This window comes from Kogia breviceps, chromosome 8 (genome assembly GCF_026419965.1).
Source record: "Kogia breviceps isolate mKogBre1 chromosome 8, mKogBre1 haplotype 1, whole genome shotgun sequence".
In the NCBI taxonomy this organism is placed as follows: domain Eukaryota; kingdom Metazoa; phylum Chordata; class Mammalia; order Artiodactyla; family Physeteridae; genus Kogia; species Kogia breviceps.
In genome coordinates, this window is record NC_081317.1 from 37,750,243 (window position 1) to 37,822,331 (window position 72,089).

Consider the following 72,089-nt stretch of genomic DNA (forward strand, 5'->3'; position numbering starts at 1 on the left):
CAAAGTGAGAGAGTGGAGTGGACATATATACACTACCAATCGTAAAATAGATAGCTAGTGGGAAGGGGCCACATAGCACAGGGAGATAAGCTAGGTGCTTTGTGAACACCTAGAGGGGTGGGATAGGGAGGGTGGGAGGGAGGGAGACACAAGAGGGAAGAGATATGGGAATATATGTATATGTTTAACTGATTCACTTTGTTATAAAGCAGAAACTAACACACCATTTTAAAGCAATTATACTCTAATAAAGATTTTAAAAATAAAGAAATTTAAGGGAAAAAGTAGGATGCTATTTTTATGTAAAGCCTTCACCCAGTGTTTAAAAATATAATTGTATTTAGAATAAATAAATAAATAAATACAACTGTGCTTCCACTTTTCTTAACATTTATGTTTTTAGCTCAATAAAGTATCACACTAAAAAAAATAGAATTAAAAACATCCTCTATTTAACAGGAGTTTGTCAATTAAAAATATGATCATCTATAGATAAGGGATATTTGAAGACTGCCACAATTTGAAATTAACCATAAAATGCAAATTTGACATTTTCTGCCACTTGTGTGAAGAAGAATACTAAGACTACTTTAAAAATCTTTAGAACAATAGTAGTGACACAAATAGAGACATATATCTAAGATTAAAGTAAATCAGCATATTTCTAAGAATAATTGTTTTTAAATTTCAAACACTAAGTGAAAAGATTTCTCAATTTTGACTTAATCTATACTGATATGTGCTATTTTAATTTTTCAAGATAGCATTTGTTAAAAATTATTAAAAATATAAATATTTCCAAAATTATACAATTAAATTACAATTAGCTCTCCATTTCACTCTCAAAACTGTCTCGGTTTGTACAATAACTTACAGTGATCACCATAGTGTTACCTAAAGTAGTCTTCAACTCATCCAGTCACTGGTACCCCATTACCCTGCTTTGCTTTCTTTTTAGCACTTACCACACACTTGGCACTATCTGATTTATTTAGTATTGTAAGTGTCTATTATCTGCCTTCCCCTGCCAGAACCAGAAGCTTGCTGCATGAAAGAGTGGCTCTCTCTTCATCACAAAGCAAATGTGTAGAACAAATGAATAAACCTCTCACTGATCTCTCTGCTTCTGATTTTTCTCTCTTTAAATCCATTCCAGTTGTAGAGTATGGAGGGTGCATTTTCAAAAGCATGTTGCTCTTTGCCAGAAGAAAGGTGAGGCAGACCAGCACTCAGGATATAATCTCTAAGGAGGCACAACCATTGCCTTATAAGTTGTGTCTCTAATTTTATTTTTTTAGTGACTGCTTTAAGGTTTACAACTTGTATCTTTAATGTATTATTGTGTATCTTCCAAAATATTATAGCACTCTAAGCCTATAAGAACCCACAACTGGATGCTTCCAGTTCCAACTCAGAATAGGGGGCTGCATGCTGTGTATGACCCAGAGAGTGGGTTTCACTTTAACTGTTGTTAAGCCCTGCATCCTGGCCCTGCTTGTTGCATTATTGCTCTGCTTAAAACTGTTCTGTGAAATCTAAAAATAGAGCTACCATGTGATCCTGCAATCCCACTCCTGGGCATATATCCAGAGAAAACCATAATTTGAAAAGATACATGCACCCCAATGTTCATTGCAGCACTATTTACAATAGCCAAGACATGGAAACAACCTAAATATCCATTGTCAGATGAATGGATAAAGAAGATGTGGTACATATGTAATGGAATATTATTCAGCCATATAAAAGAATAAAAGAATGCCATTTGCAGCAACATGGATGAACCTAGAGATTACCATACTAAGTGAAGTAAGCCAGACAGAGAAAGACAAATATCATATGATATCACTTATATGTGGAATCTAAAAAAAAAATGATACAAATGAACTTATATACAAAACAGAAATAGACCCACAGACATAGAAAACAAACTTATGATTACCAAAGGGGAAGGAGGTGGGGAGGGATGAAGGAGTTTGGTACTAATAGATACACACTACTATATATAAAATAGATAACTAACAAGGACCTACTGTATAGCACAGGGAATTATACTCCATAGTTTTTAATAACCTATAAGGGAAAAGAATCTAAAAAATAATTTATAAATATATATGTATGTATTTATATATACATATATATTTGTGTGTATATATATATATGTATAAAACAATCACTTTTGCTGTTCACATGAAACTCTACATTATAAATCAACTACACTTCAATTTAAAAAAAACCTAAAAACCTTTATGTGAAATCTCTATGTCCCTCAGTGTAAAGCTCAAGCTCTCAGTGCCATGTGGAGGTTGTACATTATCTTGTCCTTGCTTACTCCTGCAGCCTCATTGCTCCCCACTTGACTTTCTTATATTTTAAATGCTTTCTTATATTTTAAAAGCATGACATTGGTTCTTGCTTTTTTAACCAATCTGACAATCTGTCTTTTTTTGTTTTAAGAAACTGATTTACTGAGATATTATTCACACACCATATAATTTATCCATTTAAAGTACACAAGTCAGTGAGTTTTATTATATTTATGGATTTTGCAACCATCACCACAGTCCAATTTTAGAAAATTTTCATCCCCACCCCCCAAAATCCTATACTTAGTTGCAGTCACTCCCCGTTCTGCCTCCTAAAGCAGCCCTATGCAATCACTAATCAACTTTCTGTCTTTATATTTGCTAATTCTGGAGGTTTTATATAAATGGGATCATACAATATGTAGTCTTTTGTGACTGGCTTCTTTCACTTAGCAACATGTTTTCAAGATTTATCTACGTCATTGCATGTATCAGTACCTCATTCATTTTCATTGCTGAATAATATTTCACTGTATGAATATATCATACTTTTTATCCATTCATCAGTTGAACATTTGGATTGTTTTCATTTGGAGGATATCATGAATAATGTTGCTATGAATATTTGTGTATAAAGTTTATGTGGGCCTATGTTTTCATTTTCTTGTGTATACACTTAGGAGTAGTATTTGTGGGTCATGTTCACTCAAATATTTTGAAGAACTTCCAAAATGTTTTACAAAATGACTATGTAATTTTACATTCCCACCAGCAATGTATAAGGGTTTCAATTTTTATATATACTTGTCAACACTTGTTATTGTCTATTGTTTTGATTATAGCCATCTTATTGACTATAATATACCATTTCCATATTAGTTTTTTTTAAACATTTTTACTGGAGTTTCATATTACTTTTATCTGTCCCATGTGTTTTTTTCCCCCAAAACTCTTCCTGTCTTCTGGATTCATTGAATATTATTTTTATACTTCTATTTTATCCACCATTGCACTATAAGTTGTACCTCTTATTTTACTTTTTTAATGATTGCTTTAAAGTTTAAAATTTACATCTTTAATGTAGTACTGTCTATCTTCAAAAATATTATAATACTTCAAGTGCAGTATAGGAAACCCATAACTGAATACTTCTAGTTCTAACTTCCTATCCTCTATGCAATTCTTGTCATACTTTTTATTCCTACAGATGTTCTAAGTACCAAAATGCATTGGTACTGTTTTTGCTTCAGACAATCAATTATACAGAAGTTAAAAACAAAAAAGTATCTTTTATATTTGCCCTAATTTTTAAATCATTTTCGGCACCCTTCTTTTTTTGTTGTTTGGATCCACGTTTCTATGTGGTACAATATAGACTCCACCCTTCACCCCCTGGAAGCCACTGCCCTTAGACACTGATTATATGGGCTTTAGTAATGGGAGGCAGAGTATACAGCAGCCACTGCTGGTAACCTGCCATCATCCCCTCACCTCATTTCACTGTAAACCTGCACAATTTTTTAATGCCAGTACCTGTACCTCTTTACCTGAAGGAGTCCTCAACAAAATACCAATACTGAAGAGTATTTGTATTAGGGTTCTCCAGAGAAACAAAACCAATAGGATGTATACATGTATGTGTGTGTGTGTGTGTGTGTGTGTGTGTAAAGCAAAGAGAGAGATTTTAAGAAATTGGCTCACATGATTGTGGTGTTGCCAAGTCTGAAATCTGCAGGGCAGTTCAGCAGGTTGGACATCCAGGGAAGATATGATGTTGCAGTATGAGTCCAAAAGCAGTCTGCTAGCAGTTTGTTTCTCTTAAGGTCTTCAACTTATTGAATGAGGCCCACCCACATTTTGAGGGGTAATCTGAAAGTCTACTGATTTAAATGTTAATCATATCTAAAAACAAAAAAATACGTTCATAGAGACATTTAGACTGTTTTATGACCCAACATCTCGGCACTCTAGCCCAGCCACGTTGACACATGAAATGAACCATCACGGCATTCATGTTTAAGTTCCCCACTCCCTCCTGCTGGTGTGAAAACTCTGAGAGTTGTGTTGTACCGTTTCCCAGAGTTCCATGTAGGGAGTAAGCTCGCATTGCCCACAGGGATGACTTGCTTGATAAAGCAGCATTTGTTGGTTTCATTCCCTTTGCTGTCCCACCCACCCATCCTTTCGCCAGTGTCTCTTGGAGTCATTTTCAAAATAAGCTCCTTGCAATTGAACTTGTCCCTCAGTTTGCCTCAAAGAAAATTCAGACTAAGTTATGGAGCATGGAATCACCACAATACTACATACAATAAGGGATTTTCTCTAAAAAGAAAAAGAAGGTTTTGACTGCTAGACAATAAAAAATTATTTTTCTACTAAGGCATAGGCATAATAGACATTATATCTCTATTGAACATTCCTTTCTGAACCAATCACAGTATTTTTTAGTTATGTCACGAATGGAAATTAAGCATTTTGAAAGTTAGATAAGTATTTTTTTTATCTGAATTATAATAATAGATCTCGGAGACAAAATTATTATTAAAGGAATAATAATGCCTATCTATTAATATTAAGGAAATTTATAAATTGTGAAAAGAATGTAGACAATTTTATGGAAAGCTTAAAAGTATGATAAAGGAAAAGCCCAAATTTTGTGCCAAGGAACTAAACTCAAACAGTGTAGAATAAAGATCTCAAGGCTGGAGGTTTTGTCTATATATATGTACTTATATTTTCATTTATTAGGCAAAATATATCATAGAATCATGTCAGGTGAGTGTTTTGGTATTGTTAACAGTAATTTTTTTCACAGAACTTACAAGGAAGTTGCCTACTTTTTAACGCTCAAGAATTTTATGAAATTGATTTATTTAAGATGCAAAACTTATGCAAAAATATCGATTATGTGTTTAATAATCAAGGGTATCCTACTTTTGATATAACTGTATTTCAGTTTTTGTAGCCTGCTTTTATATCTTTGATAGCCTTTTTGAGTTTACAGATTATACTAAAACATTTTAAAGTAAATTTTAAAATATTTTAATTGTGGTAAGATAATTATATAAATAAGGAGGGCCATACAGACTCTGAATTTTACATTTGAAAGTACTATTAAACAACGTGGAGAATGTCGGGCTGGAAATACAATTTATATTTCTAGAAAAATGCTGAAATGTACCATATTTTAAGTAGCTTTATAAATGACTAAAGCTACAGTGATTATATGTCCTAGGTTTCTCAGGATAATCTAACAAAGAGAATGTTTGTAAACAGGAATATGTGTCAGACCATGTTTCAGATAATATGTCTTGATTTTTTAATTCAAAACATGGATCTCATCACCCTAGTTTCTGGTCTCATTGTTTTTAGATTTGTCTGCACTCTTATTCCCAATGTCCTCTTATTGAAACAATTCCCTTGTTTTCGATTTACAGTTGATGATCGTCTGGCCAAAGCTTATTGATTGGACCTTCAGTCTGAATATTGGTGCTACCAGATATAATTGCTACACATTTACCCTAATGCATCATTATTTATTTTGAAATGAAAGTTTTTCAGTACGCCAATAACCTTCTCTCTTAAAATGCAGAGCCATGTTTTATAATTCTAAAACCTTCCTGTGTGCCTTCCTTCACTCACTTTTTTTTTTTTTTTTTTTTTTTTTTTGTGGTACGCGGGCCTCTCACTGTTGTGGCCTCTCCCGTTGCGGAGCACGGGCCCCGGACGCGCAGGCCCAGCGGCCATGGCTCATGGGCCCAGCAGCTCCACGGCATGTGGGATCTTCCCTGACCGGGGCACGAACCCGTGTTTCCTACATTGGCAGGCGGACTCTCAACCACTGCGCCACCAGGGAAGCCCTTCACTCACTTTTGAGTGAAGTATATGGATAGGCTCCCTGTGTTACTGATTCAGATCTTTAGGAATAAACTGCAAAGCAAGTAAACTATTAACCTCACAAATCAACTCCTCCTTACATATCAATCAAAATAGTCATGAGCATTCCGCTAACCTGGTCATCTCTGATTGAGTTTTGGTAATAAATGGGCTTTCAGCACATGACTGTTGAGATGAGGGAGACTTCTCAGTACATTTGATAGCCAGTAAGCAATCTCTTTAAAGAAACCAACAATTGAGTTGAAATTAGCTGGCCCTCTCTCTCAGCACAGAGGCCTGCTATCACCACCTCCTCCGGATGCAACTTCTGGCAGAATGAAGGGATTTGTGGGTAGGGCTGCTAAACCCATTCACTATAACCGGTGGGATTTTCCATCAGTGTGATGTCATCACACCATAAATAAATAGTAACATAATTGTATTCCCTTGTACTAGTCTCTTTGAGTCTCTGTTTTCTCTTCTGTAAAATGGAAAGAATAGTCGCCCCTACCTCAGAGGGCGATATGAGCATTAAACGAGATAGTATGTACAGAGTGCTTAGTTCAGCACCTGGCTCGTAGGACTTCTCAGATCAGCCCCAAAGAGGGTGGAGTGACTATGTCACTTTATTGATTTGCATAAATAATTCTTTTCAGTTCTTTCCTTCACTTAGCTTACTGTAAAGATCTCAATATATTATGGCTGTTCCATGTCCTAGAACTCCAAAGACCATCAAGACCCCAAATACTTCTGTTATCAATGTGATCATTTTTGCAGAGAAAAAACATTTTAAAGTTCTCCATGTCACTGGTTTCTAAGGTGAGTTTGCGGATGCAGAGGATAGCAAAGATACTCCATTGGGATGAACAAAGAAAAATTAGAGTTTCCATATCAATTTTTCTTTCTTTTGCATTTCATTTTTGCATTACTGCAGTAGGATGTGTATAGGATTTATAAATAAATGTACTAGTATCACAGAGGCTTACTGTTCTGGGTGTACAGTCACAAAGTTTTGGAAGTCACTGGTATAGAACAGGAGTTGGCAAACTACAGCCCATGGACCAAACCTGGCCCTTGACTTATTTTTATAAATAAAGTTTTATTGGGACATAGCTATATCAATTTCTTTACATATTTTCAATGGCCACCTTTGTGCTATAACAGTAGAGTCAAGTAGTTGCGACAGTGACTAGATGGCTTACAAAGCCTAAAATTGTTGTTAACTGATACTTAATAAAGTTTGCCAACCCTACCCTGCAGGATGGTTTTATAGGAGGAGGAATACAACACACACTGCTACCTGGTTTTTAATACCTTTTCACTCCAGTATTATCAGATCCACTAGGCAACTCCAGAAGGTGGCTGATGTTTCCCAGCCCGATATTACTCAGAGATTGGTCCACGGACAAACAACATCAGCATCATCTGGGAGCTTGTCTGGAATACAGATTCTTAGGTCCCACCTCAGACCTTTCAGAATCTGCCTTTGAATAAGACCCATAGGAGATACGTGTGAACATTGAAGTTTGAGAAGCAGCAGTCTCGAATCTATAACTCTCAGGTCAAACATTAGTGGACTATTTGGAACATCCAAAGTACCTTAAGTGGATATTAGTTTTAGATTTCTCATTGTATGTATATTTGCTTCTGCAATGCACTGATGAACTGACTTGCCATATATGTATAGAGAATCTGGGCAGCTGGCATGGTCTGGCTCTCCTCCAGTTCACATTTATATACAGAAAGGCTAAGTCAACCATGTATAAGCTTTGGGGCCTCTCTCCTTTATTAAAAGAAAAAAAAAGCATCATGGGCTTAAACCACCGTGATGTGTTCATTGATGGAGAAACTTGTGCTGAGGAAGGACTACTGATCTCTATATTTTGTTGTCCATAGTGTTTTGGGTTTTTTTTTTTAATTAAAGTACAGTTGATTTACAATGTTGTGTTAGTTTCAGGTGTACAGCAAAGTGATTAAGTTATACACTTATATATTTATTCTTTTTCAGATGATTTTCCCTCTTATGGGTTATTACAAACTATTGAGTACAGTTACCTGCAACATACAGTAGGTCCTTGTTGGTTATCTATTTTATATACAGTATAGGAGTGTGTATATGTTAATCCCAAACTCCTAATTTATCCCTCCCCCTCCCTTTCCCCTTTGGTAACCATAAGTTTGTTCTCTATGTCTGTGGGTCTATTTTTTAAATTATGACAATTCGTAGGAAGATTAAAGACAGGTTTCCCTATCCTCCACCTCACAAAGAAGAAATGAGTGAAGAATTCACCCAAGGAAAGCAGTGAAGGATAGAATGAACTTCTTAAGCACACAAGCTGACCCACTGGGTCAGCCTTCTGGCCCGGGAGCCCAAAGGCCCATCTGATCAGGTCCGCTGTGCCTTCTGGGTCAGAACCAGTCAACCCCTTCCTTCCTTGAGGTTCTGTCACGGAGTTTTCAATTTTCCTAATGAAATATTAATGAGGTGGGTGTAATATATTGAATAGAGCAAGGCCAACTTGCTGGGCCTGGAGTTGAGTTATGTTTCCTGAAGGGAAAAGAAAGTTATGAAATAAATCATCCCCTCTTTAATTAGCAGCTTTGGCTAGTTGACTTGAAATCACTGAGCAAAGAAGGAAAATAAGCCAGGAGTTTAGTCAGAAACAAAAACACGGGTCTCATTTGCTGCTCATTGAGAGATTTATGCAGTTTGGGGTGAATGTGTCAGGGGATCTGAGTCAGTTACTTGAAGCACCACAATGAAATGCTCTCCCTCTGCTCTGGATAAACCCTAAAGCAGGTTTCTTTCCCTTTTTATTCCAGTGTTATGTTCAAAATGAAAAAAGCTCAAGAACACTAGGGAGAGGAGGAAGCTAATTAGTACACCTTCCAATGTTTCTTGTTTACCTGTTTAACCTCCTGCTTATCTGTACCAGTGGGTTTTCCTTCTATGTATCACTTTTGCTTTCTCAACACAGAATGCATATTCTCCGATTTTAACAGCACAGGCTGCTGGCCATCATTTCATCTAAGCCAGAGGTATAATGCTCTGTGTATGATCAGTACATTGAAAACACATGTCATTTCAGCTCAGGTCAGCTTTGTTGGGGCCGAGTAGAATGTGCCAGGTACTGGGCCAAAGGGACATGAAAACGAGTCTGTGAGGGAGGGGGTCACAGGTGATGTTAGAAGAAAAGAAGAATCTTTGAGCGTTCATGGGGAAAAAGCAATCCATTATGGAGAAATTTTGACTTTTTTATCATACTGGTTAGAGTACATTTGCATTATTTTCTTCATTTCACAATACAGATCACGCTCAAAAGAACATTGCTCACTGCCTTCCCCCTGCAAAACTACCCACAGCTAAAAACTGCACAAGTAAAGTGTGTATATTCTTCGTCCTGCTATTTCTCAGCGGAGCCCACTGACACCTTGAGACTCTAGTTTGAACCCCGCCTTCCAGGGGTTAGGATCCACCTTCTGTGGCCAAAAAATGGTTTCCTGCCTTGAAGAAAAATGACTTAACAAGCTTTGTGTACATGGCTGCCCAAAACATTTTAGTAAGCTAAATGTGAACGAATCAAAATCATAGGGAGGGCTTCCCTGGTGGCACAGTGGTTGGGAGTCCACCTGCCGATGCAGGGGACGTGGGTTCGAGCCCCGGTCCGGGAGGATCCCGCATCCCGCAGAGCGGCTGGGCCAGTGGGCCATGGCCGCTGAGCCTGCGCGTCCGGAGCCTGCGCTCCGCAATGGGAGAGGCCACAACAGTGAGAGGCCTGCGTACCGCAGAAAAAAACCCAAAAACGTATGGACTGTGATTTTATGAGAAATGACTTTGTCCCCAAGCTTTCTGTCCTCCTGAACTTTCTGTCTGGACTCCAAATCTTACCATGATTCCTGGAAGAGGCAAGTTTGGCCTGGCATTTTCAGGCTGATGATATGAATTTCTTAGAAACCGTAACTTCTTTCCTGCCTCCTGTTGGCAGATCTTGGGGAGGGGTCAGCCCACATGAGACCACTCTTAGCTTCTCAGTCATCCTTTCCCTGAATGGTGGCTCCCCACCGCCTCCTCCCTGGAAACTCAGAGGAAGCAAGGATTTCCCATACTTTCTTGAGAAAGGCTCATCCCCCTAGCCCAGGCCTTGAAGTAAAAGAATTACCCCCACAGCTTCCCATTTTAGAGAGAAGGAAAGAGAAAGGATCTGAGACATTTTCTTCTGCTACAGAGCTGTCATGAACAAGTTTGTAGCTCACGTTTTCTCCTTACTTTCATCCTGTCCACTTTGTCAGCTAGTACTTCATCTTCATGAAATTCAAACCGTGATATTCCAGGCCCTTCCATGCCTTGCTGTGGAAGAAAAAAACTGCTTTCCTAGAGGACAATGTCTCTCCCACCCCCTCGATTAAGGCTGTTTGGCCCACCTGCTGCCGAGAAAGCAGAGGTGATTCAAACATGGACACAGCCTCTCGGAGCTGGGGGTCGAGGGCTCATTTGAGGAAGAACAGACCACTAATAAACTGCACGGTCATTACCCTTTATGCATACTTGTTCTAATAGGTGTTGCAGATTCCTGCCTCCTAATAAGGAAAGGAAGTAGAAAAACACATAAATTCTCTCAAGGGAGTCAGACAGCCCAAAGCCCCGTTCAACAGCTGCAAACGTTACCATGAGCACAAAAGCAAAACAGGGCTTAAAGAAGTGATACATTGCCAGGGATTTTGGCAAGATTTCCTTGGATCCAGACTATGTTTTGTGCTGTTTCAGTTGAAAAGAAGAGCAGCAGGCCTGCTTGCCACATGTGATGGAATTCGGAGATTAAATAAACAATGGCATTAATTGATCTAAAAGGGATTCATTGAATGTGTCCCAATGTTTGCCTTTATACCGTAGATTTGTTTGTTTGCTTAGTTGCTTATTTTAACTTTTTCCTTTACCTCTCTCTCTCTTTTTTTTTTTTAAGTCTCGGCAGTTCAAGTTTTGGCACAAGATGGAGGGGGTTTTTTGTTTGTTTGTTTGTTTGTGTTTTGAGGGTTTTTGTTATCCAATGCCACAGTGCCCTTAGGTCTAAATTTTGAATGTTTGAAGGTTTGCTTGGGTAATTTTTTTTCCCCTCCCTACCATCTTCCTTTCCTTCCTCTCTTCTAAGATTTACTTTCTCTGGGTTGATCTGGAGATTTGTTAGAGATGTGCTCTGCTTATTTATGGTGACAGCAAAGTGGAAATTCAGGTGCCTCTTTAAGAGGCCATTAGTCTACCCCCCTGAGAGTTTGAGGGCTTAAGAAGAAAATCCATGAGAATATATAGGACAGGAGTTCAAAGTAGACCCCAAAATCCAGGGCAGCAGATACGAATTTCTTGTGTATTTTGATTTGGTCCAAATTTGCTTTTGAGTTTTGTTAATTAAGACCCAGTCTTTCCTATGAGCTACAACTAGTTTTTCACAAAGGATGTGCTCCAAATTTTATTTCACAGTAACTGTTCTGTTTCATCTAGTCTTGCTCACGCTGACTTTGGGAAGCTACTTTTGAGAAGAATGTTTGATTCTGATTTTTTTTTTTTTTTGTGGTACGCGGGCCTCTCACTGTTGTGGCCTCTCCCGTTGCGGAGCACAGGCTCCGGACGCACAGGTTCAGCGGCCATGGCTCACGGGCTTAGTTGCTCCGCGGCATGTGGGATCTTCCCGGACCAGGGCACGAACCCGTGTCTCCTGCATCGGCAGGCGGATTCTCAACCACTGCGCCACCAGGGAAGCCCTCTGATTTTTTTTTTTAAGTGATTTGTTTCATCTAGTTTTGTACACAGTGACGCTGGAATATTGAGTTCCTGGAGGGTCCCTTTTTTGAATAAGATGCAGAACACTACAGAACTGAATGGTTCATTAAACAATAAGGAGCTTTCCTCAATTACTTTCCAATATTTTTTTATGCTTGTTCTGAAATGCAGTAGATGTGAAAGTCTCCTTTACCCACTTCTGGGGACCTTTGTCCCTTTTCCAAACCATAAAGTTAGTCCAGGAAAACAGGAAGTCAGGCCTACACTCAGTTCGTTAGTATCCAGCCAGGCATTTTTCTTTATTTCTCCATTTTGTGTCATAGACAAGGAAACCAAGATACTTTACGGAGTTTCACATTTAGCCGAGGACACATAGGCAACCATGGCAGAAACATAAACCCCAAGGCTAGTGATCCTCAAAATGTTCCAGAAAATTCAAGATTCCAAAATAGTGCTTCAGATGTAGAAACCTTCAATTCCAAATAAATAGCTTTTGGGAAACTATCTGGCAATATCTATTAAAATGAATAATACATGTAGTCTTTGACCTAGCACCTCAACTTTGTGGTAACTTCCTTTAAAAATAAGTGCCATAGTATATTATATATATATGTTTATATCTATCTACACACAGACACACACACACGATCCTCACTGTTCAATGAAAACATTCTAGTCTGTAGGGTTCTGCATAAATGATTTATGCATAAGGTTTAATTAGAGAAGAAAGAAAAGTCATGCCAGGTGGTGACCCCCTCAGAGAGGGAGAGATGCAGCAGAGGAGGGGCTGTGAGCATCTCACCTGTATTTGTAATGTTTTATTTGTTCAGGTAGATGGTGTTAGTACAAGAGGATCATTATGTTATTCTTTACACTCTTGTATGTCTGAAACATTTCAAAATGAGTGTTGAGTTTTACAATATTTTGAAGCCTAGAGGTTGGTAGGTTATTATAGAGTATTATAACCCCAGTGGGAACCACTGGGTGAGGGAGATGGAGAACAATATCCCTAAAGATGTCACACTTACCTCCCCCCAATTGGACCTCCCCACTGCTCTCTGTAGAAACGTATCATGACATCCCAGAGAATCAAAAAAATTACGTTTTGAACACATGATGGTCCATGAATCATTGTAGTTTGTGAATTAACAACGGCGTAAATTGATTGAAAAAAGATTCTGTTGTAATTATTGTAAAACATAGGTCACACTTCTATTTGCTCATGTAAACATTATAACTGCTTGTTGCAATAGAAACTGCAATGAGCATCATCTCATAGAAAGCCTGTTCTCACCACCAATAAACAGGTCAATTAGATGTGCTCTCCCCCTGGTTCTACCACAGTGACACAGTGAGCACTTAACCATGGACTTCAGGGGTAAACAAGATGCCAGAATCATCTGGTATAACCCCGTCCTTCTGCAGGGATTTTAAGGAAGCAGATTCAGAGAGTTTGAATGACTCCTCCCTGTCCCTACCTTCTGAATTTTGCACTGTATCACACCTGTCACCATAAATCAAAGGGCCTCTCCCAGCCTACTTGAATTAAACCATTCTCCTAAAACATCAGCTTGCTTAATTATATTTAATTCTCTAAACTTTCTTCTGTGGTAGGACAGGAAGTGCAACTGGATATTGCTTTCTCTTGTAAATATTTGGAAGAGCTGTACTAGAGTGTTAGAATGAGTGTCTATTCCAAGTCAGGGGAAGTTGCCTTTCAGTGGTGGTGAACTATGGCCATTTGCCCTCAGAACGAATCATCTATCACTTTACTGCAGAACGAGCTGTAACATCTAGAACGTGTTGCTTCTCTTAAAGACTCAGAATACTACTCAGAAAGTTACTTCAAATACGGTTTATTGTCATGGTCAAATCAACTCAATGTGGCTGAATATAACTGCTATGTTATTTGAATCTTTGTTTATATATGATGACTGACTTTTCATTAGCATGGATGTGTTGTATTGTAAAATGCTGTGACTTCTGTCAGCAGCAGGGAAGGGAGTGATATCGTGAAGTGCACTAAAGCCGTCCCCAGGAAGCAGGTTGAATAGGAAGCGCTCAGGCAGATATGCTGGTCTTCTGTGTGTCCACTCTCAAAGGGAGAGGAAAGCAGGAAGAGGAAGCTGATCCCTAAAGAAAGAAAGAGAAAACAAGGCAAAGCTGGACAGAAGCAGGCTCGCGGAGAAAGGACATTTGATCAGACAACTTACAAAGCATGATCCAGATGCCCTGACAGCTGATGAGATGTAAAACTGTGTTTTGTTTGTTTTCTTTTATCTCACAAGGACTCATTCTTATCAGCTGAGGTAGAACACAATACTAAGCAGAACTAAGCCAAGAAAAATTCTAGGATATGTATGCAATGACGAGAAAGTATTTGCCTTACCTTGTTCTCCTACCTGTGTGTGACGCATTCGTTTATTTATATTTGGAATGGAGTGCAGTAATTTATCATATCTTTATTCCACAACTGAAGTCATCCTTTTCCTCCCTGAACCAGCATCTCCTCCTGAATTCTCTCTCCCAGTTGGGGCACCCAGTGCGGCGAGGCCCTCCAACCCATAACCCTTGAAACTCTAGGAGAACTATAATCTTGCTCACTCCCCAGCAACGCACCCTAAACATTTCTTCTTGAAAAAACGAGACATAAGATCACCTCTGGAAGCAATTATTGGTTTCTTTAATGTCAACTTTATTAAGATATATTTATATATCACATATATACTTTATATATAGATATATAAAATAAAATTCACCTTTTTTAAGTGTACAATTCAGGGGTGTTTAAAATATCCACAGAAATGTGCAACCATCACCAATATCTCATTGTACATCTTTATCACCCAGAAAAGAAAGCCTGTGCCCTTCAGTCGTCACTCACAATCCACCCTCAGCAACCACTAGTCTACATTCTGTCTATGGATTTGCATATTCTGGATATTTCATATAAATGTAAACATATAACCTGTGGCCTTTGGTGTTTGGTTTCTTTCACTGAGCATAATGCTGTGAAGGTTCAATCATGTCATAGCATGTAAGAGTACATTTCTTTTTCTGGCTGAATAATATTCTACTTTATGGCTAAACCACATTTTGCTTATCCACACAGCAACTGATGGATGTCTAGATTGTTTCCACTTTTTGGCTACTGTGAGCAGTGCTGCTGTGAACACTTATTTACAAGTTTTTGTGTGGACATATGTTTCAGTTCTCTTGGGAATATACCAAGGAGTAGAATTGCTGGGTTATAAGGTAACTCTATATTTAACATCTTGAGAAATTTTCAAACTGTTTTCCAAAATGGCCACACCGTTTTACAACTCCACTAGCAAAGTGTGGAGGTTCCAATTTCTCCGCATCATTGTCAAAGTTTGTTATTACCAGTCTCTTTTATTTTAGCCATCCTCATAGATTGTGAAGTTATATCTTGCTATGTTTTGATTTGCACTTCCCTAATGACTAAAGATATTGAACATCTTTTCATGTGCTTGTTATCCATCTGCATATACTCTTTCAAGAAATATCTGTTCAAAAATTTTAGTTATTTTAAAATTGGGTTGTCTTTTTACTGTGGATTGTATAAGTTTATATATTTTGCATTCACATGCTTTATCAGATATATGATTGGCATATAAGATGTAGGTATTTTCTATCATCTTGTGGATTGTCTTTTCACTTTCTTGATGCTACTATGTGCAGCATAAAAGTGTTTAATTTTGATTAAGTACATTTTATCAGTCTTTTCTTTCATCACTTGTGCTAAGAAACTGCTGTCTAATGTAAAGTCATGAAGATGTATCTCTATTTTTTTCTAAGAGTTTTATAATTTTAGCTCCTACATTTAGGTTTTTCAATCCATTTGAGTTCATTTTTTACATGGTGTGAGGTAGGAGTTCAACTTCCTTTTTGTGCGTGTGGATATCCAATTTTCCCAGCACCATTTTTGGAAAAGACTATTCTTTCCCTGTTGAATTGTCTTGATATTCTATAGATGATCAGCTGACCCTAAAACTGAGGGCTTATTTCTGGATCTCAATTTTATTCCATTGAACTACATGTCTATTCCCGTACCAGGACAACACCATCTTAATTACTATAGCTTTGAAGTAAGTTTTGAGGTCAAGAATTTTAAGTCCTCTAACTTTGTTCTTTTTCAACACTGTTTGAGCTATTCTGGGTCTTTTCCATTTCTGTGTAATAAAGAACTTGGCTTACCTTTGTCCCCAGTTCTTGGGAGGTAACCTCTAAATCCTTGGAATTTCCTGAGTCAAAGAAGTATCTTTTATTCATTGGGTCCCTGGGACCACACCTGATAGTTTATGCTAATGAGGTGACTCATGGTGGTCCCTTAGATAGTTTATGCTAAGGAGATGACCCGAGATGGGTGTTGGTCATTCCAGAGACACCAACCATGTGATTACAGTGTTGAGGCTTTGAGTCACATGATATCAGCCCAACCCCTGGGAAGGGGAGGGGAGCTGGAGACTGAGTTTAATCACATAGCTAATGACTCAATCAATCATGCCTTTTAATGAAGCCTCAGTAAAAACTCTGAATACTGAAGCTTGGTAAGCTATCCCAGTTGACAATACTCTGAGTATGGTTACACTTGGATGCTAAGAGGGTAGTACATCCCTGAGGAAAATAGAAGCTTTCCATTTGGAATCCTCCTAGACTTCACATGATGTGTCTCTCCTTTTAACTGGTTCTAATTTGTAACTGTGATCCTAAGTATAGCACTTCCTGAGTCCTGTGAATTGTTTTAATGAATTATCAAAACTGAGGATGATCATGGGAACCCCTGAATTTGTAGCCAGCTGGTCAGAAGTGAGGATAGTCTTGGGAATCCCTGGAATTGTGGCTGGTCTCTGAAATGAGAACCGTCTTTTGGAGAACTGTGCCTTTAACCTTGAGTTTGGCTAACTCCAGTTAATATCCATATAAATTTTAGGATCAGGTTGTCAATTTTTGCAAAAAAAAAAAAAAAAGGCAGCTGGAATTTTGATAAGGATTGCACTGAATCTATGGATCAATTTAGGGAATGTTGCCATCTTAACAATGATAAGTCTTCTGATCAATGAACAGAGAATGTCTGTACATTTATTTAGGGTGCGTTCTTTCAATAATTTATAATTTTCATTGTACAAATCTTTTGTCTCCTTGGTTAAATTTATTCCTAGATATCTTATTCTTTTTGATGCTATTGTAAATAAAATCGTTTTCTTAATTTTATTTTTGGTTGTTAATTGTTAGTGTATAGACTATAATTGATTTTTGTATACTGATCTTATATCCTGCAACCTTGCTCAACTCATTTTTCAGTTCTAATAGTTTTTAAATAAATTTTCTATATACAAGATAATGTAATCTCAGAATAGAGATAGTTTTTACTTCCTCCATTCCATTCTGGATGTCTTTTAATTTCCATTTCTTTTTATCACCTAACAACTCTGGATAGAACTTCCAGTAAAATATTGAATTGAAGTCCCAAGAGTAGACATTTTTGTCTTGTTTCTGATCTTAGGGAGAGAGCATTTGCTGTGGGTTTTTCACGAATGGCCTTTATCTGCCTGAGAAAGTTTACGTCTATTCCTAGTTTGTTGAATCTTTTTATTAAGAATACCTATTGTTTTCTGAAGAGCCAAAAAGAGGAGATGAATGAAACACCCTATAAAACAACAAATATGAGATACTCTTTCATTTAGCTAGTTCCTTATTCTCCATTCAAGTTGTGGCTCTTGAGGAGGGAACCCCTGCATCATAGACAGGAGTCAACCGGGCTGCCCTTAATTTTGTACAAAGAATATGAGGAGATAACCCCCTCACACCCACATTGACCTGCATCCAAATCATCTAATCAAGAAAACATCCAGTTAAAGAGCTCCTGACTTCCGACCTGAAGAGCAGCAAAGGGGTCTTGAATCAAGAATAACTCTTTCAGGGAAGTATTTTTTAGTTCAGAGAAAGCTCCTGTTTCTTAATGATAAGCAAATTGTCTCTTACTAGGACATTTTTAAACTTTTCTTCCCCGAAATGGTAGATACTTAAGCAAGGGAAAGAGAGGGGACTGAAAATTTGGGGTTCATTTATTCTCAGTGGTGGCTTAGTCCATCCTTCATGGAATGCACTAATTCTCATAAGCATGGCCTTTTGTCATCCCCTGGTCCCAACTACACAAGAAGGGAATTTTAAAAGGAGGTTCAGAGTGAGAAACTTTACCAGAGACAGCACTGACTAGAATATTTTCTTTAAAAAGACAACTCTCTATCATGCTATTATTGTTTGCATCATCCTAAGTGTGCAATGAAATATTTCTTTTCATCCTCTGCACAGGCTGACCAAATTTAGTGACCGCCATGTGAAGCTATGTCAGGGCTCAGTGAGTCAGAGTGCTCTGACAAACTAAGGTTGCCTGGCAAGCCCAGAGACACAGGAGGAGATGTGGTGTCCTATCTCAATTGTTCCCTCAAGGTAATTAGTAGTAAACCTCTCTTCAAAAGGTTGATGTAATTGTTGCAAAGGAAGCAAGATAGGGAAGCTGAGGAGAAATGTTTCCTGGTGTAGAGAGGAGAAGGGAGGGAGAGAGGAATTACATTTTTAAATTGCTGTAGACTAAGAAAAGAAGCAAGAAGAAGAAATGAATGTAACAAAGAGGGATTGAGAATTGACTTTGAAGTTTAGCTGGAGTTCCATAGTTGCAAACATTTTTGGATAAAATGCAGAAAAAAAAATTTGCTTTTCATGATCAGGGAGACTTATAGACATGACTGCCTCAATTTTGATACCTTTCACATTGTGACTCCCACTGCTGTGTTTTTCTGAGCAGATCATGACATGGTTTTGAGACTTCAAAAAACACAGGTGTTGAGTCTCTTTTAAACAGGTCTAGAACTGGTACAGGTGTAGAAGGAAAGCCAGGGTCTTATTTTCCTCCCTGATCACACCACTTTGCCCTGACTGTAAAAGAGACCATTGGAAAGTTCAGGTTGGGACAGAAACCAAACAACACCTCCCAAACAATGCCAAGACAGGCCAGAGCTCCTGGAGTCACACCATTCATTTCATGAGCAGGTGTTGTGTGAACTCTAAAGCAGTACTTCCCACTGTAAGCCAAGGAAGGAGGTCAGAATGAGTGATGGGAAAAATAAAAATACCAGTTCACTGTCGTGGGATCTACACATGGAAGTTTGAATGAATCACGTGCTCTCTAAAGACAGCTAGACAGGGCTCTAAATCCTGACTGTGCACGTGTAATTTAGAAAGCCCTGGACAATGTTTTTCTTTTTTAATTTTTTTTTTTTTTTTTTTTTTTTTTTTTTTTTTTTTTTTTCGGTATGCGGGCCTCTCACTGTTGTGGCCTCTCCCGTTGCGGAGCACAGGCTCCGGACGCGCAGGCCTAGCGGCCATGGCTCACGGGCTTGGTTGCTCCGCGGCATGTGGGATCTTCCCGGACCAGGGCACGAACCCGTGTTTCCTGCATCGGCAGGCGGATTCTCAACCACTGCGCCACCAGGAAAGCCCTTCTTTTTTAATTTTTATACAAATTTTAAAGGTTACTTTCCATTTACAGTTATTGCAAAATATTGGCTATATTCACCATGTTGTACAATAAATCCTTGAGCCTATCGTACACCCAATAGTTTGTACCTCTCACTACCCACCCCTATACTGCCCCTTCTTGTCCCTCCCTAATGGTAATAACTAGTTTGTTCTCTATATCTGTGAGTCTTCTTTTTTGTTATATTCACTAGTTTGTTGTATTTTTTATATTCCACATATAAGTGATATCATACAGTATTTGTCTTTCTCTGTCTGACTTATTTCAGTTAGCATAATGCCCTCCAAGTACATCCATGCTGCTGCAAATGGCAAAATTTAATTCTTTTTTATGGCTGAGTAATATTCTGCTGTATATCTGTACTACATCTTCTTTATCCATTCATCTGTTAGTGGACACAGGTTGTATGGACAATGTTTTATTTAACTTTAATATTTCCTCATCTGTGAAAAAGGGATAGTAATAGTAGCTGACTCATGAAATGATGTGTATAATGAACACACAATAAGATGTGTGTGTGTGTGAATAAAATTTTTGTATATATTTTACCAGATTTCATGAGTAACATTTTGGGCAGTAAGGATAGAAACACTCTAGCATAGATTAGAGTTAATTTCTTCAATGTCAGTTTTTTTAATCTAAATAGGAATTAAATATGAATCAGAGAAAAGATTAATTTCAGGATGGAGAAAAGCGACACTGTCTTAAGAGGGGCTATGAGAGGTGGGAAAGAAAAGCTGGGAGAAACAGGAAAATGTGCTTTTTCTTCTCTAGCAACAAGAGCACTTGGCCGACTCACTCAGCACCCCAGTGGGGCCTGGCTGAGGACTCCCAGTGTGGTGTCAACTCTGTACCACTGGGGATGAAAACTTTGGCTAGAGGAGGGCCCACTGCAGGGCTGAGTCTCACTGAGACCTCAGAAATTTTGATGTGTTCCTGATGACACAAATGACGATATATTCATGTGCTCACTTGACATGTAACTTCCTGAGTTTTCTTCAACATTTGTGAAAGAGTCACTGAATCAGCTTCAGTTGCAAAACTGGAAAGATAGAGGTTAGGGGCCCTGTGTTAACTGTCTGGAGTCTGAGGCTGAGCTAAAAACTCCCAACTTTCAGCTAGAAGGAGCTCTTGATTTACAATCACACCAGGATGGATTACCTGAAAACTCAACCTTCAGGCAAACTGTGATTAACTTGACCAAAGACATCTGGGAGAGCCATCGATGGCCTGAAATTATGACCTTAGTATTCTGGCCTGAAACTAGACACCACTGGAATTGCCTTCCTGAAAGACTCCAGCACAGGGGTCTTTGTTTGGTATTCCAACAGCTTTTTTTTTCTTGGAGCAGTTCAGTAAAAAACACCTCCACAGGGACAGTCCATGAAGAAACAACCACGACTTCCCAGCTTAGCAGAAATTGCTTTTTATAAAACAAACTCCATCTTGCTCAAATCATGAGACAAAAAAAATGAATGCCTCGATAATTAGCAACCGCTGAATAAGTAGGTTTATCAGAACAGTGAGCTAAATATAAAATCTGGTGCTTGAAAAAAATCATATGCTCACAATTAGCTGGGCTTTCCTGCTGATACTGTAAAATCGCAACAGGCTGTCAGGATTCATTTTCGGTTGCTGTTATCAGCAGTGAATAAAGGTTGGAGTGAAATGCGAAACAGACTTACAGGTGCTAACGTAAGTAATTTATCAGTGTGAGGCAGGCTCCTTTATGTTCTCTGAAAAGCCTTGGGAACTTCAGTGCCTTCTTTTGTACCAGGGAGTTGACAATCCAGCATCAGACACAGAAGTAGGACTTGAAAAGAAACCAAAGAAATAAAAAATCAATGAGCCCTCTCACCCAAAGGTGACTTTCAAGAAATTATTTGGGCTTAAAACTAAAGTTTTAGAGACCTGCCAAATACTGATATTTCCTCTGTCTTTTCTTCTCTCTCCCAGCTGTTACTTTGCTCTCTAATCTGGGTCTTTTGGTCCTCAGGGGACTTGAAATGATTTTTTTTGTCTCTGCAGGGTGCAAGCCCCCATGCCTGTAAGGGCAAGAGGCCTGCAGAGCTTGTGCCCTCAGGCTGAGAGGATTGTACTCACATTCACAGAAGAAAAATCGTTCACTTATTCCCTTCCCACTTGGACCATCTTGAGGGCACAGAAAATGGGTGAAATGACAATATCTAGATATTTAAAATTAAGGCAACGTTCAAAACACAACAGAGCCAATAAAACAGGTGAAAAGGTAAAACTATTTGTGTCCGTGAACTTTCCAAGAAAATTGCTGTAGTGGCTTTTCACATTTTAAAAACCAAACTCATACCTTCAGAGGAAAATAAACATAAATTAGGGGATTATACTGATCTCCAAAGAATAGCAGAGAGTATTAAGTAGCTTTGGAAACACTGAAAATTTTACTAGAGTTTAAGTCCCTCAAATGAATTGAAAATATTTTGTTTTAATGAGAAAGAACAAATGGATGTGGCTGGTAACAAACAGTCCCACTTCTTGGATGAAGTTCTCACATAGGAAGGGACAAGGGAACAGGTGTGGAGAGATGAGCTATCAGTAGCTCAAAGCTGTTTTGAAATATGCTCATCAATTTAATTTTTCCCCTCAACTTCCCTTAATTTTCCCACAATTTATTTCTTAGTATACCTTTCCTAGTACTTACACTTCCTTCCCCAAAGATTTTTAAACATGAAAATCAATTTTGAAATAAAGATTTGTTTTTCTATGGGATTATGAAGATTTTTGTGTAAATAATCTAAGTGAGAACCTTTAGTTTGAACCCTTAGAGGTTTCAGTAATTTACAAGGAATGGAGAGTATTTTCCTAAAGAAAGCACTGTTGAAATGCAGGCATACCTCATTTTATTATGCTTTGCAGATATTGAATTTTATAATTTGAAGGTTTATGGCAACCCTGTGGCTTTGAGTAAGATTATTGGCGCCATTTTCCAAGAGCATTTGCTCACTTGGTGTCTGTGTCACATTTCGGTAATTCTCATAATATTTCTGACATTTTCATCATTATTATATTTGTTATGGTGATCTGTGATCAGTGATCTTTTATGTTACTATTGCGACCCAGGGAAGGCTCACATGATGATTAGCATTTTTTAGCAATGAAGTATTTTAAAATTAAAGTATATATATTGTTTTTTAAGACATAACTTAGTTGTACACTTAATAGACTACAGTTTAGTGTAAACATTACTTTTATATGTACTGGGAAAGAAAAACTTCACGTGATGTGCTTCATCATGATATTTGCTTTACTGCTGTGATATAGAACAGACCCCACAATATCTCCGAGGTATGCTTGTACAACAACTGACAAGGGCAAACGTGTTCCCGAAGAATATTAATTTGCTGAATACACTTTAAAAGTGCTAAATTCAAATTACAGATTATCAGTAAAGTTTGGTGATTTTAAAAAAAACATATTCAGGCTTCATTTTCTGAGGTTTCTTTTTGGGACCACTTGTTAAGATTTTTCTAATCTTAGAGCTTCTTAAAGAGACTCCAGGATTTAAATTGACTTCCTCATTAGCCCCTTTCCTTTTCCAGTCACATGGGCTTCCTGTGCTGGCAGGAGTAGGGAATAGGAAAGGATGCTTGGTCTAAAGGAAGAAAGTTCTTTCTGTAATTGATTAGAGTTGCCCCTCACTCTTTAAATAACTTTGAAAAATGCTTCTAAATTTTTAAATCCTAGATGATTTCTGACTAAAAATGTGTGATTCATTTGACATCATGTTAAAAGAGCCCAGGATGGTGGGAGTGGGGGTGGATTTACTTTGAAATCACAGTTTCACTGGTAAGTCACCATGGTAGCAGCACCTTGCTTATCTACAACCTGGGGATAATATGCATTACATCACCTCATTGATGTTAGAACCCAAATAAAAAATGTCCATTGAAGGCACCTCACAGATGTTAAAGTGCCTTCTAAACAGGAGTTGTTATCAGAGCTATTTTGGGGAGGCAAGTGAGGGGGGGTATGTCAGAGCCCAATTGTAGAAATGAGCAAAATTTGCAGGTTAGATCAGGGCTCCAGACTCTTCTTTTTGACGGTCACTGAGTAACTCCAGCTCTTACCATGGATGCAAAGTGTGGCTCCTACAGATACAATCTTCCTCTTCAGTGATGAAACCGACACACAGATTTCCAGAGAACGTGCAGTTGGGTCTTTATTTCAGATTCATGTGATCTTTTCTCACCATACAAAGTCCACAAGGGAGAAAGTCTGGGCATCTTTCTCTAATCCATTCAGCTCCTTCCCCTGATTCTTGCCATGAATGTGGCAGGACTGGCAGTCAATTGGTACACACTGGGAAGGCCATGCTGTTTGTTAAATATTGAAATACTGACATAATGGTTGATAAATAATGGTCATTCCCCTGAACCCCACTGAGTGCTTCCCCTGAGACACAAACCTGTGGCCCCAGATCCTCCCTAAGGTTTGACAAGTAGGGTGACACTGTTACGGTTGGCATACTTTCTGATAATCAGAACCAGCTGGTTAATTTTTTTAATATGAACTGTGGGGTGAAGGGCCTTAGTCTTGGCCCTCACTATCCTCAGTTCTGCAGTTGGCAGTGTCTGTCCTAATCCTTGGACCTTATTCCTTATACCCCTAGGCTTCATCCCCTCAAAGGTCCAGGCTCTTTGTGTCTGGCCTCCACTGTAGATTTTTTTCAGTCGATCTCTGTTTAGTTGGATTCCACTGATGAATGTGGGAATATGGAAGGTGAAGGAGGTGAGAAGCAGAGGCATTCTGCAGAGTAGTCACCAGATGGAGCATCCAAAGTCAACAAGATCCTGCAGAAATCAAAGACTGAGCCTCTCAGGGTTACAAACATTGTAAGTTATCACTCTAAGTAGTGTTGAAAGCAGCTCTTTTGCCCCTTTCCTGTTTACCCATTTCAGTTCCCCTCTAACCTTAAAAGAACCTAATTATAGGAATGAGATCACTAGGTAATTTAACCTAACTCCTGACTTATGCTCTCCTGAAGGCACAGCATGCCTTGCTTAACCTGTTGATTCTTTTCCTATATAAAAAGAAGTAAGAATCAAGAATTAAGTAGTTAAAGAATGACTAGCTTTCTACCCCCAATAGCCCCCTTTGCAATCCTGAAGGCAGACCATGCAGGCAGGATAACATCTGAAGGAAGAGTCAGCCAGTCTGCACTCAATGGAAAATGACACAGAACCTCCTGCCTCGATGATTCATTGAGATTCTTCCCCATTTTCCCCCTTTAAAACTGTCATGGCTGAGCAGAATCTTCAGAGTTGGTCTCAGGACGAGTCTACTTCCTCCCCAGATTCCAGGCTTTTCTGATTAAAACACCTTTCTTTCTTTCTTTCTTTCTTTCTTTCTTTCTTTCTTTCTTTCTTTCTTTCTTTCTTTCTTTCTTTCTTTCTTTCTTTCTTTCTTTTTCTTTCTTTAAAGAGACAATAGAACCTTTATTAAATAAACACCAATTTACAAACTTGACAACAAATGACAAGAATTACCTACTGTGGTGGAAGCAATACAGGGATCCCACCACAGGTGAGTAGTTTGTAGGCAGCCACTGGAATTGATCTTTTTTTTTTAACTTGTACAGCACTTTTATTTATTTATTTATTAACATCTTTATTGGAGTGTAATTGCTTTACAATGTTGTGTTAGTTTCTGCTTTATAACAAAGTGAATCAGTTATACATATACATATGTTCCCATATCTCTTCCCTCTTGTGTCCCCCTCCCTCCCACCCTCCCTATCCCACCCCTCTAGGTGGTCACAAAGCACAGAGCTGATCTCCCTGTGCTATGTGGCTGCTTCCCACGAGCTATCTATTTTATATTTGGTAGTGTATATAAGTCCATGCCACTCTCTCACTTTGTCACAGCTTACCCTTCCCCCTCCCCGTGTCCTCAAGTCCATTCTCTAGTAGGTCTGCATCTTTACTCCCGTCCTGCCCCTAGGTTCTTCATGACTATTTTTTTTTTTTTTTAGATTCCATATATATGTGTTAGCATACAGTATTTGTTTTTCTCTTTCTGACTTACTTCACTCTGTATGACAGACTCTAGGTCCATCCACCTCACTACAAATAACTCAATTTCGTTTCATTTTATGGCTGAGTAATATTTCATTGTACATTTGGGCCACATCTTCTTTACCCATTCATCTGTCAATGGACGCTTAGGTTGCTTCCATGTCCTGGCTATTGTAAATAGAACTACAATGAACATTGTGGTACATGACTCTTTTTGAATTATGGTTTTCTCAGAGTATATGCCCAGTAGTGGGATTGCTGGGTCATATGGTAGTTCTATTTTTAGTTTTTTAAGGAACCTCCATACTGTTCTCCATAGTAGCTGTATCAATTTACATTCCCACCAATAGTGCAAGAGGGTTCCCTTTTCTCCACACCCTCTCCAGCATTTATTGTTTGTAGATTTTTTGATGATGGCCGTTCTGACTGGTGTGAGATGATATCTCATTGTAGTTCTGATCTGCATTTCTCTAATGAGTAATGATGTTGAGCATTCTTTCATGTGTTTGTTGGCAATCTGTATATCTTCTTTGGAGAAGTGTCTATTTAGGGCTTCTGCCCATTTTTGGATTGGGTTATTGGTTTTTTGATATTGAGCTGTATGAGCTGCTTGTAAATTTTGGAGATTAATCCTTTGTCAGTTGCTTCATTTGCAAATATTTTCTCCCATTCTGAGGGTTGTGTTTTCATCTTGTTTACAGTTTCCTTTGCTGTCCAAAAGCTTTTAAGCTTCATTAGGTCCCACTTGTTTATTTTTTAATTTTTATTTATTTATTTTTTTGCAGTACACAGGCCTCTCACTGTTGTGGCCTCTCCCATTGTGGAGCACAGGCTCCGGATACGCAGGCTCAGCAGCCATGGCTCACGGGCCCAGCCGCTCTGCGACATGTGGAATCTTCCCGGACCGGGGCACACACCCATGTCCCCTGCTTCGGCACGCAGACTCTCAACCACTGCACCACCAGGGAAGCCCTATTTTTGTTTTTATTTCCATTTCTCAAGGAGGTGGGTCAAAAAGGATCTTGCTGTGATTTATGTCATAGAGTGTTCTGCCTATGTTTTCCTCTAAGAGTTTGATAGTGTCTGGCCTTACATTTAGGTCTTTAATCCATTTTGAGTTTATTTTTGTGTACGGTGTTAGGGAGTGTTCTAATTTCATTCTTTTACATGTAGATGTACAGTTTTCCCAACACCACTTATTGAAGAGACTGCCTTTTCTCCATTGTGTATTCTTGCCTCCTTTATCAAATATAAGGTGACCATATGTGCATGGGTTTATCTCTGGGCTTTCTATCCTGTTCCATTGATCTATATTTCTGTTTTTGTGCCAGTACCATACTGTCTTGATTACTGTAGCTTTGTAGTATAGTCTGAAGTCAGGGAGCCTGATTCCTTCAGCTCTGTTTTTCTTTCTCAAGATTGCTTTGGCTATTTGGGGTCTTTTGTGTTTCCATACAAATTGAAGCACCTTTCCTTTCTATTGACACTTACCTTTCAAATTATTGGCTTTTGAGAGGTGAGCAGCTGAACCTGAGTTCAGTAACACCGTGTCTCCTTCCTCATCTTCAGTTCTATCCAAAAGCCTTCATTGCATTACCTTGGCTGAAGCAGGAAGCAAATTTCATGAAGGGATAATGGAGGAGAAAAAATCTTTACTTGGAATAAAGATTTGCTTTCCCATGGAATTGTGAAAGTATTTATATGAATAACTCAATTTAGGACACTTAGTTTGGATCCATAGAGGTGTCCATAGCTTATAAGAAATGCCCCTAAAGAAAAAGCACTGTTGAAATACAAAACCTGCCTGATTCCCCTTATACTTACTTGCCTAACAAAAAGGTCATATACTGTTGAAGTTCAAGTTCATATCAAAATTGTAAGATGTCTTTACCTAGTTGCATTTGATATCTTCCTGTGTATTAAAACAATAGTCATATTTTCGTCAGCTATTTTTCTTAAGTCAGCGAAACATTCCTTCCCACTTCTCCTGGGTCTAACGTGATACCAGTCCTTTTCACTTGGATGCCTCCAGGGAAAAGGTGGGAGGGAGAGAAGCAAGGGAAGCAGGAAGTGTCCTTGTTTGTGGCCACAGGTAGCCACATGGCAATGCTTTCTCTTCCCCTGTTCCTTTCCTCTAATTCCACCTGAACAGGTTGGGAGCAAGGAGGGAGATGGGGGACTATGTTTCCTTTGCGGGCACAAAAGGTGGCTCCTGACTGTTCTTGCATGTGCCACTGACATACGGATGAGTGCTTTTCCAGGAGTAAAGAGGACTGGATTCTAATGAGGACACGGTGAAGCTGGGAATCTGTAGATTATCTCTTTTTTTTAGTTCTTGTTGTATGATAAAATATATAAAATATATATTGAGATATAAAATCATTTGTATAGTTGGCACTACATTTAATAGATATTAAATATTCTTAGAGAGCTAATGATCCATTACATTTGAATAAGATAAGGTTTAACTAATGATATTCAACCAAGTCAAACATTGTTGGAGCCCAGGAACCCATCTGCCTTTTTCACCACTGTGAGCTTAGCAGAATTCTGTATGTAGCAGAGTTCAATAAATGTTTGTTGTTGAATTAAGCGACTAGAATTTAATATAATATGAAGGCCACATGATATTTAGTGGGAAACAATGGATTCTTTTCAGAAAATAATGTTGGCTGTTTGTTTGAAGAACATAAAGTTACTTTCATACCTCACACTATATAAAAAATAATTTTCAAATGAATATTGCAAAAGGCCAAATGTAAAAATCAAAATTATAAATTTATTAGAAGAAAGTAAAGAAGAATCTCTTTATGGTCTTGATATGGAGAAGTTCTGCTAAGGAAGATTAAAAAAACCCAGAACCCAGAAGGGAAAATAAAATTGAATTTGATGACTTTAAGAGGAAAATTTCCTGCACTATGAAAGATACCATTAACAGAATAAAAACAAACAAATAAATTTTAAAAACCAACTTGGGAGAGAATATTTGCAAAACATACAACTGTTAAAGGAAAGGCAGACAAATCATCCAGTAGAAAAAGGGTCAAAGGGTACAAGCAGTTAATCCACAGAAGGAAATACAAATGGCCAATGAACACTTGAAAAGGTATTCAATCTTACCAGTAGTCAGGAAAGTGCAGATGAAAAGAAAATGTGATACTGTTTCTGCCAACCTGAAAAAATGGAAAAGATTGTTAGCCTCTAGTATTCGTATGCTACAGATTCCCTTGCAGCCTGCTTCAGGGCGAGTACATTGGTAAATTTTTATAAGCAAATACTGAAATGTAAAACATGTGAACTACTTTATATCAACAGACAAACCCCTGCAGCATTTACAGCGACAGCTGGCAAGACACAGAGGGTTGAAAGCATCTAGGACCTGGTTACTTTTCCTGAGTCTGGAAATTACATAGGATAGTGAGTAAGGAGCACCAACAATGAATGGGTCTAAGAGAGGACTGTGGGAAGAACAGGAAAGTTAGCAGAAGGAGGAGCCTTCAAATGACCAAGGGAAGGTCCTAATGGGACTTCTCTGATACCAGGGGCGGGAGACTGGGACAGGGTCCAGGGCTGCAATCAGCTCACACACATACCTAGTTTATTGCACCTACATTTCCATGCAGCAGCAATTGCCTGGGACTCTGGTTTGCTGCATCGGCACAAATTACTCCCTATTGTTTACGCCAGTGTCAGGCATGTCTATTCCTGTAATGGCCCTGTAAAAAGCTTCAAAAATGCTTGTCCCATGTCCTCTGGATTAAGTCCACATTGCTGTAAGCATGCAGCAAGAGAATTTGATAGAGCAGGGGTATGAGCTAATTTTCCCCCTCTTCCCCTATCCCTCTCTGTGGAGTTGTACCTGTTTGGAAAAGTACGTGGACTCATGTGGAGCGCAGAGGGTAAAATAATACCCGAGTAGAGAGGAAGAAACCCACTCCCATAGCTGTCCTAAGGTCACCACTAGGACTGTCCTGGGGAGAAAGTAGGTGGCAAACAGCATGGGGAGGGGAGCTCTCCGTGGCTGGCTGGCCCAAGGTAAAAGTTGAGACCTCCCTGTGGGCCAGAAAAGGCCAAATGAGGGAAACTTTAAACTTTATTTTATGTTTGACATAATTTTTATCATGTTTCAATGAGGTTTACAGGACACACAGGACACTGACCCATCTTCTGGAAGTTTACCACTGAGTCCCTGAAATAGAGAAACACAAACTCAGTGGATGGCTGCTCCACTCTTTCCATTGCTCAGCCCGTGAGTACTTGGATGACCTCATCTTTTTCTTCTCTCTTCCCCTCACACCCGACTCCCATCCAACAGCAAGCCCTGTTAGCTCCACCTCAAGAGCAGGCTCAGTCTGACCGTTTCCCATTCACTTGCTCTGCCGCCAACCTGGTCTAAGCACCTGCATCAGGAGCACTGCGATGATTTCCCTGGTCTCCCTGCTCCTACCCTTGCTTGCTTCGATCTTGTCTCCACATTGCATCCAGGGTGATCCCTGGAAGTCAGGTCAATCCTGCTATGGCTCTCATTTCAAAGGGAAAGTCAAGATCTCCACCGTGGCCTAGGAGCCCTACATAATCTGTACCCACCCCTTACCCTTGCTCTCTCTGACATCACCTTCCTCAGCAGCACCCCTCCCCCACTCTCTCCAGCTGCACCGCTGTCCCTTGACCAGCCCCCTCTCCCTTTCTCCCTCCCTCCTCAGGACTCTGGCACCATTTATTCTGCCTGCCTGGGTCACTCCCTTCTCTTGATTAACCCACTCCCCTTTTGCAAGTCTTTACCTAAAAGTCACCTTCTCAATGAAACTGACCCAGATTCCCACCCTCCCTCCCCTATCTAAAGCTGCAGTCTGCTTTCTCCTGATCTCCCCTGTCCCGCTCTGTTTTTCCCATAGCAGCTAACATACTACATATTTTACTTATTTATTATGTTTATTCTTCACTGACTAGAATTTAAGCCCCACATGGACATTTTTGTTTGTTTTATTCCTTGATGTAATCCAGAGAGGTTAGAATGAATGAATGAATGAATGAATGAATGAATGAATGAATTTAAATGGTCATTAACAAAGACTGTGTTAAATGTTGAAGCATAGATTAGTGTTAAAAAAAATTAACAAAAGGGCGATCTCATGTTTTCTTAAATAAATGTATATCACCAAGGTGCAAGAGGACTTAATTTGGGGATCATTTTGCCCTTTCAGGTTGAATGCAGACAGTTCAAGGACACATGTGTGCAATTTAAAGATGGAGCTCTTCAAAATAAAAGACAACACCCAACTTTCTGACCTTCTCCTGAACTTTGGCATTTGTTTATCCAAGAAGTCAATTGGCTAAAGTATTTTGAATTCCACTTCAGTAATTCATAAATGCTTTTGATTACTGTGGTGATTATTTAAGGACAAGAAAATAAAATGCAAGAAAAGAAAATTAAATAGGTATTAAGTACTTTTGAACAGTGGATTCACATGCTGTCAGATCTAATGCATGTCAAGTCATGCATTTTCCAGCTGTTTTAAGTCTCAGAGCAGAGTTGACTCTGTCTTGAAAACTGTGTCCTACAAAGAAGATTATTAGCACCAATTGGGAATACTCAGGTTGGCTCCAAACTGGCTAATCTCAGAGCTGCTGCTCCAGGAAAGACTTTTTCCCATAATTACAGGAGATTGCAACCATGGAAAAATAAAAGGCAGGAGAAAGGGAGAGGCAGATATTCTGTAAATGTAATCTTGGTTAGAGAGAGAGAAACAATTGACACCGAGAAAACAAAGTCTCTCATCCACAAACACAATTCAGTCCTGCTATTTTATTCTGTGAATATCTGAAAATGAGATAGTAATTGCTCACATCTTTAAGTTGAATAAAATTATTTTCGTGATTTCTGGCAACCTTGATTTGTTTAGGGTTTTTGTACATGAATGCACACTTATTTTAAAATATTTTACTATGTTCAGGTTTGGGGTGCATATTTCAACATTATATATTTTTTTCTGGTTTAAAAAAATACATGCTTATTGTAGAAAATTTTCCTCTACAAAGAGAAAAATGAAATCACCTAAAATCTCACCATGCAGTTAACTTTTCGACCTTCTTTCTTTTTTTTTTTAATAATCAAATGAATACATTTATTTATTAACATCTTTATTGGAGTATAATTGCTTTACAATTGTGTGTTAGTTTCTGCTTTATAACAAAGTGAATCAGCTATACATATGTATATATCCCCATATCTCCTCCCTCTTGCATCTCCCTTCCACCCTCCCTATCCCACCCCTCTAGGTGGTCACAAAGCACAGAGCTGATCTCCCTGTGCTATGTGGCTGCTTCCCACTAGCTATCTATTTTACATTTGTTGATCTTATTTCTTTTCATTGTTTTTTCAGAGCTTGTATAGTGACTCCAGCTCTCCAATCAAATTATTAAGAGGTTGTCTCTCTTCTCTTCTCAGGGACCTCTGAACCTTCTTGACATTACCAAGAGATCAGGCCCCTTTTATCAGCCCTTTATTGAGAGAAAACCAGGACTTTTTACTATTGACTAAAGGGCTACTTCTTGGGGACTGTTGCCTTTTGTTGCAGCCGAATTTAGGTAGTGTAATGCAGGAGACATTGCAGGGAGGGAGGTGGGGACCTCAATCAGGTTAAGAGGGTCTGCCAGTCTAGAACATCTACCACCACAGAAAACTTTAGTCTCGCTATCACGATCACTGACATTCTGGTAGAAGCTTCTCTGGAGGAAAGCTCAGAAGCAAAGGAAGCCTCCTTTGGTGGTGTTGCTCAGGCCTTGCAACTGTAGACTGGCCTCCCTAAAGTCATGTCACACTTTCTATTGACCCTCCCCCCCACCATGAGATACACTGGGTTTCTGTAGAGGCACATCCATGTGCAGAGGTATTTGGGTCAGGAAGGGGCTAATATCAGCCACACACTGTGCCTCAAACCAGCCTTTCAAAGCTCTGCTACTGGTTTCAGTCCCAACCATCCAATATAAACACAAGCAGCATATCAGTGGAACTCTGCAGTGGGACTATGGGAGAGGTTGCCCCACCGAGTCCCTAAAAGTCTGATCACACAGTGAGATGTTATAACACCGGAAATAAAGAAGGATGCCTTTCCCATTTGCCTTGTAAATATCACTGATTCCTCGTTTTCAGTAAACTGTAAAGTCAACCCATCTCTCTGTTCTCCATCTTTACTTTTATCTGAAATGATTCACCCCAGATTGCTGAAAGCCAGTTACTACAAATAGTTTTTCACTTATTAAACAACAGTATCAGGGCTTCCCTGGTGGCGCAGTGGTTGAGAGTACGCCAGCCGATGCAGGGGACACGGGTTCATGCCCCGGTCCGGGAGGATCCCAAGTGCCGCGGAGCGGCTGGGCCCGTGAGCCATGCCCGCTGGGCCTGCGCGTCCGGAGCCTGCGCGTCCGGAGCCTATGCTCCGCAACGGGAGAGGCCCGTGTACCGGAAAAACAAAACAAAACAAAACAGTATCAAAGATTACATTATAATTGAAGGCAGTTTTTAAAACTAACAAAATGCAGGCAATGAGTGAGCATCATTGTCAGCACAATTGGTTCGTTATCAAATGGCACTTAGCTATGGCTTATTCATGATGGTGTAAATAGCATCTCCACTGTGAGATAATGCACTCCAAGCAGAAAAATATTTTAATCATCAGGAAATTATGCTTACAAAAACCACGGAACAAAAAACTTGAACGTTTGGAAATATATACAAAATTTTTTAAAAGGATGCATTAAAATAAACATATATATGTGTATATACACATATATATTCATATACATTTAATGTACATGCATATGAATATACAAGCTCCAATATTTTCTTTCTGCATATATATATATTTTGATTTTGAAAATTACTTGCTAAAGAATATACTTTCTATCATTAAATAGGTTACAACTTAACATGGGTGTTATTGACACAAAGAGAAGACACTAATTCTACAGAGAACATCTAAACCATGCATGCAAACAAGCAACCAATACTCATGAATAAATAAACAAATAAAATATGTACACAGTTTATGTACAACCTTTGATTTCATACCTGGAGGTTCTATAGAAGAAAAAAGATAGGGAGAAAAAACATTTATTATTCAGAGAAATCATGGTGCTTCAAGAAACATGTGAAGGAAGGAGTGGAAGTGCTGGACAAAGCATTGCTGGAATAAAATTCCTGGAATGAGAGAGTGTGGGTGATGACCTGGTCTTGTGAGTGAGAAACCACATGAAATTGTAATGCAAACACCAGATGGCCTACGACCGGGAGAGTGGTTTCATAGGTCCTAGGAATTAAAAAGACATTTGCAGGACATTTACAGCCCATCTTCTTTCTAGATTATTGAGAAAAAAGGTCAAGTTTCAAACTATATTTACTCTTTATAGAGTTCCTTCAAGTAATAGTGTTTCAGACCAATTCTCCCAGAAGGGATAAATGCAAATTTGCTGTCCAACAAACTTAAGAGTATTTCCATCAGTGACTTCCTCCCTTTGAGGGGAATAATTACCTTGGGAGTTAAACAGCACATAACTTTGCAGAAAACTTAAATTTTCACAGTAGTGACAGACAACATCAAGAGGGACCTTTTGAAATAGTTGGGAGAAACGCTGGGGATTCCAAGTCAAATTTTTCTACTCTAAATTTATGAATCTTTCTTCTCAGTGCTACTTGCTCCCCATCTTTCATCCCCACTGAAGATGTCCATCCTATTATCATAAAATATCCATGAAAATTTCTCCTGGAGGTATCACTTCTTCTGTTTCTATCTGTTCCCTTTTCCTCCCCATCGAAGTCCAACCAGCATGGTGACCTGCATTGGGTTTTACTGGCCCTTTAGAGAAAGGTGGAGGAAGGGCACAGTTCCACTGATACACATGAGCTCCATCAAACTTCTGGAACTTTTCCTGAAATGTTTACACTATAGGCACCTGGAGCACATTGACTTTCTCTCTTCAAAATGTTTAGGTTTTCTTCTGCTTGGTAGCTGCTCTCTGCTCCTCACTTCCTGTCTCAGGTCAAGATAAATGAATTTTCCACCAGGAAAACCATTTAAATCTCTGCTGGTTTAACCCCTAATTCACGTTATCTAGTCCATTGCCTTTAGTTTTTCGCCAGCTCATTTTACACCTTGACTTGTCTTCTGCAGTTCTGTATCCACATGAGCTACAAGTCTTCTGAAAGCCCCTTCCTATACTACTAGCTTCCTCATTGTACCTCTTCTGTATTCACTTCACAGATAGAGGATCAAATGGTAGAAAGTTTTGACCAAACAGAGAAGAGGATGGATTATATGGGAATTAATTATGAAGTCATTTATTTTACTCTATAGAACATGCCTTCTGATATTTAACCACTCTGCTCCATCACCCATGCAAAGGAAGCATCTTTCAAAGACACCTCAGGAGGGCTTTCAGCCCTTGGACCTGGTTTAGATATAGAAATATTACAGAGTGATCTGGGTAATCAGTTTCCAGTATGGTATAATCTGGGGGTTTGGAGATGTCTTCTTTATCTATCACAGTCCTTAGAATGATATCAATAAAGATTTATCCTTTTGGGTTAACATTATCATGATAATGTATTCCAAATCTAAAACTGGGACCTACCTAGTGTATGACACACAGGGACAGACAGATTATGTTCAAACAGATGAAATGCTCAAAGACATGTATGTCCCTATTCTGTAAGTATGAACAAATTACTTGAAGTGGTATTCCTCAAAAAGGCATCAGTCATTCTTACCTTGATGTGAATTAGTCTTATTATAAAATAACTCTCCTGCTTTCAACTACTTGCAATAAAGGGAAGAACATTTTTCAAAATGAAGATAAGATTATCATGAAGTACAAAGCTTTGTCCCCAGCTGGCTTGGCCTGGCAGAGAATATGGACATCTGGGTAAATGATGGTCAGGAGGTTGGAAGGAAGGATTTGCCAAAATGGGTAAACTGTGCCTTTGCTCCTGTAGACCATATTCTCCAGAAAGCAGGAAAGCCAGTCACCATGTTGCTTCTGAGGTCCCAAAGGAAGTGCTCAGGGTACAGCCTTTTATCTTCTCCATCCATAGTCTTGGTCCAAAGCATAAACTTCTGAAGAGTGCTTCCTGGTTTGAAGTGACTTTTGTTGACAAAAAGCTGAAAACAACAACAACAAAAAAACAAATAAAAGGGGACACTGACTCAGGGAGCTAGATACTAGCCAGTCCCCCCATCCAATGGTAGGTTAATAGACTTCTTTTTTTTTTAAGAAGATGTTAGGGGTAGGAGTTTATTTATTTATTTATTTATTTTTGCTGTGTTGGGTCTTCGTTTCTGTGCGAGGGCTTTCTCTAGTTGTGGCAAGCGGGAGCCACTCTTCATCGCGATGCACGGGCCTCTCACTATCGCGGCCTTTCTTGTTGCGGAGCGCAAGCTCCAGACGCGCAAGCTCAGTAGTTGCGGCTCAAGGGCCCAGTGCTCCGCAGCATGTGGGATCTTCCCAGACCAGGGCTCAAACAGGTGTCCTCTGCATTGGCAGGCAGATTCTCAACACTGCGCCACCAGGGAAGTCCAATAGACTTCTTAAAATCACTTTTTTTTGGAGGTGTATTTAATAAAGTTGAAAGTACAATGAAGTTTTACAAGACATTTTTTTTTTCTTCAATTGTGTCTTTTATGGTGTTGCTTAAGGGGAAAACTCTTTTATACTCTTGCCAAAAAGAAATGTAGGGGGAGGACTAACAAGGAATGCTGTACTTTGGATTCTTCTCTGGATAATCCAAAAGGGAAGAATTGGCAAAATGATATTGAAATAATGGTGGATAGTCCTGCTGGCCCCATATTGGACTTTATCTTGAAAAGACTGTTTATTAGATTATACAGGGCTCTTAAAAATTCAAAGAACTCTTACTTTGACAAAACATTTTTCCATCATCTGGTTAGAATTCTTGAGCCAGTTAGCTCAGATCTGCTATTTCCTTTCCATGTGTTTTGCAAACCATGGGAGGAGGGAATCATTATTTTGCAGGAGTCAGGAATGAGATGCAATTATGGAGGCCTGTGCACAGGATGGATGATATCGTCCCCCAAGCCAGCCAGCATAGAAGACCACTTGTCTGCATTCAGGGGCTGCTGATTGAATTTGGCCTGGTGTATCCTATAAGGACCTTATCGGCCAGCTCTCCTTGTCTGTTTATTTAGAAAGAAACCATTGTGTGATGTGGTTATTCTAATGAGGACTGCAGAGCAAGTACTGCTTTTGACATGATGAATCTGCAGTGTGCATGTGTGTGTGTGTGTGTACACACACACACACACACACACACACACACAGAGTCCCAGAGGCCCCCCGCCTGGTATGTAGCCTCAGATGGAGGCTTGTGTATCTGAAATTCAAGCAGATAGATTTGGAGTCAGCCAGAGGATTTGCCATCCTCAGTCTTAACCCACAATATTCTGGGGGGACAGTTTATATTCAGAAATCCAGTGTGTTGGAATGTTGGAATAACAGCAATTTTTGGTAATTTGCCTGAGTTTGCATTTGTGCTTTCTTTGGCCTAATCTGCTTAATTGAGACCTGAACTCTGGCTGGCCGCCAGCATTCACAGAGCATGTGGGCACCAGATTGATTTACCTCTATTTCTGTCGACTGAAAAATGACATTCTTCCCACTCCGTTAGCCTCTCACCCTGGGGAAAGTCATATATTGAATCCACTTGCCTGAAAATAAATTAAAACTTTAAGTAAATAAAGATAGAAAGTGAATGTACCCATTTTCACACTTACCCCTCATTCTCTAAAAATCAAGATATGTTAACAAGGACTCCATTTCAAAGGGAAATCAGTAGTGAGCAAAAATTTGTTCTTATTGAACAGATGAGGGTTCATTTGGAAAGAAAGAAGTATTCAAGCACATGTTGACATGACTGCTGAGGCAGCCCCCATGTTCAAGCAGCAACAGGAACTCCAGACAAAGGTCTCCCAACCTTAACTTAAGTCCAGAAAGGGAGAGAAACGTGTGCACAGTGAACTTTCATGTGAGCCAGCATGAAAGAAGGTCTGTTTTAGCGATGCAAGCAATGTGCCCAGAAAGGGAATTTGTTTTGTTCTGGGAGGTGGGAAAGAAAGGTTTGTAGAGGGGCCTCATCTGAACTGAAACTCTTCCCATCAACAGCAGCTGCGTACACGTCCTGACATGGAACAGCACGAAATTGAATACAATTTCCTTCCCAGTGAATTGGAACATATATATGTATATGTACATATGTGTTTATATGTGTGCATGTGTGTATATATACACACACACAGAGAAACTGTTGGGTGTTTTTAACACTAACTTTAAAATTGTATCTCATAAATTGTTGGGGCATTGTGATAAATTTAGGAGAATAGTTGATAATTTATGATGATGTATATATTGCCTTAACTATTTTTCTATACTTTAAATTAACTGTACATATATACACTATAAGTTTACACAAATATATATATAAGCATATCAAACTTATTAAAATATTATTGACTATATTCCCCAGGTGGTACATTTCCTCTCTGTGACCCATTTATTTTTTAACTTGAAGTTTGTACCTCTTAATTTCCCTCACCTGTTTCACTCAACCCCACCCCACCCTGCCCCGCCACCTCCACTCTGGCAGACAGTTCTCTGTATCTACTAGGTTTTTTGTTTGTTTTGTTTGTTTGTTTGTTTTGTTTTTTAGATTCCACATATAAGGGAAATCATATGGTGTTTGTCTTTCTCTGTCTGACTTATTTTACTTATCATAACACCCTCTAGGTCAATCCATGTTGCTGCAAATAGCAAGATTTCATTCTTTTTTATGGCTGAGTAGTATTCCATTGTATACATATACCATAATTTCTGTATCCATTCATCTATTAATGGATGCTTTGGTCACTGCCATATCTTGGCTACTGTAAATAATGCTGCAATGAATGTAGGGATACATATCTTTTTGAATTGATGTTTTTGTTTTCTTTGGAAAAAATACCCAGAAGTGGAATTTCTGGATCACATGGTGGTTCAATTTTTTGAGGAATCTCCATACTGTTTCCATAGTGGCTGCACCAATTAATATTCCCACCAAAAGTGCACATCCTTTTCTCCACTTCCTTGCCATCACTTGTTATTTGTTTTCTTTTTGATGATAGCCATTCTGACAGGTGTGAGGTAATATCTCATTGTGGTTTTGCTTTGTATTTCCCTGATGATTAGTGGTGCAGAGCATCTCTTCACGTGCCTGTTGGCCATTTGTATGTCTTCTTTGGAAGAATGTCTATTCAGGTCCTGTGCCCATTTTTTAATCAGGTTGTTTGTTTTTTGATGTTGAATTATATGAGTTCTTTGTATGTTTTGGATATTAATCTCATCAGATATGTGATTCGCAAATATCTTCTCCCATTCAGTAGGCGGTCTTTTAATTTTGTTGATAGGTTCCTTCACTGTGAAAAAGCTTTTTAGTTTGATGTAGTCCTATTTGTTCATTTTTGCTTTTTTCCCCCTTGCCTGAGGAGACATACGCAAAGAAAAATATGCTAAGACCAATGTCAAAGAGTGTACTGCCTATGTTTTCTTCTAGAATTTTATGGTTTCAGGTTTTACATTTAAGTCTTTAATCCATTTTTTATTTCTGTATATGCTGTGAGAAAGTAGTCCAGTTTGATTATTTTGCACGTAGCTCCCTAGTTTTCCCAACACTGTTTATTGAAGATGCTGTCTTTTTCCCCATTGTATATTCTTGCCTTCTTTGTGAAAGATTAATTGACCATAAGTGTGTGGGTTTATTTCTGGGCTGTCTATTCTGTTCCATTGATATATGTGTGTGTGTTTCTGCCAGTATCATACTGTTTTGATTACTGTAGTTTTTCTTTACAGTATAGTTTGAAATCAGGGAGCATGATAGCTCCAGCTTTATTTTTCTTTCTCAAGATTGTTGCAGCTATTTGGGATCTTTTGTGTTTCCATACAAATTTTAGAATTATTTGTTTTAGTTTTGTGGAAAATGCCATTGTTATTTTAATAGGGCTTGCACTGAATCTGTAGACTGCATTGGGGAACATGGTCATTTTAACAATATTAATTCTTCCAATACATGAGCACAGTATACCTTTCCATTTATTTCTTCATTCTTCACTTTCTTTCTTTAATGTCTTATAGGTTTCAGTATACAAGTCTTATACCTCCTTGGTTAAGTTTATTCCAGGTATTTTATTCTTTGTGATACAATTGTAAATAGCATTGTTTTATTAATTTCTCCTTCTGATAGTTCGTCATTAGTGCATAGAAGTGCAATAGATTTTTGCAATATTACTGAATTTGTTTATTCTAAGTTTTTTTGTGGAGTCTTTAGGATTTTCTATATCTAATTTCATGTCATCTGCAAATGGTGACAGTTTCACTTCTTCCTATCCAATTGGCATCCCTTTTATTACTTTATCTTGCCTAGTTGCTCTGGCTAGGACTTCCAAAATTGTGTTGAATAAAAGTGGTGAGAGTGGGCATTCTTGTCTTGTTCCTGATATTAGAGGGAAAGGTATCAGCTTTTCACCATTAAGTATGATGTTGGCTGTAGGCTTGACATATATAGCCTTTATTATGCTGTGGTGCATTCCATCTGTACCCACACTGTTACAGATTTTGAACCAGCTTGCATCCCTGAAATAAATTCAACTCAAACATGATATATGATTCTTTTGATTATTTTGTTGAATTTGGTTTGCTAATATTTTGTTGAGAATTTATACATCTATGTTCATCTGTAATATTCCTATAGTTTTCTTTTTTTGTGGTGTCTTTGTCTGGTTTTGGTATCAGGGTGCTACTGGCCTCACAGAATGAGTTCAGAAGTGTTCCTTCCTTTTTGATTTTTTGGAACAGTTTGAGAAGGAAAAGTCTTAACACTTCTCTATATGTTGAATTCACCTGTCCTGTGAAGCTGTCTTGTCCTGGACTTTTGTTTGCTGATAAATTTTTTACTACAGATTCAATTTTATTATTGATAATTAGTCTGTTCAAAATTTCTGTTTCTTCCTGATTCAGTTGAGAAATTGTATGTTTCTATGAATTTATCCATTTCTTCCACATTGTCCATTTTATTGGTGTATAGTTGTAGTAATCTTTTTGTATTTCTGTGATGCTGGTTGTAACTTCTCCTTTTTATTTCTGATTTTATTTATTTGGGCCCTCTCTTTATTTTTCTTGATGAGTCTGGCTAAAGGTTTATCAATTTTGTTTATCTTTTCAAAGAACGAGCTCTTAGTTTCACTGATCTTTTCTATTGCTTCTTTAGACTCTATTTCATTAATTTCTGCTCTGATATTTATGATTTCTTTCCTTCTACTAATTTTAGGTTTTGTTTTTTCTTCTTTCTAGTTCCTTTAGGTGTAAGGTTAGGTTATTTGACATGTTTCCTGTTTCCTGAGGTAGGCTTTTATTGCTATAAATTCTCTTCTAGAAATGCTTTTGTTGCATTGCATGGGTTTTTGATCATGTGTTTCCATTTTCTTTGTCTCCAGATATTTTTTTATTTTCTCTTTGATTTTTTTCAGTGACCCATCTGTTGTCTAGTAGCATATTATTTAGATTCCATGTGTTTGTGCTTTTTACAGTTTTTTCTTGGTGTTGATTTCTAACCTTATATTGTTGTGGTTGAAAAAGATACTTGTTACGTTTCCATCTTCTTATATTTATTGAGTTTGTTTTGTGGCCTAGCGTGTGATCTATTCTGGAGAATGCTTCATGTGCAGTTGAAAAGAATGTGTATTTTGCTGCCTTGGGATGCATGTTATATATATATACATATATATATATGTATATATATATATCTCCCTCTGTGTCATTTAAGGCCAGTGTTTCCTTGTTGATTTTCTCCTGGATAATCTATCCGTTGATGTAAGGGGAGTCTCATACTATTATTATGTTACTGCCATTAAGTTTCTCCCTTTAAGTTTGTTAATATTTGATTTATGTATATAGGTTCTACTATGTTGGGTGTGTATCTATTTAGAATTATTATAACTTCTTATTGGATTGATCCCTTGATCATTGTGTAACTTTCTTCTTTGTGTCTTGTTACAGTCTTTGTTTTAAAGTTTGTTTTATCTGATACAAGTATTGCTTCACCAGCTTTCTTTTCATTTCCATTTGCATGGAATGCCTTTTTCCATCCCCTCACTTTCAGTCTGTGTGTGTCTTTAGCTCTTAAGTGAGTCTTGTAGACAGCATATACATAGATCATGTTTTTGCATCAGCCACTCTAGGAGGGTCTAGTCCATTTACATTTTTATTACATAATTATTGATAGTTATGTGTTTATTGCCATTTTGTTCATTGTTTTGGGGTTATTTTTGTAGTTCTTTTTTGTTTCTTTCTTTTGTTCTTTGCTCTCTTCCCTTGTGATTTGATGACTACATTTAGTGTTATGTTTGAACTTCTTTCTCTTTTTTGTGTGTTTCTATTATAGATTTTTTGTTTGTGGTTACCATGAGACTTATGTATATATGACTATTTTAAGTTGCCAATCTCTTAAGTTCAAACAAATTCTAACAACCTGCATTTTAACTAACCCCCACTCCACATTTACTGTTTTTAACATTATATTTTTAATCTTTTTGTTTTGTGTATCCCTTAACTACTTATTGTGGTTGATTTTACTTAGAGAAGTCACTTTAACATTTCTTGTAAAGCTGGTTTAGTGGTGCTGGACTCTTAGCTTTTTCTTGTCTGTGAAATTCTTTATCTCTCCTTCAAATCTGAATGATAGACTTGAAGAATATTCTTGGTTGTAGGTTTTTTTTCTTTTCATCACTTTATATCATGCCACTCCCTTCTGGTTTGCAAAGTTTCTGCTGAAAAGTCATCTGACAGTCTTATGGGAGTTTCCTTGTATGTAACTAGTTGCTTTTCTTTTGTTGCTTTTAAGATTCTCTCTTTATCTTTAATTTTTGCCATTTTAATTACAATATGTTTTGGTATGGATCTCTTTGGATTCATCTTGTTTGGTACTCTGTGCTTCCTGGACCTGGATGTCTGTTTTCTTTCCCAGGTTAGGGACATTTTTAGCTATTATTTCTTCAGATAAACTCTCTGCCCCTTTCTCTCTCTCTTCTCCTTCACTGACCATTATAATGTGAATGTTAGTAATGCTTGATGTTATTCCAGAGGTATTTTAAACTATCTTCATTTTTTAAATTTCTTTTTTTCTTTTTTCTGTTCAGCTTGGGTGATTTGCACTACTCCATCTTCCAGTTCACTGATCTCTCCCTCTGTACCATCTAATATACTATTGTTTCCTTCTAGTGTATTTTTTTAAATTTCAGTTATTGTATTCTTCAGCTCTGTTTGGTTCTTCTTTATACATTCTAACTCTTTGTTAAAATTCTTACTGTATTCATCCATTCTTATCTTGAGTTCACTGAGAATCTTTATGAACTTTGCTTGAACTCTTTATTCGGTAGATTGCTTATGTCCACTTTGCCTAGTTCTTCCTCTGGGGTTTTATCTTGTTCCTCTGTTTGGAATATATTCCTCTGTCACCTCGTTTTGCTTAATTCTCTGTTGTATTTCTAATAAGGCAGCTCAGTTATGTTTCTTGATCTTGGAGAAGTGGCCTTATGTAGATATCCTATCTGGCCCAGCAACACACTCCCCTCTGGTTGCTAGAGCTACATGCTCTAGAGGTACCCCCTATGTGGGCAGTGTGGAAACTTCTATTGTAGTGGGACTACTGTGGCTGCTCTTGTATGTGGGGCTGCCCCCTGGCCCAGTTGGCTGCCAGTTCCTGCCTCATGCAGAGGCTGCTGACCCACTGGTGGGCATGGCCAAGTCCCAGGGTGGCTGGTTGCTTGGTCTGAGTGGTCCTAGGTCTGATGCCCACTGACTGGTTGGTGGGTAAGCCCACAGTGCTAATAAGATAGAGGGATGACTCCAAAATGGTGCTTACCTGCACCAGTGTTCTCATGGTAGAATGAGTTCCTCCAAATAGTTGCCACCAGTGTTTATGTCTTCAGGGGAGTTCCAGTTGCCTCTTGCCTTTCCAGGAGACTCTCCAAAATCATTAAGTGGGTCTGATTCAGTTTCCTTTCAAATTACTGCTTCTGTGCTGGGTCTTTGAGCATGTGAGATTTTGTGTGATCCCTTTAAAAGTGGAAGCTCTGTTTTCTACAAACCTCTGGCTCTCCTATACACAATCCCTACTGCCTCCAAAGCCAACCATTCTGGGGGATCACGTTCCTGGTGCAGGACCCCCAGACTGGGTAGCCTGATGTGGGGCTAGGACCCCTCACTCTTTGGAGAGAACTTCTGTCATTGTGATTTTCCTTCCATTTGTGGGTCACCTCCCTGGGTGTATGGCTCTTGGCTATATGCATTTCCACCCCTTCTACCCATCCAGTTGTGACTCTTTCTTTTCATTTTTAATTGCAGAAAATCTTTTCTGCTAGTTTTCAGATAATTCTACAATAGTTACTCTGTAAATAGTTGTAATTTTAGTGCACCCATAGGAGGAGGTGAGCTCAGGGTCTTTCTACTCCACCCCCTTGGAGATTTCTATATTTTTTATTGAGAGAATAGACATAATTTTTCAATGTCTATGGCTAATGCTGTAAAGGAAACTATTAGCTTTCTGTTAATTTATGTATTTTTTCTTTCAGCAACACTACTACAAAGGTGATCTGCTTTACTTTCAAATAATATGGCTGGAAACACTGGCACTTTCTCTGGCTGACAACCTCTACATCTGTGGTTCATACATGGCAGCTGCAAGGTGAGCTCAGTGCAACCAGCCATAATGGAGTCTAACTTTCCTTTTTCAAATCCTGGCTCTACCCCATTCACCATGCCTGATTCTGAAGTTACTTAAAGCATTAATTTTTTCATCTAAAAAATAAGGATGGTGACTATACCTGTGTCATGGGGTTGTTACAAGTCTTCAGTGAGACAGTATATGCAAAACATTCTTTGGTACATTCTTTGGTACAAAGTGAGCATTCAATAAATGTCATAGATTATTATAAACACAGGGAAATAAGTTGACATAGCATATAACTTAGACAATAGAATTGGTTTCCTTAGAAATATGTTACTGTATTTCACTAATTTGTATAATAATTAAATTATTAGAATATCATAGAGAAAACAGTAGGCCAACACTTCCTGTTCTACTTGTAGTATTGATTTTCCTTCCAGATCTGCCATAATTCAAGTCCTGTTCATTTACGTGCAGGGGGATTTGTAAAGGCCAATGAGGGTGGCCATTCTTAATTGTTATAGCTCATCAAAACAGATTTAACATCAATGGAAATAGTATTTTGAGGATCTTATTATCCATAGTGCCTCTGATGAATCACCACAGATAGGTCCCTGTAACTATACAAGGCATTCACGTAAATGCAACAAAAACCGGTCATTGCTAGATATTTTGGTTATTAAGTCTTTTCTACAGGACTGTGATCTTTTTGAAGACGGCCATACTTATCACAGCACCTCCCACAGCACATGGCAGCACATTTGGCTTATCTAGGACTGTTGCCATGAATAGGGAAGAAACAAACACGGCTTCCTATTGTAGAGTGCAGGTTATATGACATGTGACTCAATCAGTTTGACTTAAAGGCACAGAATTATGAGCCCTTTGCCTGATTACAAATATTCAATGACTCTCTCTAACCAAAAAATCAAGCCCAAATTCTTTAATCTGTGTAAGAAAGGGAAGATACATGCAGTCTTTCTGTAAGAAAGTATGTTAGGTTCTGAGAACACAAATAGTAGCTACTCAATATTTGTGTTAAGGAACAGTGTTAGTGCCACAGGGCCTGGGCATGTTATCTTATAGAAATCTGTGAGAAAGAATCCAAACCTTTTGAGAAAATAAAGACACTCATGTCAGTGATAATAGGTACTGTTTTCTTGAGAAGAATTCCAAAATAAATTAAAATATTCAGTTAATAAATGTTCCATTCAGTACATGGGGATAGTTTCAAGCTATTCCTATTCACATGATGAAGACTTTCTTGATCACCCTGGCCTCTGATTACCCAATTCTCTACCTTCTAGATTCCTGGAGCCATGGTTGTTTGTGTACATCCCCTGGCTCAGGACACTGTATAGAGTTCACTGTTTTCTGTGAAAATTCACCAGATCCCAATCTCGATTCTAAGCTGGGTCCAACCATGAACTCTATTTCCCTGTGATTGACTATGGCCCAATAGACATGAGCACCCTGCCATCACACAATTCCTTGTCAAGTGAGTACTTCATTTACGGTAGGTTCTTTGCAGCTTAGAGCACTTGGTTTGTGTGGTTTTCATGTTTCTTCACTTCTTCAGGAGTGATAATGTTTGATTAGTATTATCAAATTGTACTTTATTGTACTGTAAGAAATTCCCTCAGGAATGTAGATGAGCTTACTTATGCTGTATGCCAAACAAGAGCCATCTGAGTTACTTGAGCTGAGTTACTGTCTAGCAAGTGAATATTCTGCCCAGGGGTTAATCTGGGTGGGAGTCTCTCCAGTTTATGTTTTATATCTGTGTAAATCTACTGGCCAATCAGAAAGGAGATAACTAAATTCAGTGGAAATTAGTAACATGGAAAACAAATATAAAAACAACATATTTATGAATAAACAAATATACCATAAGGAGACTTGAGAAAGACAAACGTGGGTTATTTGAAAATACTAATAAAATAGATGAACCTCTGGTAAGATTAAACAAGAGTCTTATTTTTTAAAAAAATAGAAGATTGAATTTCCACTCTCAGTCAAGATGGAGTATGAGGAACAGGATCTACAAAACCACCTGAAACAACAAACAAACACAACAGAAAAAATATATGAAACAATGGTTTTCAACACTTTGGACATCAGCAACAAAGGACAGTGATCCCTGAGAGACACAGGAAAAATAAGATAAGGCCTAGGAGTTTTCCATATTTGTGCACTGCAAGAGATTCCAGGCCACAGCATGAGGATGAAGAGCACAGGAGGGCGCCTAAGTTGAACGGCTGAAGCTAAACATCTGGATAGGCTAAGATGGCTGGAGTTTACTGGGCAGCATGCAAAGAGGGTAGCTGCATAGACAGAGAACCCCAGAGGTCTGTAGAAGTTTTCATTTATACAGTCAATAGAGTAGTGAGCAGTCCGTGTCTGTGAGGAGACTACTCAAGGTTAGGGAAAGATCTTCCCAAAAGACTCAGATACAACAGTGCCTGGCATGTACACAAGATTGGCAGCAGTGTCTATTCCTACCACAAGACAGGAAAACAACATAACTCATCTAGCATTGAGTAGAATATTTAGAAGTTGGGATAATTAGCACTAGACTAAACACTGCTCGGGTCCCAACTAACAAATATTAAAATCGAACTGTCTCCAAGTAACTCAACAACATCCCAGAGAAAAGATAAAGAATATTTAAAAGAATGCAAAAATATCCATCATGTCTGGCACCCAATCAAAAATTACCAGACATGCAAAGAAGCAGGAAAGTTAAAACCATAATGAGGAGAAAAATCAATCAAAAATTTATACATTGCAAAAGAAAAGATCAGTTAACTTGAGAACATAGCAAAAGTCACTATTTAAAGTAAAACAGAGGAAAAAATTTCTCAAAACAATAACAAGAAGCAGAGCTTCATTGAGGTGTGAGACCATATCAAGTGGCCTAATATGCACAAAATTGAAGTCTTCGAAGGGAGGGGTCAACAACTTTTTATAAAACCATGGCTAAAAATTTTCTAAATGGATGAAAAACTATAAACCCACAGATCCAAGAATCTCAGTGAACCCCAAGCAGAAGAAACAAGAAAAACCACAACAGGTGTAGCATAATAAAACCACTCAAAATCTGTGAAAGCAAGAAGTCTTAAAAGATTTTTTGTTGGAAATACTGCATACAAGAAGGCAGTGAAGCAACATCTTTAAAACACTGAAAGAAAAAACCTGTCAACCTAGCATTTTATATGTAACAAAAGCATTTTTAAATGAAGAAAATAATTTTTCAAATACATGAAAGCTGAAAATATTATCACTAGCACCTTCACTCAGAAGGAAAATGATAACAGATGGAAATATAGGTCTACACAAGGGAATGAAGAACTATATAGTGGACACTTCCCAGGTGACTTTCAGAGCAGTTGTTTCTTAAACATCATTGTCCACTTGGGGGGAATCAGTTCTTAGAAGGTTTTGAATTGACTTCTTCCTAAAGCACTGTTATCTTCCTGGCTGATCCAGAAAAAAAATTAGAATAAAAAGAAATGGCTGTAAATTTTTGAGGAAAAAACCAAAGCATGGTAGAGACTTCTTCTCACCTTTCATTGGCTAAACTACTTCTTCTGAATTTTTGTTACTTTTGAGTCAAAAGAATCTTACCAGTAAGTATCAATGTCATCTACATCATTATGAAAATAATATTGCTATGAGATTGTAAGCCATATATGAATGTTTTATACAACTTTCAGGTTTACATTTAATCCTAACGTGTGCTCCTCCTTTCACATCTATTTACACTATATTCCTATTTACTAAGAGGGGAGTGGGCTTCTTTATAGAATGCTTTACTGTTAATAAGTCAACACCTGTTCTAAGTCTGGGATGTTCTTTTTGTGAAAAAAATTCAAAATTAAAAAATTACATCTATGTAGATAAGTATATAATTTTTCTTATTATTTAAATCTCATTAGAATACACTGAATTCTAAAAGTTCTCATAACAAGAAAAAAACATTTTTTTCCTTTTTTTTTTTTTTGTATCTATGTGAGATGGTGGATGTTACCTAAACTCACTGTGGTAATTGTTTCAAAATATATGTAAATCAAGTCATTATGCTGTACACTTTAAACTTAAACAGTGCTGTATGTCAATTATACCTCAATAAAACAGGAAAAAAAATGTAAAACAGAAAATAGAAGTAAACAGGACTTCATTGTTTAGACAAAAATAATTCCAAAGTCATGTAAGGTTTACAACGTATGTAGAAATAAAATGTATGGAAACAATAGCACAACTATTGGGAGGGGAAAAGTGGACTTACACTATGACAGAGTTCTTATATTATATATAAAGTAAATATAACATCACTAGAAGGTGGACTGTGATGAGTTAAAAATGCATACTATAATCCCTAAAGCAAGCACTAAAATATCCAAACAAAGAGTTATGAGTAAGTCAACAAAGAAGATAAAATGGAATAAAAGATACAAAAGAAAGCAAAAAGTGAGGAAATATTTATATCTTATATATGTAAATATAAAGATACATCAGGAAAATAGGTGGCAAAAAGACGTATTATGCTAACACTGACCAAAACTACAAGTAGAAACAGACAAATTCACAGTTATAATTGGATATATCAGTATCTTTCTTTCACTAACGGATTATAGCTAATAGACAGAAAACCAGTAATGGTATAAAAGAGTTGAAAAACACTATTAACCAACTGGCCCTAATTGACATTTACAGAACACTACACTCAATGATAGCAGAAAACACATTCTTTTTAAGTGTTCAGGGAACTATTACCAAATAGGACATATTGTGAGCCATGATACAAGTCTTAACATACGTAAAAGGATGCAAGTCACACAAAATATTGTCTCTGACCACAATGAAATTATATTAAAAATAAAGAACAGAAAAATATCTTGGTGGGGAGGGGAAGGATAAAAAGAACGTAATTTCAATCTGATTGAATTTAGAAGGTAATAAAGCATGATCGATGAAAGAAAGGATTAATATATTTTAAAATTTCTGCTCTGTGGAAAAAAAACACTGTCAAGAGAATAAAAAGACAAGCCACAAACTGCGAAAATATATTTGCAAAGATATATCTAATAAAGGACTATCCAAAACATACAAAGAACTTTTAAAACACAACAATAAGAAAACAAACAACCTAATTAAAAAATGAGCCAAAGAACTTAAGGGACACCTTACCAAAGAAGATATACAGATGGTAAATAAGTATATGAAAAGATGTTCCACATCTTATGTTAACAAAGAAATGCAAATTAAAACAACCATGAGATACCACTGCACACTTATTAGAACAACAAAAACCCAGAACACTGACAACACCAAGTATGGACAAACATGTAGAACACAGTAACTCATTCATTGCTGGTGGGAATGCAAAATAATGCAGCCACTTTGGAAGACAGCTGGCTTCTTACAAAATGAAACTTTCTGTAGATCCAACAATTATCTCCTTGGTACTTACCCAAAGGAGCTGAAAAGTTATGTCCACACAAAAACCTACAAACATATGTTTATAGCAGCTTTATTCATGATTGCCAAAACTTGGAAGCAACCAAGATGTTCCTCTGTAGATGAATGAATAAATAAACTGATGTATCTAGACAATGGAATATTACTCAGAGCTAAAAAGAAATGAGCTATCAACCCACGATAAGACACAGAGGAACATTAAATGCATATTATTCAGTGAAAGAAACCAATCTGAAAGGCTACATACTTTATGATCCCATCTATATGGCATTCTGGAAGAAGTAAAACTATGGAGACAGTAAAATGATCAGTGGTTAGCAGGGACAAGGGGAAAGATGAATGAATAGGTGGAGCACAGAAGATTTTTAGTGCAGTATAAATACTCTGTATGATACTATAATAGTGGATATATGTAATTATACATTTGTCCAACCCACAGAATATACAGCACCTAGAGTGAACCCCAATGTAAATGATGGACTTTGGGTAATGGTGATGTGTCAATGTAGGTTCATCATTTATAGCAAATGTATCACTCTGGTGCAGGACGGTGACAATGGAGGAGGCTGTGCATGTGTGGAGGTGGGAGGTATATGGGAAACTTCCTCTCAATTTTTCTGTGCACTGCTCTAAAAGAAAAACAAGTCTTTAAACAAGTAATAAGGAGTTATTAGATCAACTTTAAACCAGTAGATTTGAAAATTTAAATGAAAAGAATTTCTGGAAAAATAAACTAGACTTAACATAAACAAAATAACTGGTTAAAGAATGGAATCAATATTTTTCAATCTTCCTTCAAAAATCTCTAGGATTAAATGGTTTCATGGTAAAATTAGCTAAGTATTCAAGGAACAGATATTCTAATAATATATAAATTATTCCAGCCTGTAAGAAGAAGATACTTTCCCCAACTCATTTGTGAACATTGTAAGATCTTGACACCAAGTAGGCAAAGAGAGGTACAAGACAGTAAAGTTATGTACCAATCATATTAAACCTATTAACATTTTATAAAATATATGACCAAATCAATCCAGGAAACAAGATTGGCTTAACACTCAAACACTAGTCAAATTAAAGGAAAAACTATAGTAACAGAAAGCAGATCAGTGGTATACTAAAGCTGAGTGAGGATGGTTACTGACTACAAAGGGCCATGAGAGAACTGTTGGCAGTGATGCAGAAGTTATGAACCTTTTTGTTGCATTGTTTGCATACATTTACCAAAGTCCATTGAATGGTATACTTTAAAATGGTGAGTTTTATTGTATATAAATTGTACCTCAATAAACCTGATTTTAAAATACCAATCAAAATGATAAATCTTTTTAACAAATTGAAAGGAAAAAAACATGATTATCTCAAAACAGGTGTAATAGAGTCAAACTGACAAAGTTTAGTATTCATTTACTTTTAAAAATTTCTTAATAAACTAGAAATAAAAGCAGATTTCTTAACATCATAAAAGATATCTACAAAACAATTAGGAAGAACATACACAATTATGAAAGGCTGAAAAAGATTAAAAAAATCAAAGGCCAGATTATTCCAAATATTGAAGATCTTAAAGGAGTACATCAAGGTGTAAAAGAAATAATACCTGTAAAGATTGTGAAGGAAGAAATAAAACTCTCACTATTTGCTTACAATAATATTGTATAGAAAATCCAAAAGTGTCTATAAACATAGCTCTTAGAAATACTAAGAATTCTATGGAGACAATCATGAAATTTTATTGAAAGAAGCCACAAATTAATGAAAAAGTATATCATATTCATGGATTGGAAATTGATCTATAGATCAATAAAATTTTAGTCTTCTTTTTTGACACATAACAAATTAATTTTAAAATACATGAAAAACACAAATGTGCAAGAATCTCCAAAACACTCTTGAATGAAAAGGAAAACTGTGAGGTATTTGCATAATATGATACCAAGAATAACTGAAATTATCTAATAAGACAGTGGGTATCACTGGAGGAAAAAACATGCATATATAAAATTTTGGTTTATGACAGAATAAACATTACTGTTCAGTGAGGGAAATGATGGGCTTTAGATAAATAATATTAATACAATTGGAAAAAATGCAATTGGACTCTACCTCAAAACACACACAAAACTCAATTCCAGGTGTTTTAAAGCCTAATTTTGAAAGGGAAAACTATGATAATGTTAGAAGATAAGAATAAATTATTTCTCAAACAAGATGCAAATTTCACAAGCCATACAGAAAAGTGATATATTAAAATATATTTTAAAAATCTGTTAATGAAAAAGTAGCCATAAGAAAATGGTAAGAGAAGTAAAAAACTGGGAGAAGACATACATTACACATACTCTTGACAAAGATCTAATATCCAGAATATATAATGAATTTATATGAATCAATAACAGGCAGAAATAGAAAAATGAGAAAAGACATAAATAGGCATTTCACAAAAGAAGAAACATAAATGGTCCATAAATAAAAGTGTCTGACCTCACTACTAAGGGAAAAAAACATTAAAATCTAATGAGATATCATTTCTCACACCCCATATTGGCAAACATTTAAAAAGTCAGGCAATAATAATTGCTTACAAGGACATGGAGCAACAGGAACTCTCGTAGAGTGTGGGTAAGAATATAATTTGGTTCAACCACTTTCAAAATTGTTCAGATAGGGTTTTCACATAGGGTATGTGTATGTGATTATTTCACATATATATCTGTATATGAGGAGTACACATGTACCTATGTAACTTAGCAATTCCAGCAAGTATATATATCAGAGAATGTCTTGTACATGTGTATCAGGAGTCATACTAAGAAAGTTCATGGTAGCTTTAATCAAAAGAGCAAAAATTAGAAACAACACAAATGCCCAGCAGCAATAGATTAGATAGATATATTGAGATATGCTCATACAATAGACTATCTATCATAAGTCAATGAAGGTGAGGGAACCTCCGCCATACACATCAATATGGATGAATCTCACAATCATATGATTAAGAGAAGGGAACACATAGCCAAAGACTTCATGCCCATGATTTTATTTATGTTACATTCAAAAATGGCAAAACCAACCAATTAATTTTCTTAATAAAAAAATTCATACAGAATTTAGGAGTGGCTGATTTCCAGAGGTGGAAGAGGGAAATTTATTAGGAAGAGGTATCTAAGGCAGGAGTCAGCAAATGTTTTCTATAAAAAGCCAGAAAGTAATTTTTTTGGCTTTGTGAACCATATGGTCTCTGATGCTACTACTCAAATCTGCAGTTGTAAAAAGAAATCAGCATAGACAATATGTAAACAAATGGCCATGGATGTGTTCCAATAAAACTTTATTTACAGAAACAGACAACAGGCTGGATTTAACCTGTGCTCCTGATCCAATGTATTAACAATGGATTTATGGTTGTTCAATGATTTTATTAGAGTATATGCACACATGCACATTTACACATTTATATATATTCACTATTTATGCATGCTGTATTTCATAGTAAAAATTTTTTAAAAAATAATCTAGATATATGTTTTTTTAAAACTTCCCTAAGAAACCCTAGCCAACCACATATTGACTTCTTAAGCAGACCATCAGGAGTGTAAGATCCCACTACTAAAAGGTAGAGAAGATGTGAATCACACCCAAACTTCACCCAGTGCCTGGCGCATAGGATATGCGCATAGGATATATCAGTGTCTGGTATGATTATTATTAGATTATTATTATTATTCCCAGCCATCCTAAATCTTGGTAGCCATTCTCCCATAAACTTCTTCCAGCTTCACACTCTGCTTCACCTCTATAGATGGGACTAGTCTTCCCTCTGTGAAGGGGCTGTCACCAGGTTGTCACTAGCACCTTTAGAATACCTTTGAATGGTATCTGAAACTGGACTGTTTAGGCTCAGTTCGTGCCTTCATCACATAGTAGCTGTGTCACCTTGGACAAATTACCTAAATTATCTGGTTTTAGTTTCTTCATCTGTAAAATTGGAACAAAAAAGTATTTATCTCAGGGTTGTAGTGAGGATTAAATTGCTTAATATGTGTAAAATGCTTAGAACAGTGCTTAGCACATGGTAAACAATTTATACATTTTAGTTATCCTTATCATAAACAACTTGAGATTATTCCATTACACCCAAAATTTTATTGTTGTTTCTTGTCATTGTAGAGACTGCCTCCCTTAGAAATAGGGAATCGTATGACACAGTTATTTCTTATCTATTAAATAATTGGATTTTAAAAATACAAACATAAACCCTAGCATAATTGATTTGAGTTTTATTTTCATGTGTTTTACTTCTCTCACTGCCCCCTTCATTTCTTATTTTTCTATTATTGTTCACTACAAGTATGATAAAAATTATCCACATCTGTTATTTATCTTTTCATCCTGGCGCAAGGCAAATGTGTATAGTTCCCTCAACATAACAGGAACCATATGGAGCCCATGGAATTATATGTATTATCAGTTTACAAATTCAAACTTTTACAAAGATTGTCCACAAGCAGCCCAGGGTTCTTGGGTGCAAGAGTTTGCACTGCGATGTTTATACTCCACAAACATGTTGGTATAAAATGTGCTTGCAGCTGGTGCCTCATCGGAGTGATTGAGATTAAAAGTGGTTCTTAGTGGTTCTCAAACTTTGCTGTACATTAGAATTGCTTCAGTGGTTTAAAAAAATCCCTGTTCTCAGGCCACACTTCATACCAATTAAATTCAAATCTGTTGGGTAGAATCAGTGGCATCAGTATTTTTTTCTTTTTAATTTTCAAGGCGATTCCAATGTGCAAGCAATTTTGAGAAACAGCAAGAGCTTAAAAATCAAAACAAAAAACTTTGTATTATTTGGTCACTATAGGGAAATGCCAAAAGACCAAAACATGCTTTCACTTGGTGCTATTTCTTGCCATCCTGGTTAGGTGATGCACAAGTCTGGGTAAAAATTTCATCCTACTCAAATCCCAATTAGTATCCCTGAAGTACTACACCTCACGAATGTCCTTCTCAGAAACAGCAAGCACTGATTTGACTAGGCTCAGAGGATTTAATCTTGCTGTATTCGAAAGAAAAGAGAGAGACTGAGAGAAGAAACTCAATCCGTTTGTCCAATTTTCAAGTCAATTGCTATTCACTCAACAAGTTACATCCTGGGCTTAACACAAGCTCTGTGTCTGTTACGCTTAATCACATACAGTTGGCCTTCAAACAGAGATCAGAAGGTGACACACAAGGTACGTTCCAGGCACCAGCTGGCTCCAATTCAGTGTCCTGGAAAGAGCTGTGCTGAACAGTGGGTCACTTTTCAGAGGATGGCCCACTGGACGCCTCTCAGAAGACAATCTGCTTTGATCTTGAAGGGAATGCTCACTCTCATGAAAATCTCTGGGTCCCACAGCTCCCTACAATGGGCTCAGTGTCTATAGAATCCTTTCCCAAGTTTTCTTGTTGCAGAGAAACAATGAGGCATTTGAATTTTCTATGAAGAGATGTGTTGCCATCAAGAATTGTATCCCTCATCGTGATTTCTTTAAAATAGAAATAATATTTCAAACATTAACTCTCCTTTGATATATAAAGTTGTCTTGCTGCATAGAACTGACATATGATTGGTTCAGGTGAGAGATTTTAGTGATCACAGATTATCTGTAAAATGAGGGACTATGCTTTGAAATGGTATAATCTGTGAGACTGTTTCTGGTTCTTAAGGTTGTCTGATTCTGAGCATCTAGAGGTAGCTTCATGTAGTATAGTTGAAGTCAGACAAAGGTTAAAGTACCCATTTTACTATTTATCTTAGGCAAATTACTTAGTCTTTCTGAGCCTCAATTCTTACACTTCTAAAATGGTGCTTATCGTTGTAGCCTTTCTAGAATCAGGTCTGAACCCCAGCCCCAGCATGTCACTTTGAACAAGTTACTTAACATCTCCATGCTTCATTTCCTTTCCTTATACAATTGCAATGTTTACAGTGAATATTTCATAAGGTGATCATGGGGATTAAGTAAGTTAATGTGTGTTAAAGTTGGCACAGAATCTGACAAATAATAAACATTTAAATATAAAAATCATTGCTAACACCATCATTAGTGTAAAATGAGATTGCATAAATAAAGTAATTATAGATACTTGAGACATGTACACCCCCATCCTCCTTCTATTCCCTTATTTCTAGGAATCCTCAATCCCCAACGCCTTCTTAATACCTGAGACCAAGCCTGTGGGAGCCTCAGTGTGAGCTGAGGAACCAGGGACAAACAGGGAAAAGGAACTCTTTATATCTCTTGTTCCAATTCCTTTCTTATATCTCTTGTTCCAACTCCTCTTTCTTATTTCTTCCTATTTTCTGAAACTCTGTATTAGCAAAATAAAGTTAGAGAAAAATCTAATCTTTTCCTTTCTTTACCTAAGCCACTCAATGCCAAAGAAAATCTTCCTTAGTTTTCCAAAAAGGTAAATTATAAATTTCCTCTGCAGGGATAAGCAAATGGAAACAAATTACCAAATTTTTTATTGAAGTTTAGTTGATTTACAATATTATATTAGTTTCAGGTGTACAACATAGTCATTCAATATTTTTAGAAATTATACTCCATTTAAAGCTGTTACAAAATAATGATTATATTTCCCTGTGCTGTACAATATATCCTTGTTGCTTATTTACTCTATATATAGTAGTTTTTGTCTCTTAATTCCATACCCTTATTTCCTCCTTCCCCTCTTCCCACATCCTACTAGTAACCACTAGTTTGCTCTCTATGTCTGTAAGTTTGTTTCTGTTTTGTTACATACATTCATTTGTTTTATTTTTTAGATTCCACATATAAGTGAAAACATAAAGTATTTATCTTTTTCAGTCTGATTTATTTCACTAAGCATAATACCCTCTAGGTCCATCCACATTGTTGCAAATGACAGAAGTTCATTCTTCTTTATAGTCAAGTAATATTCTATTGTGGAAGGAGATCTTCCACATCTTCTTTATCCACCTATCTGTTGATGGGTACTCAGATTGCTTCATATCTTGACTATTGTAAATAATGCTTCTATGAACACTAGGGTGCATGTATCTTTTTGAATTAGTGTTTTCATTTTCTTGAGATATATATCCAGCAGTGGAATTGCTGGGTCATTATGGTAGTTCTCTTTTTAGTTTAGAGGAACCTCCATACTGTTTTCTACGGTGGCTACACCAATTTACAGTCCCACCAAAAATGTACTAGGGTTTCCTTTTCTCCACATCTTTGCCAACATTTGTTACTTGCAGACTTTTTTATGATAGCCATTTTGAGAGGTGTGAGGTGCTATCTCATTGTAGTTTTGATTTGCATTTCTCTGATGATTAACAATGTTGATCATCTTTTCATGTACCTGTTGGTACATGAAAGTATATCTTCTTTGGAAAAATGTCTCTTTAGATCTTCTGCCCATATTTAAATTAGGTTCTTTGGGTAATTTTTTTTTTATTTAGGTGTATGAGCAGTTTATATATTTTAAATACTAACCCTTTATGAATCATATTATTTGCAAACATTTTCTTCCATTCAATAGGTTGTCTTTTTGTCTTGTAGATGTTTTCCTTTTCTGTGAGAAGTTTTTAAGTTTAATTTATGTTCCATTTTTAAAAATTTTTGCTTCTATTTCTTTTGCTTTAGGAGACAGTTCCAAATAAATATTGCTACAATTTATGTCAGAGTGTTCTACCTATATTCTCTTCTAGGGCCAGATTTATTTAATGCACAGAACTTTAAAATGTTATTTAGCAGTTCTAAGGATTCAAAAACAATATCCTCTCAAGAAACAGAATTATTATGTGTAATATGTCAGGAAATGAGCTTAAGAAAGTCAGAAATTCGTATTTTTGATAGGATTTAGGAAATTATTAAATACAGAATAAGCAGTTAGAAGAGGGAAAAATGCAACTTAAGAAAAGACTGCAGGAAGGTAAAAAAAAATATTTATGTAATTTAAAACCCCAAGGATGGCAGTGAGAAGCTGAGAGTATATTACAGCAGTGATCAGTGATCACAAACCCACTTCAAGAAAATCATCTTAAAAAATACATTATCTTTGTTTGTATTTGCATGAAAATAACTTTGAAAAGTTACATAAAACACAATAAAAGTAATTAAATATTGTGCGTGGTGGTAGAGGCAAAGGGTGGATGGGACTGGAAAGGGAGAGAAACTTCTGCCTAAGAATCTATAAGAGAAATCTATATGTATTTAATTTTGAACAAAGTGAATATGTTACATATTCAAAAATATATAAAAATGGTGAAAATTCTATAAACATGCCATTAAGAAATATTAGGGTAATATCAGAAGAAAAGATGAGACTTTAACATGGCTCTGGAGAGAATAAGTACTGGTAGTGTATGGGATACTGTCGTATTTTTTTCAAAGCTTGTAACTTTTGACTCGTTAAACTATGTATATGCATTTTATATTAAAAAGAAAATATAAATTAAATCATTCTCCCAGAAATTAGAAGGAAAAGAGAGCTATAGATATTACCAGAAGGAAAAAACAAATCAGAGGGAGAGAAAAGAATCAAAGGTATGATAGAAGAAAAGTTTATTTAACTGAAGAAGTATTTGTATTATTAGAGCAAATGGGCTCATTAAATATAAGGCAAAATAAACAAAACAGGGACAGGCACCAAGAAAAATCCTAGGGAAATATTCACATTTCAGAGAGGATATTAAGCTGGCAACATTCTCCACAACAATAATAAATTACAGCAGTGCTTTTTCCTTTTCCCATCTTCAGTACCTGCAATATCTTAATGGCCAACATTTAAGGTTTGCTAAGATCTAGACACTGTGCTTAGAAAAGCATAGAAAAGCTTAGAAAAGGCATGTGCCTTTTCACTGAATCTTGAAGAAAACACCATGAGATAGGAATCTGAGTATCAGAAATGATAAATAACTTGCCGAAGGATTCAAGACCAATAGCTGAAGTCATACATTCCAATGAGATGATCAATACTCCTAATCTCTGCATCTATAGGCATTAGAAAATAAGGTAGTAGGTCTCAGCTTCACTGGCACATTGGAATCTCTTATATAGCTTTTTAAAAACCTGATGTTGAAGCTTCACTCATAAAGAGTTTAACTTAATTGGTCTGGGGGTAGGGCCTGGCTATTAGATTTTATCTAATAACATCAAATTCTAATCTGAAGCCAGATTTGAGAACTGTTATATCAGACAAAACTTAGGGAATTTTGAGTATAAAAATGTGTTCAAGAAGACCTAGGAACAGATGAGACAAATGAAACTCTTAAGAACAAAATTTAAGGGAACAACAAAAAAATCAGTAATCAAGAGAAACAATGTTTTAGTGTGAAATAATAAAAGATAAAGAATTATAATCCATGATGCACAAAATATCAAAATTTCAAATTGGAGGGATCCAATGCTGTACTTGTATGACTCACCTTCCTAAACTTGCCCCTGATAGATCCTCTTTATTTAAAATTTTGATATTTTATGAATAATGAATTTTTGTATTAATTTTGAGTTTTTAAAAGATTGAGTGGTTTTGTATTTTTTTTTTGTCTTACATGAGTAATAGGAAAAACATATCTACTGCATCTTCCTGGATGTCCTAAAAAAAGTTTTATATCTAACCAAGCAATCATTCTTTTTTTTTTTTTTAGGTACGCGGGCCTCTCACTGCTGTGGCCTCTCCCGTTGCGGAGCACAGGCTCCAGACGCGCAGGCTCAGTGGCCACGGCTCACGGGCCCAGCCGCTCCACGGCATGTGGAATCTTCCCGCACCGGGGCACGAACCCGCGTCCCCTGCATCGGCAGGCGGACTCTCAACCACTGCGCCACCAGGGAAGCCCCAAGCAATCATTCTTTAAGTGAAAGCAACTGAAAGTCATCCTCAGGAGTAAAAGGCTTCATAAAATGTTTCATACATATACCTTTCCTTTAAAAATTGCTCAAAGAAATACTGAAATATATTCAAGATGGGGAAGAGCTAGTATTTTCTTCAAATACTAATGAACAGTAAAATCAGAAAATTCACAATTTAGTTTAGATAATTATAGTTAATGTAGATATGAAGCATAATGCATTCAGGCCTTCTGAAACATGACTTAGCTTAGATGGGCAGTAACATGCTTATAGCTGAGCATTCTAACTGAGCCTCTGTCACATGAAGGCATTTTAGTCTTACTTATTTCCTACTGTTTGGTCCAGAAGCAAATGGCTTCTCCAACCTTGCAAAGCCTTTAATTGATAATTGGAAATCAGCCAATTCTTTAATCAGCTCATCTCTTCTTGTAATCTCTTTATATAAACAGTAAATGTAACAGCAAGTAACACACCATAACATTCTAACTTCATTTTCAACAGACTCAGTAGACCTGTGGTCTGCCTTATAAGTTTTTGCAGGCAACAATTTTACTAATTTTTAATGTTCTGTTACTGCATAAGCTGGGTGTCGATCTTTCCACCCTGTTTTATTTATATATCTCCTCCATCTAACTTTTTGACCAAGTCAATATCATCTATATTAAGTTCATATCATAGCAACATCTTCTTTCAAGGTATCAGTTTCTATATTAGTTATGGCAGGCTAAGTTGTGATAAAAAGAAGCAGTCTATTAACCCAGATGGAAGAGGATGGTGGCTTAGACTAGAATTAGCAGTGGGCGTGATAGGACATGGTCAAATTCCAGGTAAAATTTAGAGGCAGAATCACCAGGACAGGCTGATGCATTGCATATGGAGGTACTGGAAAAATAGATACATAACCTCCCAGGTTTTTGGTCTGCATAACTGGGTGAATAGTAGTCCCATTTTCTGAAATGGAAACATCTGACATTTGATCTAAGATATGAAAAATAAGAAGGATCAAAACAAACAAACACTTATGGGAAGAATATAGAGAAAAAAAGAAACGATAAGTGTAGAGACCTCAAGAATGAAAAGAGCTTGGCTTATTTGTGGAATAGAAAGAAGGTCATTGTGGCTAGGTTGAGAATATTTTTTTCTTGCCACTGAAAAAAGATCATTTTAATTTGCCATTATTAAAACTATTAGACAATTAATATACATGTATGATAAAAACAGCATGAGAGATTATCAGTTTTAAAACTTGCTGAAATTGTTTTATAATATAAAAATATTTATCTATGAGATAGATGATATCAAATTAATTTCTGAGGAGTTAGTTTTTATAATTTGTGGTACATTTTATCATATCCTCAAATAAGGCAGGTGTATTAACCACTGTATGTGCATTTAAAAAGGATGAACAGTATTAAGTTCAAGTCCTCATCTACTAGAAACAGAACTTAACTACATAATTAAATTCTTCAAGTAATTAAAAATTGATAATGCTAAAATTTGATATTTGATTCCAAAAGTCAACAAAATCTTAACTTAGTTTACCTATTGTATTTCACAGTGTTGGCCAGAATTGTTGAAATACTTAATTGTTGAAATTGTGTGAAAAAACCCTACAGAACAAATGGAATGCTGAAAATTATACCACTGGGCCTGAAGCCATAGAACAAGGTAGGGGCTTATAGCAGTGGCTTTAGCAGGAAGGTCTTATGAACCAAATTTGGACGTTGGGGGCTTTGGTTAGCATGAGTTACCGGAACCAAATCTTTGTGTCACATCTTGTGTTGTGTTAGTGTAGACACTGCATAAGTATGTTTCTATGATATTTAATTATTTTTGGCACGAAGACCACTTTCATATGCTAAATAAATATGTTTGTACATCTCCCCTTCTCTTTGAATGTAGTGTTTCTGTGGTCTAATGGAGACGATTACCGTAATTTTTATTCATAGAAAACATTTTATTCATGAGATTTCAAGTACTTGAGCAGAACAAACAACTATAATAATTTTCCCAGGTCCCTGAAGTCCCAATTGCATTGGAGCTTGCAGTTTTCCAGGGGCGCTGGGCCAATTCAGATACCATTCTGCTCCCATCCTTTTTCATTTTCTCTCACATAAGAAAATATGCTAAAGAACCATGCACCACGCATTTTCTTCTGAGAAGTCTTTTTCCACAAAGGAAGTGTCCACAGAGGTTCATGTCCTGTTTGAAGCCTTTTCTGATCTTTCCTTCCTCCCCCACCCACACACGACCCAGCACACTGACAGCAGAACTAACTACTTCCTTCATTTCAACCTTCATTTTACCCTGTTCAGACCTCTACCATGGCATAGTGAGGTCTATGAACTTTGTGCTTAGGAAGTCCTGGATGTGAATTCTAGCTCCTCCACTAACTAGTTGTATGCACTTGGGTCTTAGTGTGTTCCTCTCTAAAATGGACACAATAACCAGAATGCTCAGAGAGAACTGTATTGCAGATCATGAGAAACAGTGCAAGATAAAGAACTTAAGACAAGCCTGGTGCATGGGAAGTGCTCAGTCACCGGTAACCATGCATAGCAGTGATTACAGTAGTTGTCCTGGTTTCATCATCACTGTATCACTACTATTTTGGTCATTTGAATAGTTTTTTTGTATACATTTGTTCACATGTCTTTCTCTACTAGATTGTCTCTAAGGCCCATAATGACAGGTCCCTGACCTGTTTGACCTTGTTTTCCCAACACCAAGCACAGGACCTTCATAAATGCTGAGTGAATCTGTGAGTGAACTACTTTTGCCCACAGTTATTGTTTTCAATCTATTTTTTTTTTAACTTTCTAGACAACTTATAATCCTCAAAGCATCAACAAATGGCAGTTTAGACTCAGTTCCATCCGGCTTTCCCTAGCAAGCTATTTATCCAAACAGTCAACAACACTGACAGATTTGAAATTCCACTCATGCCAAAAAGATAAGTCAAAAGAGCTCACGGCCAAGGGAGGAGAAAAGAAGAGCTCGCAAGAAGAGTTCTACTTACGGTTAAGTAAGATCACCAAATCCTTAGTAATGAGAACTGTTTAATACTGTTTCTTATATGAGTTGAAACATCTTCACAATCAATTAATTTTTAAATTTTATTTGTGCCTATTGATAAAATCTCATGGAATCTCAATGTGATGGGATTTGAAGGCCCCAAGTAGGTTTGATGGCATGTATGAATTTTCTCTGTAACAACAACAACACATGCTTAAAGGAAGCTTCCATTCGATGAGGACTCCACTGCTCCCCTACAGAGCATGTATATTAACAACTATAACAAATGTAAGCTGTATGATTGCCAGGTGTTTACTAAATGACAGGCACTTTCTAGATGCTTTAGATATGTTGTTCATAATCCTCAGAGCAGTTCTGAGAAGCAGACAACAGAGAATCAGTAACACTTTTAGTTGCAGGTAAGAAAATATTTGACTTAAATCGCTTAAACATTAATTATCTCATATGACAACAAATATGAAGATGGACAGCCAAGGACTCATTCAGCAACTCCACAGTGTTACCAAGGGCCCTTCAAGCTCTTTCCAGCCATTCCTCCCACCATCTTTAGCACATTGGTTTCATCCTTGTGACTGACACCTCATGAATTCAAGATGGCTGCCAGTTCTCAAGGTGTCACGTCCACCAGCAGCAGCCCAAGTGAGAAACAAGAGACAAATGCCTCTTTCCTCTTGAGACCCTAACTTAAGAATTTCCCTTTCCACTTCTTTGGGCAGAAGTGTAGATTATTTATGCTCATCCTAGAAGCACTCACTGGTGAAGGAGAATGGGATTTTTATTGCTGTCTTCAGTCAGAATTTGTCCACTGGGCCTGGATCTTCCCTGAGTTTGAGAGATGTCTGCCAGTTATCTGAACCCAAAATCTAGGTCCTGTTTATACCGATCCCAAGTGGAATAGAAGATTTCAGTCTTCAACACCACCATCAAATTAAGAATATCTGAGGCTTGCAAAAAAAAGAGGGAAGCTCCTTAGGATCAGGGCATTCCTGAAAAAGCAAATAAGGAAAAGAGAGAAGAGAAAAAGTATGTTTTTAGATACCTACTATACGCCAGGAACTGTGTTATTTACTGTGTCTCAATAAGATTCAGAGCAATTGGTTTTTCAAAGAAGGGCCCAGAGAGGTTAGGTAATTAGCCCAAGATCACACAGTATTTGAGTGTGGTACAGTAATTTGAAAATAGGTATTCTAATTCCACAGCCCATGACCTTTGCATGTTACTGCCCTGTCCTTTTGTATAAACACACACAATGAGATGTCTGGAATAAAAATGTGCACCAGGAGCTGGAAAGTCTGAAATCAAGCAAACGTTTGCTGGGGGAATGGAGATAGAGAGTAGGTGGGTTGCCCAAGAAGCCCTCCATTCCTCTAATTGCCTGGTCTTATGTTTTCAGATTGAATTGATTGTCTTGCTGCCCATTGATTGGTCCCTCAGACTCAGCTCTGCTTCTGACAGTTTCACATAAACTGTCAGGATCCAGATTCTTACTTATTTAAAAGGAGCATACATTTACAGCCACGTGAACAACTTGGTCACTGTGGGATGTGTGGGAACTGGTAGAATAACTCAGATCACTTACATTATATGGCAACCCTCATCTTCTCACCTGACAGTCTCCCTCTGAGATATCATCTGGGTTTGAAAGTGGAAATTAATTTTGAGCTGTGGCATATTAAAAATGACCTCTACAAAGTTCTTGCTGCCATATGCAATTCTCTGTGTGGGAATTCTCTGTTACTAGGGCTAATATAAGTGAAAAAAAGTTCTGAAGAGCGAGCATCAAAGTATCTTTTGAGAAGTTTCTATGGGGAGTAAGAATGAGGAGAGATCTTGCACTTATCAAGGCTGTGTAGATAAGTAAAGCTTCAGAGGCAGGCAGATTTGGTTTGGTTTGCCAGCTTTGCCACTTACTGGCTTAAGATTATCAACCTATTTAATTTCTCTGACTTCCTTATTTGTCTAAACAAGACTGACAAAATTGACCTCACAAGTGTTTGTGACCATAAAGTGAGGCAAAACTAAGCACGCTGCCTGGTACACAGCAGGTGCACACTCTTGTCATCTCCCCAGGTTCCCTTCTGAATTGGCAGGTTTCTGCATGCTAGGACCAGGACTAAAATGTCAACCAGCTCCAAGGCTGGGAGTTAGATGAAGAAAAGTTAGTAAAACCAAAGCCCCCTTTAGCATTTGGTAGCCATCAAATAGGAGCCCCTGATGTCATAGGTCAGAGCCTGACATAACGGCTAAGGGAAGCCAGTTGTCCAGAAGTGGAAAAACTGTCTGGCAATTAGGAAAATTTATAGATATTTCTCAAAACTCCTTGGGTCCTTGGTTGGGGAAAGGGTAGTGGTATATGTTTTATCAAAAGCTCAAATAAATCCAGGTCCCATCAGAATCACTGTTCAGAGATGTAAGAAGACAGGGAGACAACGAAAAGGCAACGAGAAGACAACGAAAAGTAGTATTTTGCAAGGTTTTATCAGTTGGGATGGCGGGCAGGCACACACTCTATTTCTCTGTCTGCTCAGGTGAGCCTCTGGGGCTAGAGGGAGATTCATCCTCCCCTGACTTGTTTTTATCCACAGCCTCCAAAGGAAAGATTTGCGAGATCTTGTTTTTTCACAAACTTGGATACCGTTTCACTCGGTAATCCAGAAAGCAGATGTTTTCAACTCAACCTTGTAAATGAGAAGTGAATGCCATTTCTTTCTTTCTTTTTCTCTTTCTTTCTTTCTCTTTCTTTCTTTCTTTCTTTCTTTCTCTTTCATTCTTTTTTCTTTCCTTTTTACCCTGTCCTTTCCTTTCTTTTCTTTTCTTTTTCCTTCCTTCCTTCCTTCCTTCCTTCTTTCTTTGTGCATGCAGAAAGTTTTACACAATTTAAATATATTCTACTCAAGGAATATTACAATTCAGTGTTTCACTTTGGCTATATTTTTTCCTTCCTTGCATAGATTTCCAATTTAATAGGGATACTGTAATGCTTTGGCACAAATAGCAAAAAATAAATAAAAAGTTCTCTTCCAGGACCAAATTATTTGCCCTCTTTGTCTTGACGGTGTCACCTGACCCCCCTGGGAAGGGTTGGATTTCTGCACATCCATCACGCCCACGGAGGCCATGTCAAAGCCCTGCCTAGCTTCTCCCTTGTGCATCTATGGCTGATTATTCCCTACACTGTAGGCTGAAGACCAGAGCCTGAGATGGAAAAGGTGCATTCCTACCCAGCCGCTCAGGACACTGACCCTTTTGTGAGCCAACTCTACTCTCTTTTTCCCATAACTATGACCTTCCATCACTGTTCAGAGCCATTTCAAGTGTGAGCTTGTAAGGTATCACTTTTCCAAAAATTTTGTCCCATAACCATCGGCTTTCAGATATGAGGAAAAAGATATGTGTGTAACAAAGCCAAACATAACAACGCATCAGGATTCCTAAGTGCATTTTGCAATAGCAGATTGTGTTGCTTGTCAGAGCTGACACATTGTTAATCTAATAAAAGTGCACAGGGATTTCTCTAAACCTTGGCCATGCACACATGAAAATGCTATCAGACCATTTGACATTTTGTTTGAGCTCATCGTCTACCATCTTGAAAGTGCTCCAGCTTTCCTTTTGAAAATTCTTTCCTTATATGTTGAAGTCAGATTTCTATAAATTCTTTTTTTATATAAATTTATTTATTTATTTGTCTTTGGCTGCGTTAGGTCTTCATTGCTGTGCGGGCTTTCTCTCCTTGTGGTGAGCGGAGGCTACTCTCCATTGTGGTGTGCGGGCTTCTCATTGCAGTGGCTTCTCTTGTTGCAGAGCACTGGCTCTAGACGTTCAGGCTTCAGTAGCTTTGGCTCGTGGGCTCAGTAGTTGTGGCTCTCAGGCTCTAGAGCACAGGCTCAGTAGTTGTGGCTCATGGATTTAGTTGCTCTGTGGCATGTGGTATCTTCCCGGAACCAGGGCTCAAACCCATGTCCCCTGCATTGGCAGGCGGATTCTTAACCACTATGCCACCAGGGAACTCCCAGTTTTGTATAAATTCTTAAAGGAGCAAAGGTTTAGCTGACCAGAATCAGAATCATAAGTAGGCCTGGAAATTCCCTATCACTGCTTAGGCTAAGAATTTGGAAGGAATGGAGGAATGAACCAGAATATTTCATGTTTGAGTTTTGCTTTTTTTTTTCTGAAATCAATGAAGGCATTCTTTGCTATCATACATGATAAAAGCATTGAAACTGGCTAATTCCCTTTAGTACCTTTCCCTAATTAAGCCTGTTCTGAAATGTGTATTGTGCACAAGCAGAGTACCAGGGATCGCACACTGGTGCCCTCAGGGCCACGTCATAGGGTAGCGCAGAGAGGGTGTGAGACAGTGGAGCTGAGGGAATGCAGCCTGCAACGTGAGCGTGCTCTGTCTAAAGGGCAGCCACAACCCCACTTCCATGAGAATGAAGTGTGGCAACATTTTCCGATTTTTTTTTTTCCAAGAAAAGTCAGAAATCCTGATGCTTAGGTGGAATCCTTAAATGTTGACAACTAATTCAGAGTTTTTAAAAAATTCTCTTTACAAGAGAAACAGTCTGAACTGCTGAAATCGTCCTATATGATATCAATTTTTAACCTCCACAACAGATTAGGAGTTGGGCCTTCGTCCCTTAGAGCCCCACAGTCTGGGGCTCCCTGGGTGGGAAGTCCCAGTGACCTCTTCCCCATGACATCCTGGAGAGTCTGTCACTCATCCTTCTGCATGGAACATGATCTAACCAGAAGGCTGCTTACCCACAATGCATCCTACAGGCCTCCCACCATGGTCAACACTCATTGGGAGTTGACTAATTATACAGTTATTCATTTCCTATGGGTTTGTAGCAAATTACCACAAATTTAGTGGCTTGAGACAACATAAATTTGTTACCTCACAGTTCTATAGGTTAGAAGTCTGATGCAGTTCTCACCGGCCTAAAATCAAGACAGGGCTGTATTCCTTTCTGGAGACTCTTGAGGAGAATGTGTTTCCTTCTTTTTTCCAGCTGTATGAGGCTGCCCCCTTCCCTTGACTCTTGGCCCCTTCATCTTCAAAGCCAGCAATGGCAGGTGGAGTCCTCAGGTCGCATCACTCTGACCTTGCTTCCATATCACATCTTCTATGACTCTAACTCTCTGCCTTGCCTTCTTTTTTTGAGGATCATTCTGATTACATTGGGCTCATCTCAACAATCTCCCTATTTTAAGGTTCTCTGATTGGCAACTTTAATGCCCCTTTGCCATGTAACCTAACATACTCACGGATTCCAGAGATTAGGACCTGGACATCTCTGGGGGCCATGATTCCGCCAACCACACAGAGGAAGATCTGTTGAGACTCACATGGAAGAAACTGAGATTGAAGCTCCAGAACAGAAGCCACAGGCTTTTACCCTAAAGGAAATCACTTTCCATTGACTCTCTGGGAACCCGTATGAATGACAGCAAATTCCTGAAAACTTATGATATGGTTGCTTAGCTAATTTGAGAGCTTTCTGGGCTTTTGCTTCTCATCATCATTCCTTCTCTTGTTGAGTTGGGGAACCATGGGCTGCCACCAGTGTACCCAAATGAGAGTGCAAACAGCCATGAATGGGACAAAGAGACTACCAAAGGATGAATATGGGTGAAACCAAATGTTCTCATGTCTGCTTTAAATGTTTGTTTTTCTGTAATGTGTACAATGGCTTTACTCACCTTTCACAATTCCTGTATCTCACAGGGCGTGTCAGCATGACACTCATTCAGTCATTTTTGCATTTGAATCACAGGAAGTTTCCTTCAACTGATTTCTCTTCCTTAATCTTTTGAGGCTCACCACTTAACCACTTGCTTTGCTCCTTTGCATGAAAAAAGACAAAAAGGTTCAGGTAGCAAATGCCATTTTCTGTCTACCCACTTAAAATCCCAAAACCAAGGACTTAGTTTTATTTTTGTTTGTCTTTTTTTAAAAAATAATTTACTAAACTTTATTGAAAAGCTTCATTATGTGTAACATTGTTAGTTCCGGGATGTGGATACTAAGAGAATATTCAAAACTGAATAACATACCGCCTCGTCCTCATTCCCTTATCAAATGTACAACTGAGTAATAGAGGTAACAGAGGAAGGAGGACTGATCTTCTGGACAACAGAGAATGCTCCAGGGGGCTGCAAAGAGGACAAGAACTTCAAAGTGTCAAATGGAACATTGCTCTTATTATCTGGTTTTCTGCCATTCCAGTACTGTGATGAAAAGGAGAGAATATTCCAAGTTGGATGGCAAGTTGAATGCAGGATGGGAGGTCAGAGTCAGCACTGTGGGTGAGGACAAGAGGGCAATCAAGGATGGGGCTCCCATAGATTTCATCTCATTTTGCACAGTTGTTGGCCAATCCTTACTCAAAACTTTTATCATGGTCCTAAACATATGCCAACTTGTGAAATTCAAGAGACAAACATATCCTCTCAAAATAAAATCATAAAATTATTAATGTTGGTTATCACTTTTGCAAATAGATTGTTTTATCATAATTATTTGAAAAGAAGCCTGTTTTCCCCTCTAGGATAAATTTTGAGGAAGAAATGGATTCTGATTTACCTTGTATTTCCAAACTTGAGTCATACTTAGCACCTTGTAGGTGTTTAATATGGACACAATTTGAATTCTACTCTGTACCCCATCAATTAACATCACAAAAACACAGTGCTAGGCAAGATTTTGGCTCCCTGACCTCCTCTCCCTTGTGTTCTGCCTGTGGTTATATTATGCAATTAAAGTTGATAATCAGTTGACCTTAATATAAGGGAGAATATCCTGGATTTCTCCGCAAAGCCCAATGTAATCACAGGGGCTGCTAAGGGCAGAGGGGAAGGCAGAAAGATGAAGAAGAATCAGAGAAAGAAGAGATGGGCCACATGAGAAGATTTATGCCATTTCTTGTTCTGAGGTTTAGAGACCATGTGTAAGGAATGGAGAGAAACCTTTAGGAACTAAAGGTAGCCCCAACCAACAGTCGGAAAGGAAACGGGGACTTCAGTCCTACAACCACATGGTACTGAATTTTGTCAATGACCTAAATGATCTTGAAAGTGGATTCTCCTCCAAAGGCTCCAGAAGGAATGTAGCCCTGCTAACACCTTGATTTTAGTCCAGTGAGACCAGTGTCAGACTTCTGACCTACAGAATTAGAAGTTAATAAATTTGTATTATTTTAAGCCACTAAGTATATGGTAATTTTTCATGGCCACAATAAATAACTAATGCAAACACCAATTGTAGCTTCCTCAATATCCTTTCATAACCATAACATACTTGGTCTTTCCAAAGAGAAGTGCTCCCTCCCTCAACTTACCCAAGAGCAGCTATTACCCTTTCCCTTCATCCTGTACTCCTAGAGTAAGACTCATAATAATGTTAGCCCTATCTCTTTGTCATTATCTTACCTGAGCAATTAATTGTAAGTTCCTTGAAAGTAGGGAGCAATTATTAGTCATCTTTATCTCTTGCTGCATAAGGCTTAAGATAAGTCATTTATTTCTACCAAAGAGATATCCAAAACCCATCTGAGGGAGAGGTTTAAGTAGTCCTGATCAGAGGAGATGCTTTTTCAGACTAGATCTACAGTGGGAAATCTGACAGTTGGGCAGGAGTGCTGAGCTCCAATCTACCAAACTCAAAGGAGAACCAAGTCAGACAGAGTAACTACTGTAGGAACCCAGATATCTGGATACAGGGGTTGAAGGCAAGAGCAAACATGATGGGAACAGTGGGGAAGGACCTGGGGAATTGCCTAAAAAGTCTGCTGAGTGGGAGATTCACCTATTGGGCCCACTGGGATGTGATTGACTGGACTTAAAGTGTCCAGGGCAGTGTGGGTGATGTGTGTTCAGAGAATGCCATTTCCCTAGCTGGCAAGTGACATCCATCTCCCTATCACTGGACCACTATCGAGATACAGCTTCCAGCCAATGTATTATCTCTGGTATTCTAGAGATTAACTCCACCTACAAAGAATTCTAGAGCCAAATTTACAGTGGGCCTTGCATTGCCTCACTTGGTTCCATAATCAAAGTCTAAACCTTCAAAAATAATGTGTCCCGTCCCTTCCAATCTTGCCTCTCCACGCCCACCCCCACCACACACAAGCACTTGACTTTAACTTGGAAAGTTCTATTGAAGAGCCCACCTTCCTTTGAGATATCAGCTAACCCCAAGATCCCTCTTGGTTCTGTCTCAGAAATGCAGATCATCCCCAAATCACACTTTTCAGCTCACCAATCCCAAGTGGTAGCCTCTCCAGCCAACTTACCCCATGGAAACATATTTTAAACTCTTTTAGCAGAGAGAAATATTTGGGTCTTTGCCTGTTTTGCAAAGGCTGAGAATCAGATTACACACTCAGAGCTTCTGTTTTTTTAATATTATATGTCTGTATTATTTAAACATACATGGAAAGTAGTATTTTTTCCCTAACAAATTAAAGCTTGCTGGCGCCAGCATTGCATTGGTGACTGTGACCATTGTGTGGGTCGTGTCACTGAGATGCAGTCAGAGGTCTCAGTGAAATAGTCTGAATGCACAGGATGGAGCCAAATTGGGACATGGAATGTGGGCCTTCCTTTTGCTTTTCTGGAAAGGGATAATTACTGAACCCCCAAAGACTTTCCATTAATTACTCAAATGTCACATCCTCTGTCTCATGGTAGTCCCTCAGATACTGATTTGTTATTCTCCTTATATCGGTGGAGATTCTTTTTAATTAAAGGATTTTTCCTTTCTCTAATCTTTTTTTAATTTAAAAAACTTTCTTAGCCCATGTATCTAAGCCATGTAAGCACATGTGTTTTGTGATGTGCCATGTTTCAAAAGGAAAAGAACAAGATCCTTTAAACATATTTTCCTAGCATCTCAACTGATTAACAATCTATTTTATCTTCCATGTCTGTGAATAGTTTGCAGATGATGTGGCCCAAGTCTTTTACACCTAAATTTCTTATAGTGTCATTAGTGTAGACTTCACTTGGGAATTGGTGAACATTTGAGCAGCAGCTGCACTGGTTAATAGTTCCACAGTCCAGGGAGAAAAAGTTAGCTGAATAAATTAGTGATGTAAAAAAAATTTTTCAGAGGCTTTTTAAAAAATAAGGATTAATTTAGGCTGATTATTTTTTTTTTTTTTTTTTTTTTTTTTTTTTTTTTTTTTTTTTTTTTTTTGTGGTATGCGGGCCTCTCACCGCTGTGGCCTCTCCCGTTGCGGAGCACAGGCTCCAGACAAGCAGGCCCAGCGGCCACGGCTCACGGGCCCAGCCGCTCCGCAGCACGTGGGATCCTCCCGGACCGGGGCACGAACCCGCGTCCCCTGCCTCGGCAGGCGGACTCTCAACCA